Source organism: Sander lucioperca, chromosome 12 (assembly GCF_008315115.2).
Source record: "Sander lucioperca isolate FBNREF2018 chromosome 12, SLUC_FBN_1.2, whole genome shotgun sequence".
Taxonomy (NCBI): Eukaryota; Metazoa; Chordata; class Actinopteri; order Perciformes; family Percidae; genus Sander; species Sander lucioperca.
This window is the reverse complement of record NC_050184.1, coordinates 35744812-35816900: the sequence shown is the minus strand read 5'-3', so window position 1 is coordinate 35816900 and position 72089 is coordinate 35744812. Positions and strand designations below refer to the sequence as shown.

Sequence of the window (72089 nt, the reverse complement as noted above, 5' to 3'; positions counted from 1 at the left end):
ACTGTACAGTAATTTGAAATAAACACACCCGGTACATTTACAGGGTTCAAACTGATACAATGGTGGTGTTTGATTAATTCTGACCCAAATTGCGTTGTCGCCCTTCTGGCTGTTGTTGTATATGGTGATATTTTTGCAAATGTTTCTTAAAAAATGAATGATCTCTGTCCACTGGAACGCTATGGTTTTTCATTTAAAACATGGAATTAGAAATAAAGGCCTGCCTCTAATAAAAGCCTGCTTCAAATACAAGCCTGGTACCATCTGCAGTTCAGGTAAATAAAGGCCCCGGCTTTTATTTGAGGAATTACGGTAGGTTTACATGGTTTAATTTTCAAAAAACACCATATTTATATATTTAACATATTTTTGTTGTACTGCACATTGCTGCAGCTCCTCTTTTCACCCTGTGTTCAGGTCTCTGTTTTAGCTACAGAGTGAGACATCTCAACTTCTGTAAGATCTTTGTTGTCAGTCGCACACGCGCAGTAGCTAGCTAAGGATTACATGAGCTAGCTACCTAGCTGTTTCTCCAACTTCGGCCTGTACAAGGCAGGATTAGCCGGGAGACTTCTTCTAAACGAGGGCACACTTCCAACTTTGCGTGGAATACCTGCAGAACAGGGACGTGTAAGTACTTCTATACAATTTATTTTATAGATTAGGGTGAATTTGTGTGTGTTGTAGCAGTGTTTTGCCATAGAGAACGAGCTAGCATGCTAACGGTTAGCCCCCTAGGCCCCTCATCTCGGCTTGTTACGAAGAAAGCCGTGCAGATTTTGAACAGCTCACCCGGAGACTGAAGGCAGGACACATTCAGAAACCGTATCTCACTCTAAACAGCATGGATGGTTTTTGTCAAAGTTTGTATGCGTGTGGAAGCACCAGAGACACAAAATAACACCCCAAATCCCAGAAAAAGTGATTTTTTCATAATATAGGCACTTTAAAACCAATAGGTAGTAGTGTGGATGTAGCCTAAGTATCATGATAGTAGCATGTTAAATAGTGTTAGGTAACCCCCCCCAGGCTTACAAAAATGGTTTGTTATCAAGTTACCAAATGGCTCAGAGGCTCCATAAAGTGATGCGACAGCCATCTAGCGCCTGTCTCGTAAATACACAAGTTTCTGAGCCGTTTCCGCTCTACATCCTAAACTCCTCCCGTCGATGCAATCCACTTCCGTTCTGGCGGGCTGGGTTTGTTTTGCTAGCTAGCTCCGTTGTGCCGGCAAAGCACTGATATCGCAGTGACAAAGAGGATATAACAATTAATTAACTATTCCTGCTAAATGGCCGCTGTGTGTGAGTGATAGCGCGGTCAGCGAGCTTGTTACGGCCGCAATCTCTTACTGCAGTTTCCAGTTAATCTTATAATGGATATGTGTGTTGAGTTATTTAAACAAACGATCGGGGAAATAAACGCAGTCTCATTGATAGAGCTGCGGCTGGATGGAGCTCTATCAATGAGAGCTAGCTAGCCTCGTCTTAGACCTCTGAAACGAAACCCCTAATGTTCACAAAAATTCATTAAATTGAAATCGGACACCATAGTTAGCTTTATAAGACCTTGGGGTATATGTTCTATACGTGGCATGACGAAATTCAAACTGTAAATATACGAAAATTATGCCGAAAGTGTAGCAACGATCTTTCCCATAGGATTAAATGGGACACATAGCTAGCCTAGCTAGCAGCTCCTCCTAAGGAGACCCCTAATGTTCACAAAAATGCATTAAATTGAAATCGGACACCATAGTTAGCTTTATAAGAAATTGGGGTAGATGTTCTATACGTGGCATGACAAAATTGTAAATATACGAAAGTTATGCCGGCAGCTGGCAGCCAGCCAACTCCGGAGCTCCGCGGAGCCCCGGTCGTCCAATAACCGAGAAACGGTGACTTTCACTGGGTATGGAGTTTGCCTCTTTCTCGTCAGACTGTGTTAATTCGGGTGGGGGAGAGTAACGCCATCTCCAGTCAAAGTAGTAGAACCGTGTTCCCAAGCTAGCATCGAAATCGCTGTATTTACACCAGCAGACGCTACGCAAACCACTTCCGGTGTAAATTAAGTGCATTTGTGTAGAGTTATGGCGTCACCCGTGATTTGGCGCGTAAACTTGTGTATAAGAGGCTTTTATTTCGCCGTTGACGGATCGTTTGTTTAACTATCACAGCACATGTCCATCATAAGATTAACGGGAACCTGAGGCGGGGGGGAGAGAGATACCCGTTTCTCTTCCGGAGACTTGTTTAAATTATGACATAGGTTATATACATTAGATGTTGTATAAAGCGGTAACATGCTGACATGTTATGTAGACTAAAAGAGAGACACCAACCTTTATCATTGTAATTGGTAATTTCCATCTGTAAAGAAAATCTCATTAGACTTTATTTTTAGGTAATACATTCTCACTCTAATTGCTAATTTGTATTATTCCTTTTTTCTATTGCCATTTTGTAAGGTTATATTTGGGTCTGCAACTTAGTGTCAAAATACCAAACCTTCAACTTTGAGGGCTGTAGGATATATTTTGTGGAAAATGTGTGTAGAGATCATGAATGGCTTCGTTCTCTGATCTTCCTGACTAGAGAGAGAGCCATCTGACCTGATAAGTTTGAAAGGGAGTTGCTCTCCCTGAGTATCTGTGAGAGGACTATCTGACCTACATTAAAGGGAGCACCGGACCGGGAAGGTAATTGAGCCGATTAAAAAGACTCTCAGATCGGGAGGAGCGGAGAACAAAGTCAACTGTGTAAGATGTATTTTGCAATAACTGAAAGGTAAGATTCAGGTCATAGGGTGAACTTGGCTCTCATGACCTGGACTACTGTAACAACACCTCCAAGGACGGGCAAGGAGGATGGGCTAAATGTATAAAAGTGTGAGAGTTTGAGATAGCGGGCATCAGATGTCTGATGGGACTCTTGTCTGTTTGCTAGCAGAGAGGAATAGACTTGTCTTGAAGATATCTGATCCGTGTACACGCTTGTAATTGCAATATCATTTCACTAAAGCTTGTTACTTTTGAATCCAGCGAATCCTGAGTTTTAATTCTGATCTACCAGTCAACGGACACTAAAGATTTAAAGGTATATATATATATATATATATATATATATATATATATATATATATATATCACTCACCTAAAGGATTATTAGGAACACCATATTAATACCATGTTTGACCCTATCCTATCAATATGGGCCAACATTTCTAAAGAATGATTCCAGCACCTTGTTGAATCAATGACACAAAGAATGAAGGCAGTTCTGAAGGTGAAAGGGACACCCCCCCCACACACCATTACACCACCACCACCACCAGCCTGCCCAGTGGTAACAAGGCAGGACGGATCCATGTTCTCATTCTGTTTACACCAAATTCTGACTCTACCATCTGAAGGTCTCAACAGAAATCGAGACTCATCAGACCAGGCAACATTTTTACAGTCTTCAACTGTCCAATTTTGGTGAGCTCGTGCAAACTGTAGCCTCATTTTCCTATTTTTAGTGGAGATGAGTGGTACCTGGTGGGGTCTTCTGCTGGTGTAGCCCATCCCCCTCAAGGTTGTGCGTGTTGTGGCTTCACAAATGCTTTGCTGCATACCTTCGTTTGTAACGAGTGGTTATTTGAGTCAAAGTTGATCTTCTATCAGCTGGAATCAGTCGGCCCATTCTCCTCTGACCTCTAGCATCAACAAGGCATTTTCGCCCCCCAGGACTGCAACATACTGGATGTTTTTCCTTTTTCAGACCATTCTTTGTAAACCCTAGAAATGGTTGTGTGTGAAAATCCCAGTAACTGAGCAGATTGTGAAATACTCCAACCAGCCCGTCTGACACCAACAACCATGCCACGCTCAGAGTTGCTTAGATCACCTTTCTTTCCCATTCTGACATTCAGTTTGGACCTCAGGAGATGGTCTAGACCTGGACCACACCCCTAAATGCATTGAAGCAGCTGCCATGTGATTGGTTGATTAGATCATGTCATTAATGTGAAATTTAACAGGTGTTCCTAATAATCCTTTAGGTGAGTGTATATAGCACTTTTCAAAGTCATCCGCTTTTATTTTGGTGAAAGTAACTCAAAATGAACGCAAAGTAGTGTAAAGCATTACAATTCAGAGACAGTAATATATAACTAATTACTCTTAAATGACAGTAACTAGTAATCAATAATGTATTACATTTTGGAAGTAACTTGCCCAACACTGTATATATACAGTAAATATGACTTTCAGGACCAAGAACACCAAGTATTAATATTATAGACTCATACTTACTCTGAGAACCCCTTCCATTTCAGCAGAAACTCTACTCTTCCCTTCACCACTCTACGGTCCAAAACCTTCTCCACCACATACTCCTCCTCTTCCTCCTCCTCCTCTGCTGCTGCTGCAGGAGGTGCTGCAGGCTGCTCCTCCTCCTCCTCCTCCTCGGCCTTCTTGCTCTTCTTTACTGCTCCAGTCGCCAGCTTGACGTCTGCTGAGGGCTCCTTTGGTAGACCCAAGGGGGAAACATGCAGAGATAATGATACAAGGGGTTAGAAGAACTAATGGGAGGTGGGAGTGAATTATAGTTCACCATGTTTTACTATATTAAAATGTTCTGTTTGAATGGAGAAAATGCGAGGGCTGATGAGGTGACCAATCCATAGGACTTCAGAGTGTGAAGTATCTCCTGCATTAAAACTGAAATAACTACTAAAATGTAAGCCACAAAAGTCATTAACTGGAGCTACAAGCTACAGCACAGTAGCCTCAATCAACAACAGTTCATTTACCAGAAAATCTCCAGATGTTCCTCTCCTTGCAAAACTCAGTTTGTTTCGGGAAACAACAACAAACTTTGAGCTAGCGAGCTACACACTGAAAATGGCAAGTTTTGAAAAATGTTTTGATCGTGCAACAAGGCAGGCCTGGTTGGTTCTTTCAGGGAATAATTGTAAAGATTTACAAAGAATATGTGTAAAGGTAGACATAGATGAGTAGTCGTGAGCAGGTGTAAACACTCAGGATGAGTCGGAGATGAAGTTGACAAGATGGGATTTTTATTGTTTACCCCCAATTAAAAGGAGAACTCCGGGGAATTTTTACGTTAATCTTGATCGCTATATGTATGTGAGTACTGTCGATAGCAAAAAAAAAACGAGCCGAATCGGTGCTAGCAAACTGGAGCTGCTGCAGCTAATGCCCAGAGTTCACTGAGCTAAAACGGCAGTTATGGGGGCATTAACAGACACAACATGCAATTAACCTGTTAAAATCCACCTCTTTTGCCTGATTTTCATCTATTTCTCGTTCCCAAAGGGAAAAGCTTCTAACAGAAGAACTGCAAGGCCAAAATGTATGTATGAGGCTTCATTTGAAACCTACATTCTTCTAGTTTCTGAAAATGGGCATGATTAAAACACAACATACACTACAGCAGTTCAAACATGGTTCAAAATAGTTATTTTGGTCCCGTCTAAAAAAATAAAAAAAAAATAACTAAAACATACTTTGTGCCACACTATGCAGAACACAACTAGAGGTCGACCGATAGTGGATTTTACCGATACCGATAGCTAGGTTGGGCCGTATTTGCCGATAACCGATTAATCGACCGATAGTATTTATAACTTATACAGTTGACAAAATACATACATTGTTTCAAAAAAAGTCCAGACGCTTTTGCCAATAATCAAAATAATAATGTCATATTTATTGATATTACACCCATAGCAATGCTACACAAGCATGTGTGTTGTCTAAAACAGTTCTCCATCTCTGATGGAGACGAGTCCGCCTACAGGTGGGAGGCTGACCACCTGGTGACCTGGTGCAAGCAAAACAACCTAGAGCTCAACGCTCTAAAGACAGTGGAGATGTTTGTGGACTTCAGAAAGAACCCAGCCCCACCTGCCCCCATCACCCTCTGTGACTCCACTATTAACATTGTGGAGTCTTTCCGCTTCCTGGGAACTACCATCTCCCAGGACCTCAAGTGGGAGCTGAACATCAGCTCCCTCATCAAGAAAGCACAACAGAGGATGTACTTCCTGCGGCAGCTGAAGAAATTCAACCTGCCAAAGACAATGAAGGTGCACTTCTACACAGCCATCATCGAGTCCATCCTCACATCCTCCATCACCATCTGGTACGCTGCTGCCACTGCCAAGGACAAGGGCAGGCTGCAGCGTGTCATTCGGTCAGCTGAGAAGGTGATTGGCTGCAATCTGCCGCCGCTCCAGGACCTATACGCCACCAGGACTCTGAAGCGTGCTGGTAAGATTGTGGCTGACCCCTCCCACCCCGGACACAAGCTCTTTGAGCCACTCCCCTCTGGTAGGAGGATGAGGTCCATCAGGACCAAAACCTCACGCCACATAAACAGTTTTTTCCCCTCCGCCACTAGCCTTCTAAACAAGGCCCGGAATCCATCCTGACTCTCTCCACACCCCACCTCTGGCTCCTCATGCCACTGTACCTACTCTACTGTAGCGTTCCTTTTTACTACTGTTTAACTTATTTTACTATTTATTTAAATTTATTTTATCGTTATTAATACATACTGTGTGTATATGTTTATACTTATATTGTTTATATTCTTTTTATCCTTCTTATATTTGAATGTGTGACATGCTCCAACAACACCATGACAAATTCCTCGTATGTGCAACGTACTTGGCAATAAAGCCCTTTCTGATTCTGATGACAGTCTGGCTGTGAATTTCGGGAGAAAAAAGAACCACGTGACGCGTTCGTCCAATCAGCTGCCAGTTTTCATTTTCTGGGAAATAGTCAGACTGTTAATGGAAACAATACAGAGCAGCGCCGCCTGCTGCTATGGAGACGTATTACGTTTCGCGCACGTGCAGAGCGTACGCTCAAGTCAGCGTCGCCTCAGTGTGTTATGAGGCATTTTTTGGACCTCGGGGACCCAACTGATCAGTCCGACTGACTTTACTGCTGACGGTCGGCCCGTCTGGTTGGTGTGTCAGGGCCCTAAGACTCCATAAGTCAGTGCTACAAGCTAACTGGAGATTTTAAAATATGACTACGTCTAAGTACCGGTTAAGATGACTTGAATTGTCATTATGTTTTTGTATCTTGTATTTGTTCTTGTTATAGACACACACACACAGGCACAAGCACGCACACACAGAGACACACACACATACATACATACATTCACATTCATACATTTACTGACAAACTGTTTTGTCAGTAAAGGGAAATGAATATTGGAATAGCCTGCCCCCCACAATAAGGGACCGTCTCACATACATCAATTTTAAAACTCATTTAAAATTCTGACTTTTAGCAAACCAAAGCTGCACTCACTTTTAACTGCCTCATACATTTCACTATGTGTAACGATCACATGTTCTGTTGTATTTGGTTTTGACTGTTGTTGTTAGTGTTTGTCTTGCCTCTCAAACTATGAGGGTGTTGCATGCTTGTTACTGTTTTTATGTTTTTCTTTTTATGTATCTGTCTAGGATAATAGATAGATAGATAGACAATAGATGATTAGTTATGGTGCTAACTCTAGCATATTTAAATTGTGTACTTGTACTGATGTCCATTAATATGCACTGTCCCTATGTAAATAAACAATTAAATAAATAAAATAAATACAGAGACACACACACACACACACACACACACACACACACACACACAGAAGCGTACACACACACAGAGAGACAGACACACAGACACACAGACACACACACACACACACACACACACAAAACCTCAGTGGTTACAATACCGTGCTGTTCCCATACAGCCCTAAGGGAATAACAACCTTTGTTTATCTAGATAACATCCCCGAAATCACCATCACCAAACCCACCAGACTCCATGTAAATAATCAGTACTTTTAGCGTGTATAGAGCCAGCATATTTCCACATGTAAATGTGTGAATTAAGAGTTTATTTCAACCAAACCAGAGTGGTGATTGTTGGAACAGTGGAAAGATGAACCAAGACGGCTTTTGATAGTTTTATTGTGTTTCTGTCCACTTTGAATGCAGTGTGTTTTACGATGATAAAAGTACTGATTATTTACATGGAGTCTGGTGGGTTTGGCGACAGCCTTTGAAAGAGCTTAGATTCAAATACTAGAGCTCATGAACAAATGCGTATTTACATACGTCCTATCGTCATGTCGTTGCTGAGAGAAGAGATGACAGGAAGGAGAGAAAGATCAACTGAAGGTTTAATGACCAAACCTGCTCTGTGGAACCGAAGCTGAGGGTTGAAAACAGCGTCCAGTAGCTCCCGTTGTCGCTCCTTCTCCTCTTTTGAACGACAAAGTTCCTCCTCGTACTCTGCTATCGTTCTTTCAAACAGCCCAAATATCTCTTCAGCAGCCGCAGTTAGTCGCTGCTCCACCAACGCTCTCAGCATCTGGACTTTACACAGTTTACCTCTTTCTCAACACAACAAAGACACTCTGCTAACACACCTTTCTGCTAGACGCCATCTTGTTCAAAGAGTTAAGTTAGCCGCAGTAAAGACTACAGCTTCCGGGACAGATTAGTTGCTGAGCTTCAAAATAAAAGTCCGGAAGTGTTTTAGGCTAATTAGAAGAACAAAAAAAAAACCCAGGAAGATATGATTAAAATACACATTTGAAGAAAGACAAACATTTAAATGCATTTTTAGAGCTCTGAGAAAACAAAGAACCAAATTAAAGACGATGGTAGTTTGTTTCCCTTTTTCTTTTAAAGTGTCAAACAGAAGACAGAAGGTTTAATCCTGGAGTGTAAATGTAAGATGTCAACTGTTTATGTTGTTTGTCTAAAGGTGAAGTTAATGTTTATGTTTATATTAGACCGATTATTATCATATAAAATCAGACCACTTTTCTATCTATCTATCTATCTATCTATCTATCTATCTATCAATCAATCAATCAATCAAACATACAAAACACACATCTTCTCTCTCAAGTTATTCATTTATTCATCTGATTTGCGTCATGTGCACAAAAACACAAAGAAGCAGTCGTTGGCAGTTCAAAACTCAGGCTCGCTCCAACATTATTAAATGTGTAGAAAACAAATCATAGTAAAAATGAGAATCTCTGAAATAGTACATAAGTTGAAATACAACATACATAACATTAAATTAAATATATTAGTGGTAGTGACTTCCGTGAATACACAAACAAAACGGAGGTTTTCTTTCCTGGTTTGGTCCTTCTCACCCCGGGGCTGAGTCAGCTAATAGAACTAGCTAATGGCTAACCACAGCTGATATTAAATCAATAAAATCCAGAAAAATGGATCTTTTAATATTTGAATTTTCACCATGGACGTAGAAGTAAAATGTGCTTTAAAACAAACTTTTAGGGGCTCACTCAGTTCTTAATGTAAACATGGACCTGGTGCAATATAAAACATATCTGAGGGTTGCTTCTTGCTTGTATAATTTACAGCAGAAGTTCTCTGAAAATCTCTTCTCTATACAAGCTAAACTGGTATTGGAACTGAAATTTCCCTAACGTGATTGTAATCAAATCTGGACCTTGTGAAGTGAAATCAAATCGATTAGGAACATCATTGGCACCCCACACGTGCAATAACAGCTGTGAAAAAACAATAACTCAGAGTGCAATAACATAAACGTCTCCTGTTTCAACAGCCAATAGAGAAGTCAGCTGGTAAAGTCAGCTACAAACTATTAAAAAAAAAGATCCAGAATCCATTTTGTTTCTATGTTACAAACTGTCAGCTGGTGGAAATTACTGAGTTTGTATGAGGCACAATCAGGGACATTATTCCCAATTACCTTACACACGCACAAGTGAAATGCTCTCACACACACACTACTGAGCTGCTCACTTATCATAACCTGTGCAAAGAGAAAGGAAAAGCAAACTAGGTCGTTTATATAAATAAGAGGGCCTATGATTGAGCCCAGTGGGACCCCACAGAAAAATGTTTGCCTTGTGAAAAGAGAACTTTTGATTGTGTTTATGATTACTTAAGTACTCACGTAACCATTGAATAACTGAACCTTGAAAGCCACAGGAACTTAGTTAGGCTTAGTAAGCTCATGATTAACTTTATCAATGCTGATTTAATCCTATCAATAAGTTGTAAAATAGCCCCAAAAATAATGTTGTTGCCCGTATAAGATGTTGTTTTCTCTGTTCTGTTCAACTGCTGACTGAAACTCCTTCCAATCAGCACTGTCATCAGTCTCAGGATCAGAAGAGTCTCCAGTCTGGTCTTCAGTCTCTGGTTGTAAAAGTGGATGTGAGTTCCTGGCTGGTTCTGGTCCTCCACAGTCCTCTCCATCAGCTTCTGTTTCCATCTGACCAACACATTTATGTGTTTTGACATCAGAAAGCCGGGAAAATCTATTGTTACAAACACTGCAGCTGAATCTTCTATCTCCTGTGTGGACTGCCATGTGTGACCGTAAACTTCCTCTCTGTGTAAAAGATGTATTACAAACTGAGCAGCTGAAAGGTTTTTCTCCTGTGTGAGTTCTCTTGTGTTTCTGTAAATATCCACTCAGTGTAAAAGATTTCTTACAAACTGAGCAGCTGAAAGGTTTTTCTCCTGTGTGGATTCTCATGTGTTTCTGTAAACTTCCTCTCTGTGTAAAAGATTTCTTACAAACTAAACAGCTGAAAGGTTTTTCTCCTGTGTGAGTTCTCCTGTGTGACCGTAAATGTCCACTGTGTGTAAAAGATTTATTACAAACTAAACAGCTGAAAGGTTTTTCCCCTGTGTGAGTTCTCCTGTGTGACCGTAAATGTTCACTTTGTGTAAAATATTTCTTACAAACTGAGCAGCTAAAAGGCTTCTCTGCTGTGTGGATTATCATGTGTTTCTGTAAACTTCCACTCTGTGTAAAAGATTTCTTACAAACTGAGCAGCTGAAAGGTTTTTCTCCTGTGTGAGTTCTCATGTGTTTCTTCAGATCTGACTTGAAGCCAAATCTTTTCCCACACTCAGAGCAGCTGAATGTTTTCTTACATGTTGAATCATGTTTCAGAGAGTTTAAAGCTGACTGAGGTTCTCTGGTCTCCTTCCAATCAGCACTGTCATCAGTCTCAGGATCAGAAGAGTCTCCAGTCTGGTCTTCAGTCTCTGGTTGTAAAAGTGGATGTGAGTTCCTGGCTGGTTCTGGTCCTCCACAGTCCTCTCCATCAGCTTCTGTTTCCATGTGTTGAGTTTGTCTTTGATGAAACTGTGAGGACTGACCTTCTTCTTCATCATCTTCACTCTTCACAGGGACAGGAGTGAATGGGAACTTATGGGTGATAATAGCCTCCTCCAGCCCTTGAAGCTGCTCTCCCTCCTGACTGCTCCACAGTTCCTCCTGTTCCTCTTTAATGTGTGGGGGGGGCTCCTTCTGCTCAGGGGGAACCTCTTCTTTAACCACCAACAGCTGCTGAACATCTGCAGGAAACAGGAAACACACAGAGAGAGAGAGACAGTAACAGACACAGAGAGACAGCATCAACAGTACATAGTCTCCTTTCAAATCTCTTTACGTGGTAAAAAAAAACAGGTATTTCATGTTTCTGTATTCTAACTTTCAGCCCTAGTGCTGTAAAGAATGACAATTATACCTGAGGCTTATCTCACTCTTATTTAGTTTAGCTGGTTTGAATCCTACTAAAGAACAGGGACTACTTTGTGTCTATAGATAAACATCTGAGTGGACTAATATGAAATGCGGAGTTCCCCAAGGCTCCATTCTGGGGCCTCTTCTGTTTAACATCTACATGCTTCCACTGGCTCAGATAACAGAAGACAGTTGCACTGATTATTTGTCTATAAGCGGGATCACATAAACACACAGTCACATGACTTCTCAAACCTGACGGAGGTTCTCCTCTCTTCTTCACAACGTCACAATTACCTTCTGTTTCCATGTGTTGAGTTAGTCTCTGATGAAGCTGTGAGGACTGAGCTTCCTCTTCATCATCTTCACTCTTCACAGGGACAGGAGTGAATGGGAACTTGGTGATATCAGCCTCCTCCAGCCCTTGAAGCTGCTCTCCCTCCTGACTGCTCCACAGCCCCTCCTGTTCCTCTTTAATGTGTGGGGGGGGGCTCGGCTCCTGCTGGTCCACACTGGAGCTACACTCCTGCTGCTCCTCTTCACCAACAATCACTTCCAGAACGTCTGGAGTTAAAGCTGAAACACAGACAGACGTACATTAAATATCAGTCTCAACAATACTTTGCTAATTAGCTGAGATCACTCTGATGAGGACGCCGCCCCATAATGAAATCATCCGATTTATCCCAGGTCCCCAAAGATCATCATACAAAACTGAGCTTCCAAAACCCTTAAAAAAAACCTCATGCCTTCACTCGGCTCCAGCTGTAAAAGCTGTGTCGGTCTGTCTGAGAAAATCTCCGAACTGGAAGGTAAGATAACTTTGCTGCACCGGACCAGACAGCAGGGCTCCAGACTGTGGCCAAAGGCTCGCATTTTGCAACCAACAGCTGTCAATCAAGGTAAACTACAGAGGTCTGTGGGTTAGATCACCTTGAAAGTGAACAATCATAGGAGGGCCAGTGCCTCCTTGGTTTCCGCCGCCAAAGTGTCAAAAGTCAGTTTCATTCACACGTGCAGAAATCAACTTGGAGAGCAGAGTTTACCTGTGAGAACATGTATGTCTTCCAGCGCTCGCAAAGCGGACACTCTGTGACGCGTGGTGGCTGCTCTGTACGCGTGCTGCTTAACCTTTCTTTCCTTCTCCCTTTGTTTTGTTTTAAAAGGGATATTTCACCGTTGGAAAGATGAATATATCTTTAAATTGGGTCACTTATGTAGTAGAAATGTGAAATCTGTCTAGAAATTGCTGGCTTCTAGGCCGAGAAAAGCCAGAAAATGTGTTTTTGGCTCATGTGCATGAAAGACACCAAATCCCAGAATGCACTTGCTTCGCTGCTTTAGCGTCTACTCCCAAGCCACGCCTACCGTTTACAGACAGTGAGACAGTCAACTCAACTTAAGTGTGTTTTATTGTCATTTCAATTATATACACGAAACGTTTCCCCGTAGCTCAAGTGGTTACACAATTAAAATATATAAAAACAAAATTATATAAAAACGACATACGAAACATTGAGTGCACGCACATTATATGCTCCGTAAAGTTCAGCTAACACACAGCTACTAGCATTAGCGCTTGGTGGGCTGTTAACACTGAGTATAAACACAGCCGTACATTTGCGTGGAATGTAGAATGGTCGGCATTTAACAGTCACAAACTCCACCAGCAGTTAGCAGTTAGTTGGATACCAGGCAGTCCGTGTAAACGCAGCCCACCTCGACTAGAGAGTCTTACCCGGCGACAGAGCAGCCGGCCTGGTAGCTGGATAGTCCGATACAGCCATGTTTCCACAACAACAAAAACACAGCAGTCTCTGAACTCGCGTTGGGAGTTTCGTTGAAGTTGGATGTAGTCCAGTTTGTTGTCTAATGAGCGGACACTTGAAAGCAGGATTGATGGAACAGGTGGCCGGCTAACGTTAGCTTTCCACCGGCACACTCGTTCAACGTTCCCCGCTGATGATGTCCCTTTAACGGCCAGAGGCATCGAGCAACACCACTAGTCTCCATTCAGAGTATTCTGTCTGTAATAAAGTGTCCTGCATATTCTCCGATCTGTACCAATGTATCCCGGTGGTACACGTGTAGTTTGAATGCACATAATTGTTGTTCTAAAATTTCCTTCAGGATGAATAAATCTATCTATTTAAAAGTTTTCTGCTGAGAAGCCAGTAAGCGAGGATTCAAGATGGCTGATGCTTGTTTTGCCTCGGCAATCTTCTGAGAAAGACGACAGTCCAACCCCCTATGGGCTGGTTGAAAACATGCAGAAGTAGCTCCTACTACTGGCTGTAGTCCTTTGCCTCTGGGCAAAAATCCCTCCGATGACGGAAAATGACGATTTTTGCGTCATCAGAGGCCTTTTTCCAGACCCACAATACAGAGATCTCTAGTCTCAGGGGGACATGAGGGAGGGAAGCACGGTCATTCAAAAATACTACCGGGTTTCTACAGATACAAAGCTTAATGCTAAATCAGTGAGGTATCCCTTTAACGCATCTGCCTGTTCAACTCTCGATTGTTGAATCGGTGCGTGAAGGATAACATCTGCGCGTGTGAAATGATATGATTTGCTCGTGAGCATGTTTTATCACACTCGTGAGATATGACATAATCGTGACTTCATAGAAAACCTCCTTTTGTATGAAAACATGCAACTGATTGAGACACAGACATTAAAAGAGTAGCTTCTTATTGTATAAGTGGTGCAGAGGTGCATGGAGCAAAAGTCTGTATTGCTGCTGCGCATGCTCTCTACTTATTTTACAATCCTCTTGTCAGAATGTTTTTCTGCCACAAAAGCAAACGTTCCTTCGGGTAAACTCGCCATATAACGCCGCGGCTTGCTGGTCCGATATGCAGAATCAGGTGACTGCCAGGGCGGACTGATTATGCTCCGGATGTGGGCTGCGCACTGGATCACAGGTGTCCTCCTGTGTCGGGCGGTGGCACAATGGCCCAGCGATCAGGATTACAATAATAGGTTTATCCACTACAATTATCCAAGTTAATACGGACATCTGCGTTCAGACAGCCTGCGTCGGACGTCAGACGGTCCGGCAAAAACGGAGGTCTTTCCATTCATGTTGAATGGGAGTAGTGTGTTTAGGCTGTGGCGGGGGTTGCTGCAGGGGGCCAATCATGTTACAGAGATCAGACTTGTGGGTGTGTTTTGAGGTGGTGTGAGAGTCCCAGACAGGAAACAGGAAACATCACTGCCTCTATCTCTGCCACAAGAAAGTTTCTAAACACCAAACACTAGCTCTGAACTGCCCGGGAGTTTGTGGAACAGCTGACTGTTTCCTCCGTCCCTCCGTCTCTTTTCTTTCTCTCTTTCTCCGGGAAATGGAGCTGCCTTCAAGTGCGCTCGGAAACGTCCAGATCTATAAACCATCTGACGGGAAACAGGAACTGAGAAGTATAAAGTCTACCTGTGCTATGTTGGGGGGGTTAAAGAACACAACAGGAGGTCACACAGATGGCACAATTAATGACACTACCTCCGCCACACAACCCTGCATCACACAATCACTTTTTTCGTGTGAATGCACACATAAGCTGCTATGAGAGACGCAGTTACGCCGGTGTTTAGGGGTGTGTACCTACTCACCACAGGAGGTGGTGGTACTCATGGGGACAACAGAAGTGCCGGTACTCAGTACTGGTGAGTTCCGAACCATTTCCGGCACTGATTTTATGCTTTTCAGCTTTTCCCTCACACTGAGCTCACTGATTTAGTTATCTGGTGGAGTTTGGTATCCAGACTGGATATATTTGAGTTTGGCAAATACTGCTTCACATATCTCAGCTACCAGACCATCATCTGTCTCCTCGTCTTCCACCATTTTGTCAGGTCCGCTGGTCGCTGGTCCCGGCTGAGTTTTTTCAGATTCGGGTCACAGAACTGTGGACGCGTTGACAGTTGACGGTGTTGTTGTCATTACTTAGAATTCCTCATGGGGGAGACAGAAACTAAACACTATAGCTGGGATTCTCAAACTTTATATTCAAAAGGTCCAAATCTGATTTATATACAAGGTCGGGAACGATTGGTGATAAGTGATTTACTTTTATTAAACTTGGTTATAACTTACAAGCAATAAGTTTGTTAGGTTAATTCAAGTTTAAGGCAGTCAGATAAAAATTACATTCAAGCCTGGTGGAAAAAATGTTTGACTGCAATCTGTTGCCTAAATTAAAGCAACTCTAACTTTAAAAGGAACATACATTAAAGTGTTAGAAATTTTCAAAATACATTCCAACTAGGGCAAAAGAAATGGCACTGTCTGCCCCGAAATGGTTGCTTTTGAACCTAAGCAGCTCCAACATTTATGATAAAATGTACAGGTGTACAGTATAGTTTTAGAAGAAATATTAACAAAAAGAGAACAATCTACACTGATTGATTTTCATGCCTAAAAAAGTAAATGTTACAAACTAAATAAGCAACCTTTTTGTTTTCATGCCTGAAAAAAGTGATTAAACCAACTGACCTTAAAAACAACAAGGCCCAGTAATATAAAGACTACTCAGAGAGAGACTTCACTCTCTCGCTGTGTCACAGATCTCACAGAAAACGTGGTAGTTGATTCATAGGAAGATTCTAACTGACCAAGTCTTGTTGTTCTCACCTCTGTATTCTGAGGATACTGCTGTTGGAAATATCCGTGCTTAGTGTCATAGTGGTGTTTAACATTTCCACTCTTCCCAACTCCAACAGTCTCTGTGCTAATCAAACACAAGGGCTTCATGCTGGATTGGGGGGAAATGAACGCATATGTTTCAGTCCACTCGTCTTTGAAAACTCTGTATTCTTGTTTTCTTTTCTTTACATATTTGGAAAGTGACATTCTCACCACGACGTAGCCTTCACTGACAGAATACGCCCAAGTCTCACTTTCTCGTGCCCGCAGGACAGATGTGAACGCCAGTTAGCCGACCCTGAACTCACTATGAAAGTTTGGTTTAGCTAATATTGAACGTGAACGCCATCCGACCTATAACTCGGTAATATTAAACATGTAGCATAGCCTGTTATCAGACAGTTAACTCAGTAATATTAAACATGTAGCATAGCCTGTTATCAGACAGTTAACTCAGTAATATTAAACATGTAGCATAGCCTGTTATCAGACAGTTAACTCTGTAATATTAAACATGTAGCATAGCCTGTTATCAGACAGTTAACTCAGTAATATTAAACATGTAGCATAGCCTGTTATCAGACAGTTAACTCAGTAATATTAAACATGTAGCATAGCCTGTTATCAGACAGTTAACTCAGTAATATTAAACATGTAGCATAGCCTGTTATCAGACAGTTAACTCTGTAATATTAAACATGTAGCATAGCCTGTTATCAGACAGTTAACTCTGTAATATTAAACATGTAGCATAGCCTGTTATCAGACAGTTAACTCTGTAATATTAAACATGTAGCATAGCCTGTTATCAGACAGTTAACTCGGTAATATTAATCATGTAGCATAGCCTGTTATCAGACAGTTAACTCTGTAATATTAAACATGTAGCATAGCCTGTTATCAGACAGTTAACTCTGTAATATTAAACATGTAGCATAGCCTGTTATCAGACAGTTAACTCAGTAATATTAAACATGTAGCATAGCCTGTTATCAGACAGTTAACTCAGTAATATTAAACATGTAGCATAGCCTGTTATCAGACAGTTAACTCTGTAATATTAAACATGTAGCATAGCCTGTTATCAGACAGTTAACTCAGTAATATTAAACATGTAGCATAGCCTGTTATCAGACAGTTAACTCTGTAATATTAAACATGTAGCATAGCCTGTTATCAGACAGTTAACTCTGTAATATTAAACATGTAGCATAGCCTGTTATCAGACAGTTAACTCTGTAATATTAAACATGTAGCATAGCCTGTTATCAGACAGTTAACTCTGTAATATTAAACATGTAGCATAGCCTGTTATCAGACAGTTAACTCAGTAATATTAAACATGTAGCATAGCCTGTTATCAGACAGTTAACTCAGTAATATTAAACATGTAGCATAGCCTGTTATCAGACAGTTAACTCAGTAATATTAAACATGTAGCATAGCCTGTTATCAGACAGTTAACTCTGTAATATTAAACATGTAGCATAGCCTGTTATCAGACAGTTAACTCTGTAATATTAAACATGTAGCATAGCCTGTTATCAGACAGTTAACTCAGTAATATTAAACATGTAGCATAGCCTGTTATCAGACAGTTAACTCAGTAATATTAAACATGTAGCATAGCCTGTTATCAGACAGTTAACTCAGTAATATTAAACATGTAGCATAGCCTGTTATCTGACAGTTAACTCAGTAATATTAAACATGTAGCATAGCCTGTTATCAGACAGTTAACTCAGTAATATTAAACATGTAGCATAGCCTGTTATCAGACAGTTAACTCAGTAATATTAAACATGTAGCATAGCCTGTTATCAGACAGTTAACTCAGTAATATTAAACATGTAGCATAGCCTGTTATCAGACAGTTAACTCAGTAATATTAAACATGTAGCATAGCCTGTTATCAGACAGTTAACTCAGTAATATTAAACATGTAGCATAGCCTGTTATCAGACAGTTAACTCAGTAATATTAAACATGTAGCATAGCCTGTTATCAGACAGTTAACTCAGTAATATTAAACATGTAGCATAGCCTGTTATCAGACAGTTAACTCAGTAATATTAAACATGTAGCATAGCCTGTTATCAGACAGTTAACTCAGTAATATTAAACATGTAGCATAGCCTGTTATCTGACCTATAACTCGGTAATATTGACCGCATGACGCATGTTAAAATCCAGCGCTAATATGGCACCGGTGCCAAACCGACCGCTATCTACCAGACGGAACAGCAACACAGATTTCGGTGCAACTTAAATGCTCTCTGATGCTCCGAAAACAGACGTTAGAGGAAACAGAAGCATCGCTGCATGTGACGCTAGTTAACACTAATAACACGTTACACTTGGCAGCAGGTAACGTGTACGTTAGACTACCGTTAGCTAGCAGATGGATTAAACACGGTTTAAATGCTGACAGCTAAACAGTGTAAAAGTGTGACTGTATTTCACTGGAGAGGATTCTAACAGCAGGACGTCCAACAGTCTGCTGCTAAAGCTATGAGCTAAAAGACACAAACTAGCTCTATGGTCACTGCTGTTAGAAAAACAACACACACACACACACACACACACACACACACACACACACACACACACACAGACACACACACACACACACACACACAGACACACACACACACAGATATATTTTATGTTAGTATAACATGTGACACCCTCCCCCCCTTTGAAGTTGATTAATTTCTTCTTCCAGCTTTGACAGCATCACAGATTAAGCCTTCAACTTTTCATAAATCTATATTTCAGCTGGTAGCTTCTTCTGTAGCCTGGCATAGTCAGACTCAGTCTGGAAGCTCCCAGTCAACAACTTCCTTAGAAAACTGGCTGGTACTGGATGTACTGGCCCTTTAAAAAGGTATTTCAACAGGTAGAAAGTTCAGCGTGGGCTACAATCTGTCAGATAAAAGCCTCATGAAGAAAATCTAGTCATTTTGAGGCAGAAACAACCTTTTTAAACACAAGGCAGAAGCTGCAATCACTTTTTGGCCAGTGGAAAAAAGACTGGATGGTTATAATGTAGGCAGCGCTGGAATGTAACTAAGTACATTTACTCCAGTACTGTACTTCAGTCCAAATGTTGAGGTACTTGTACTTTACTTGAGTCTTTTCTTTTCATGCCACTGGTATTAGTACTTTAACTGCAGTAAAGGGTCTGAGTACTTCTTCCAGAACTGAATGTAGGACAGCGGATGTTGTTCTTGCAGCTGAAGGACTGTGAGGATAAAGTTAGCAGCTGATATAAAAACACGTTAGCTTCAGGAGCTAGCTGCATGCGGCTAACAGGCTAACGTTAGCTTAGCGTGATTATGAGAGCAGTTCGATTGTCAGACTAACCTTCTCCCCGCAGCTTGGTCTCCTCCGTGTGTTCCCGGTGTCGCTCCATCTCTGATCAACAAACTAAGAAACGCTGTTTGGGATTCCCTGATCTGGATTCAGCTAACGGCTTCTCTCCTCACTGCTCCCGCTGCTCAGCACGGGGAAACAACAACAAACACCACTTCCGGGGGGACCGCTGTCAAAATAAAAGCCTCGTTATTCTATTTTCACTTTTTGTGTTTTGATTTCTTTCATGAGGATATATTTTGTTACATTTAGAAACCCTGTTTTACTGTTGTAACTTTTTAAACAGTAAAGATTATTAGAAAGACTGATTGATTTGTATTTATTTAGATGTGTTTATAGCTTTTGTTTGATAACCTACATTTGATGTATTACTTGAGTTGAACACACACATACACGCCCACACAAACACACACACGCGCACACACACGCCCACACAAACACACACACGCGCACACACACGCCCACACAAACGCACGCACACACACACACGCACGTACACATGCACACACACACAAACACACATACCACACGCACGCACACACACACGCACACACAGAAACACACACACACATGCACACACACACATGCACACACAAACACACACGCATGCACGCTCACACACACGCACCACAATACACACACGCACGCACGCACACATGCACACACTAGAGCTGAAGATCTTTGCCCGAACCCGACGGGACCCGACGGTACCCGACGGTACCCGACGGGTTCGGTCTTAATTTCTATCATGTTACACGGGCTCGGGCTTGCGCTCCTGGTTCTAAAAGAGAACTCAGAGAACTTCTGGAGCTTCATTACAGATGTTTGAATTAAAGAGGTGCTATGTAGTTTTGGCCATTTCTTCACTGTTTTCTCGCTTTTTGCTGGCAGGTTTATAGAGCCCCCCCTACAGGTTTCTCTATAGAGCCCCCCTACAGGTTTCTCTATAGAGCCCCCCCTACAGGTTTCTCTATAGAGCTCCCCCTACAGGTTTCTCTATAGAGCCCCCCCCTACAGGTTTCTCTATAGAGCTCCCCCTACAGGTTTCTCTATAGAGCTCCCCTACAGGTTTCTATAGAGCTCCCCCTACAGGTTCTCTATAGAGCCCCCCCTACAGTTTCTCTATAGAGCTCCCCCTACAGTTTCTCTATAGAGCTACTAGGTTTCTCATATAGATGTCCCCCTACAGGTTTCGATAGGACATGTATGTTGTTCCAACGTGGAAGTTGAAGAGGAGAACCCAATGGCTGTTTTTCCTGTAAGTTCTTTTTTTCCTGTGACTTTTTGTGTTGCTTGACATTGACATACAATACTGCAAAATGACTTGTTTTAAATGCCAGGTTGACCTCATGTCAAAAGACTCAATAATCATCCCTGCCTGGAGTCCACAGCCAGGAAAAGCAGATCACTATTTGCTTTGTGTGAGTCAAGTTCAAACCCTATCAACAGTCTAAATAAAAATTGAACTGAAGTTTATTCTGTACATTTATCTCTTGTTTTAGGATGTATGTAAATGTAGTTCTTTTAAAAATGGTTCACAGGTCCTGCAGCCAGCAAAGAGAGAGCTATTTTTGCTGGACTCGCTCAAACCAGATGGCTTTGGCGACAGTCATAACATCTTTAGGTTTGGTAACATGACAACAATCAGCCCTGTTCTGTGGCTTGTTCAGTATGGGAATCCTACAGAATTCATAGTACTCCAGAAATGCAGGTACACAGCTCATTGTCCAGATTTGGCAAATAACAAAATTCACAACCAACAGGTCTGCAACAGGGTACTATGATTTGTATTTGGATTCCATAAGCATGAAAGTAAAGCCTCGTTCAAAGGCTGTTTTAAAGTTTAGCCTCGTTCAATGGCTATATAAGTTAGTTTGTTTTGTATTGTAACTCTTCTCTATCAATAGCATACAATGGTATTTTGAATATAAGGGAATCGAGTAATATGAATTCTCTTCTCTTTTCTGATACTATTACAAGTATGTGTGTAATTTGTATTTCTGAATGATTTTGACAGTGACTTAGCTCATCACATTGCTCTGGGCCAGTGGACAACTAAGTTTGGCAAAGACATTGAGGTACATCTCTCCAACAACTTATGTACTTGGATGCACATGTCTATATTTCCGATTTGACCCAAAAACTTTTATATTGCCTATTTAACACTTTGCCCAATTCTTGCAGGGTTTCCCTCAACAAACCACTGTAAATTATTGTGGCATCTTAATGTTGATGGTAAATTGCTTTTTAGTACCTGTTTAAAGGTTGTTGTTTTTTTATTATCTGAAAATGCCATAACCTCACAGATCTTTGCCTTTTACACTTTACAGTATGCACTCAGCCTGAGCACAGAGGCTCCATTTTGGTTCATTGAGGTCAGTATTGTTCTTCTCACATAGGAGCAAGTATAAAAGAGGAACTTAAATCCACCCTAACCATGACATTGACTTTGGTAAATTGTTTACAATTTCCATAAGTCTAAGTAAGCATGATCTAGAAAGTACTTTGCACTACAGTATTAACCGCACATCAAAGTATTGTTTGTGGGACTATTTAACTTGGCTTTATAACTTTGTTTTGTACTCTGCTGTAATTGACATGCTAATGTTTTGCAGACAAATGATGTAGTGATTTGTAACTGAAAATTAACATTACTCCTCAACTTAAATATTCTATAATTTCTTTTAGAGGGACATGGCACGCATCCGAAAATGGTGGTGCATTAGTCTAATGGAACGGTTCCAGATTGACGGGTAAGACAACTCTAAATGTTACTTCCTAAAATACATTGCTTCTACATTAGTTTACTTTTTTATTATTTTACTAATATCTTACTCAAAAGCCATGGACAGAGGTTTGCATACTGGACCAATGAGGCCAGAGCATTGCTCCAAGGTTCACTGCAGCCGATATCCAGGGTCCCAAAGGTCAGAAAGAGGGAACATGAGGTGAGCATGATGATGGCAGAGGACACCCAGTGGCCTTCTCCTGTTTTGATTGATTCATTAAAAAACGTAAGGTTGTTTTATACATATCTATAATATGGAAAAACAACAATATAATATGGAAAAAATAATTTTCCCTCAAAAGGTTCCATTTGAAAAGGATGACAGGTTCTTCATATTGGAGGTAATGTTTACTGCTTACACCGTTTACACTGTTTACTGGATATATTAGCCCATATGCACAACCCCTCCCTTTATCCTTGCACTATTGGACTTATTTGCACTACCACCCTGACACACACTCTCATAGAGCACCTTATGCACAATATAATTGCCCTGTCACTGCAAGCGTCTCATGCTTACACATCCCTTAGTACATTCATATCGATTTTTTATTTGTTTTTTTATTGTCCATATTATTCATGTGGATTTGTTATTTTATCATCCTGTTTATGATGTATGTGTATGTTGTGTGTGATGTCTATAAGCTACTGGGACCTTGAATTTCCCCTTGGGGATCAATAAAGTATCTGTCGCTCTACCAATTTAACATTTTTTTTATTTTTAAACTCCAACCTGTGGACACTGCTGAATTACTGCCTATTGAACATCAGGGGAATGCATTATGATGTTAGATGTTCTCACCATTAATTGTTAATGTTCATATTTCTGCTAACTTATGCCCAAAAATGATTGATACAAATTGAATGATTGTTGCCATTGTACTGGCAACAGTGTAGTCAGTGTGTTGTCTTTACTATGCTTGATTTTGCCTGACCTGTATTTTACAGTTGCCAACGTGTGCTTTCAGAAATCCTCCAGGAAGTGCTACTCCAGGAAGGAGATAAGGCATACTTAACATTGGCTCTTGTGCATACCTGTCAAGTTTTGGATTTGAAAATAAGGGAAATTTTCCAGCGCCCACCGCGAGCAGTCCCACCACCCCAACCAAGCTCCAGTATCCCTTACATTTTAAGACAGGTGTACAAGAAAGCTAAAATCACCACTTGATGCAGAATGCTGAAAACATACAATTTATAACATTGCTTGTCTTTACATTTACATTTTATTTTCATTCCACACATTCTTTTCTTTACTCTTTTAGTGAGTTATTGTACAAATTTGTTGCAGACTTTGCATTCTTTAAGACTGTTTTGGAAGGAGTGTATTTGTGGGCTGGGCCAGAGTGGTTAATTTTACATGAGAGTAGAGCGCAAACAGTTCTGTTGTCTAACGTCATCTTATTCTCTGTAACAATCTTTCGTACCACGCTAAACACCCTTTCTGAACTCATCATCTGACCTCACACACTAACCTCGCGACAACTGCCACCTACAGTACCTGTAGTAGGCTACTGCAGGTGGCAGTTATCGCGAGGCTAGTGACAGAGCTCAGATTGGGAATGTTTTTTTTTTTGTTTTTTTTAATTCCGCCCAGGCATTATTGTCTTTTAATAACGCAGGTTAAAATACGGGAGATTTACGGGAAAATACTAATACGGGAGGACGGCGGGAAAGAAGGGTAAAATACGGGACTTTCCCGGCCAAAACGGGATACTTGACAGGTATGCTCTTGTGTGTACCACCTTCAGGGACACTGTGTCCACTAACGCCTTCAGGAGACGGGCACATTTTCAGTGGCTTGACAGTAAGTGTTTTAATAAAGGGTGCTGTGGTATACAATACTTGAGTACCTCACACACGTTTTCACTAACCCTATAGAAATGTTCACTTTTGGTTGACAATTTGTTTCCCACAGGTGTCGCTACATGGAGAAGGTTTTCTGCATCATACAAAAAAGAATTCTACACCATGTACACCGTAGACACCTGCCGTGAATGTGGAATGTTTTACAAAAACTGCACACCTGGTAAACATCTTACACTGGATGGTCTTGATTCTATGTCATTACACACAGTATTGATGTCATAACTACGCATAGACCACATCCAGAGTCTAGTGGTCACTGGTCAGTATAATCATCATTCTGTTGTTTTTTTCTTTGTTTCTTTTACAGGATATGTTGGAACAGGGAAAAGGGGTACTGCGATCACTTTTGCAGCCAAATGCAATAGGTAAAAATAAGTTGGACAATTGGGTCCTAGACTAAAGTAGCTCACTGAAATATTTAAATGGTAAAAGGTGTGTGTGTGTGTGTGTGTGTGTGTGTGTTTCTCCTCCTCTTTTAGTGCTTTGACCCAGAGAGAGCTTCTAGTCAGATGTGCTATATTGTGACCAGCCCAGGAAATAGAACACAGACAGTATGACCAGGACAAGGTCCAGAAGGCGAAACACATTGAGGCTTCCTCCAACTGTGTCCCCAAATGGAAGGAAAAACAATAAGGGCAGACAGCTATGTCCTATGTGACCAAAGCCAGTTCCAGTGTCTCCCACATAATTAGATTGTTGAGTATTTGTCACAGTTTAGTCAGGAAAGACTAGGCTTGGACCCAAATGCAGTGAGAGGATTTATTAAAACAAAAAGAGTCTTACACAAAGTGTCCTCAGGAAGGTAGCCAGGCTGGAACAATCGAAAAACAGAATCCACAAAAACACAGAGAAACCTCCAACAGGAAACACGGCAAAAGAATACACGGCAAACAGAATGAACGGGAAACAGAATGAAATGATCCGACAAGAGACAAAGACAGAACAGGAACTAAATACACCAAGTAACGAGGACTAACACTGGACAGGTGACACAACAGGTGAAACAAATCAGGGTGGGGCAGAACAATCAAAAAAGGCGGGAAACGAACAAAGACAGGAAGAAAGCTAGACAAGACAAGGGAGACAAGACAGACTACAAAATAAAACAGGAAACAGAACATAACAGAAAAACAAGACTACCACAATAAGACAAAACACCAAAACCCTGACAGTATTTGTTACATTGTCATGTGTTTTTTGCTTACTTTTAAATAAATATTTGAAGTTTTGTTGTTATTTGCAGTTCAATGTATTATACATTAGCAAATACAAAAACTAATCCAATCAAACATCAACTGTTTGTTTTTTGAATGGCATTCTGTAGTTCCACCCCGAACTATAGAGAACGGGCATTTATTTAGAAAAATACAATTTAGAAAAACACAATTAGACAATTTCTTTTTTTTTGCAAAGAACTTTAGAAACCGGGCTTTTATTTTGAAGGCAAATAAAACAAGGGGCGTGGCGTGAGCGACCACCATGGGCCTGCAGAAAACGGGCTTTTATTTTGAAGGCAAATAAAACAAGGGGCGTAGCGTGAGCGGGGGTGGGGGCTTGAGCGGCCGCAAGCCGCAGCTGGACCATATTGAGCAGCCCCAGTGGACATCTGCTGGACTTCAGGACCAGAGAGGAATGGAGGAGGACAACCAGAACCAGGAGCAGAGGAGCAACGAGGTCCCCAGAAGACAAGCAGCAGACTGGGACTCTGATAGCAGCCATGTTCAGGTCAGTGTTCTCCTATCATATAACCTTACTGGCTGGACCAGGTTTCTGACACTGGCGCACCAAATGCTTGCTGGTGTGAAATGGTTGGCTCTTTGTAAAGTCTATAGTGTGGTGTAGACCTACTATATCACTCATTTAGATGACGTGATGTAAGAAAAGAAAGAGAATAAGGATGGACAGAACTATTGTCTAAAGCGAGTACACAGATACATAAACAGTGTTACAATTTATGACACAAATAAATGGGTGAGAAGGACTTTCTCGTAGAATTTAATGTGAAATGTAACATATTCACAACCCTCTGTGTATCATCTGTTCATTCTGTTGTTAGAGATCAAATGTGGGAATGGAAAGACGTGTTTCTAGAGAGAGAGAAACAAACAATGGACCGTTTCCCTCCAAAACTAACCAACAAACAAACACCACGCTGAAGTTAGCGTCCCATTCAGCAGGAAACACAACTTCCATTGCTGAGTGACTGATCCTCTGTTTTTTAACCTCTGACTGTATTGAAAGAGTGTTAGTCATTAAGGTGAATTATTAATTATGTCTAAAACACACTTTTAGATTTGTGAAAGCTTCATTGTCTTCATGAGAACGCAATAAAGGGAGATTTCACAGTTTTTTTTCATATGTAGACCACATTAGTCCAGGTCCAGATCTACTACACCTAGACTTGTCAAATCTGGACTAAATTATCCCAGAGAGGCTAAAGATTCTTTAAAACCCAGTTTCAGATTTGTGAAAGTGCAATAGAGGGATTTCACAGTTTTTTCATATGTAGACCACAAAGTAGTTACAGGACCGTAGTTATAGGAACAGTCCACTTCTAAACAGTTCTACTAACTACTCTCCCCCAAAACCGGTTTTACCATTTGCATTCACACTGGCCAAGTGGCCATAGGAACTGACCTTTTGTTATTATAACACAGCCATCTAACCCCGACTATGAGGAAAAGATATGAAGGTAAATATGGTGCAAAATGGGAGAGCTTGTAGAATACGATGTGAGAACTTGCAGAACAAAAAATCCGAACTTGTATGTTAAAATTTGCACTTGTAAAAATAAAATTTGCACTTGTAAAAAATATTCACACACATGTGATCTGAATTTGAAGTCATACAAAGAAAAAAAACATGAGAGCTTGTAAAAAAAATCTGAACTTGTAAGTTAAAATTTGCACTTGTAGAAAATGTTCACACACCTGTATTCTGAATGTGAAGTTACAGAAAAAATATTCAAGCATGTTCACAAAAACACTGTTAACAGTTTGAGACGAGGCGTTCTTCCTGTTATTGCTCAACACCCCCAGCACAGAGGCTACCTGCAGGGCTCCAAAATAACAGCTAGAAATAAAAACCACAACAATATAACCACTTTATATTTAAAAAATCTCCAGAGAAAACCTCACAATGTTACAGCTATTGCAATAATATTGAAAAATAAAACGTATTGAGCTTTAATTTGATTGTTTATGGTTTAGCTCAAACACCCCTTATTCAAAAGAGTCCTACTATTATTAGTGTATTAGTTTAAGTCAGTTTAAATTAAAAAAAGAAGTAGGCCTATGCACTGGGTAGGGCTGAACGATTAATTGCATTTGCGATAATATCGCGATATGTTAAAACGCGATTTCCTAATCGCAAAGGCTGCGATTTGGTCACATGGCTCGCGAGAGCAAATCAGTCTGCACTCCGTAGAGAAAGCATCAACTTAGCATGCTAACGCTACACTGTACCTTGAGCTGATTTCTGTCATTCAAACAACTCTGAGTTGTAGTTTAAAACTTTTACAGCCATTTTAATAAAATGAAGGGTTTTATTCGGGCTTGAGTCTATACATGCAGTTAATGGATACAGACATGCAGAACTGAAGGCTCGGTTGGCAACGATTAGCTCTGATTAGCAGTTAGCTCTGATTAGCGGTTAGCTCCGGTTAGCGGTTAGCTCCGTTATAAAGATATGAGTGGAGGAGCTGCCACTGAGAGGGGTAACAATCAGACTGATAAATAACGTTCGGGGAGCTTCCACAGCAGCGTGGCCGCGGTGTTTCAACAGTTTTATTAGTACAGTTAATCCCACGGCAAGAACACCAGCAACTAGCTAACGTAACGATAGCCTCTCTGAACAAGTGCACACGGCAGCACGCAACTTCACGAGGGGGAGGGGCTGGAGGCAGCTCCTCTCTGTGCACTGTAAAAAATTACACATGTGTTTGTGTGTGTGTGTGTGTGTGTGTGTGTGTGTGTGTGTGTGTGTGGATATATACTATATTTTTACTTATTTACCTGTCTAGTGTGTAATTGTGTGTTCATACTATACATTATTATATTATTCTTTGTTGAATAATACAGAAGACAAAGAGCTTAAAAAATAATCGAATATCGAATCGAAATCGCAATATTTGGGGAAAAAATCGCAATTAGATTATTTTCAAAAATCGTTCAGCCCTAGCACTGGGTGTCCTATGTGTCCCTATTAGTGTTATGTGGAATCATCATTTCTATATTATTATAGAGCACTGTATATGCCCAGGGACAACAGATGGAAATTAGCAATTACAATGATAAAGGTTGGTGTCTCCCTTTTAGTCTACATAACATGTCAGCATGTTACCACTTTATGTACAACTGTTCATTTATCATACAGGCTGAAACTCAACTTCTAATAAATCAGAACATGAATACACCAAAAAGAAGTATGAACTAAATACAACATCTAATGTATATAACCTATGTCATAATTTAAACAAGTCTCCCGAAGAGAAACAGGTATCTCTCTCCCCCCCCGCCTCTGCCTGCTGTGGCCGTGTGTGTGTACACCGGGCACGCTTTTGGAGTTTAATTCCGAAAAGACAGTTAACCACAGGTTCCCGTTAATCTTATGATGGACATGTGTTGTGATAGTTAAACAAACGATCCGTCAACGGCGAAATAAAAGCCTCTTATTTCCGAGAGCGGTCTGAGAGACCTCCAGCTTACAGCGGGGTCCCCGAGCGTGACTGGTCGAGCAACGAGCTAGCGGCCCCAGCAGGCGCTAGCTGGCTGTCGCATCACTTTATGGAGCCTCTCAACTCAACTTGAAGCAAATTGTCAATTGGCAACGATTTTCGCAACACCGCCTATATTTGAAATCTAAACAGATCCCTGGGCGCAGGGACACGATCCGCGGTCTCTGTGGCACGCAACAACGGGGAAATGAAACGCCACACGCCAGCCACAACAACGGGACGGTTGTGGTTAGGAAGAGAAGAACGGGGAAAGGAACTGCATCACACGGGGCGCGATCCCCGGTCTCCGGGGTGAAAGTCCCGTGTTGTTTGACCCATCCACCCCCCCGACCAACCTCCCTGCGCGTATATTCGCCTCATCGATAATACTCGCTACCGTAATCGTTCTGTGATCATGTTTCCCATTGAAAATACATTACTTTAAAATTCGTGCTCACCACACGAAATAACGACATTAACGTGTTCAGTACACAAATCGATAGATTCAATAACGTGACCATTTCACGAACTGCCATGAGACTGGGCTGCGTTAACAACACGTTGATTTCATGTAATTCTGAGCCATTTGGTAACTTGATAACAAACCATTTCTGTAACCCTGGGGGGGTTACCCAACACTATTTAACATGCTACTATCATGATACTTAGGCTACATCCACACTACTACCTATTGGTTTTAAAGTGCCCATATTATGAAAAAATCACTTGTTCTGGGATTTGGGGAGTTATTTTGTGTCTCTGGTGCTTCCACACGCATACAAACTTTGAAAAAAAAACCCATCCATGCTGTTTAGAGTGAGATACGGTTTCTGAATGTGTCCTCCCTTCAGTCTCTGGGTGAGCTGGTCAAAATCTGCACGGCTTTCTTCGTAACAAGCCGAGACGAGGGGCCTAGGGGGCTAACCGTTAGCATGCTAGCTCATTCTCTATGGCAAAACACTGCTACAACACACACAAATTCACCCTAATCTACAAAATAAATTGTATAGAACTACTTAGACGTCCCTGTTCTGCAGGTATTCCACGCAAAGTTGAAAGTGTGCCCTCATTTAGAAGAAGTCTCCCGGCTAATCCTGCCTTGTACAGGCCGAAGTTGGAGAAACAGCTAGCTACCTCATGTAATCCTTAGCTAGCTACTGAGCATGTGCGACTGACAACAAAGATCTTACAGAAGTTGAGATGTCTCACTCTGTAGCTAAAACAGAGACCTGAACACAGGGTGAAAAGAGGAGCTGCAGCAATGTGCAGTACAACAAAAATATGTTAAATATATAAATATGGTGTTTTTTGAAAATTAAACCATGTAAACCTATTCTGGTACAACCTCAAACTACAATTATGAACCTGAAAATGAGCATAATATGGCCACTTTAAAATGAATATCTTTTACTACGTTTACACCTCATGTCCACACTACAGAGCCCGATGGCTTCCATAGTAACATGTCTGCAACCAGAACAACTTTACCTTTACTTTGACATCACATTAATGTATGTATTTCAAAAGGTCTGAATGAGATTTAAAGAATGAAAAATGCCCAGAATGTATGAAAGGTTTGTGTTATTTTAAAGTTACCATGGAATTTCTAACTGAAAGTAAAACTGAAGCGAGTGCGCAAATGATTTTGTTTTGAACATTCATTCGAATGGGGAAACTTGCCTGAAAATTTTAGAATATTTCTGAACTTATAAAAGTTATGAAGACTACATTTGCTTCCATAATAACATATCTGCAACCGGCACACATTTTCCTTCATTTTGTCATAAATTATTGTGTGAAGAGTGAAAATTGTGCGAGTGAGAGCAAGTCCAGGGTTTAAAGGTTGTTCACTAACTCTCTCTGTTTGTCTGTTGCTATAGAAACGGAGAGGAGGAGAGGGACCCAAACGTCACCACTGTCAGCACTGTGACAAATCCTTCACAACATCTGGATATTTAAAGATTCATCAGAGAGTTCACACTGGAGAGAATCTACACAGCTGTGATCAATGTGGGGCAGCTTTCACACGACAGAGTACCCTAAAAACACATCAACGCATTCACACTGGAGAGAAGCCGTACAGCTGTGATCAATGTGGGGAAACATTTTCTGTGAGTAGTCACCTCAAAACACATCAACTCATTCACACTGGAGAGAAGCCGTACAGCTGTGATCAATGTGGGGCAGCTTTCACAGTACAGAGTACCCTAAAAACACATCAACGCATTCACACTGGAGAGAAGCCGTACTGGTGTGATCAATGTGGGGAAACATTTTCTGAGAGTGGTAACCTTAAAAGACATCAACGCATTCACACTGGAGATAAACCTTACAGCTGTGATTTATGTGCTAAAACCTTTTCTCAGAGTGGTCACCTAGAAAGCCACCGACGTGTTCACACTGGAGAGAAGCCGTACTGGTGTGAACAATGTGGGAAAATGTTTTCTCAGAGTAGTAGCCTTAAAAGACACCAGCTCATTCACACTGCCTCGTAGTGAAGATGTTTGAGAGCCAATCTGTTTCCTCCTGCCTCCTCCTCATGCCCTGATAGCTGTGTTGTTATATTCTGATCTTCTCTCCACATTGAAGGCTGACCAGCAGTAACTTTATCTTCTGAACAGCATGGATGTTATCCTGGATCAGCTGGACGGTTTTCTGCCTTTCCTCAGAACTCTCGACTTTACACTTTTTTCGATGCTCATTTGACGCTTTTTTGACATTTATTTATACGGGTTTTTTTACGTATTTTTGGCGATTTTCTATGCTAGTGTTGAAGCTGTTTTACCTCAATGTACCCACAGTGTGAGGGGGAAGGCCCAAAGGCGACCATTTAGTATTTCTCTGATGAAAGATGACATAGGCTGCTCTGCCTAAACGTTAAGAGGTTTAAAGATGTTTCGGTTGGAAAACGTAGGCATGTTTGAAATTTGGTAAAAACTTTGTTCTCATCTTTAGAAACATATTACATTTGTTTTTTTACTTTTGTTTTGCCTGACAGGAAGTCAGTCTAATTCTCATTTTAGGAATACATGTTTAAGGACTTTAGGATGCACAGAAACTCTCAAAATGTTGCAGCAATGTTCAAAATAGTAATTTCTCCGGGCTGCTTTCACATTTGGGCCTAGACGTGTCATGGCTGCTCTATAGGGCCCTCTTATTTGTTTTAGCCTTTGAACACATTTTTGACGCCCTTATATACTCCAAAACTCCCAAAAGTTGGCGCAAAAACCATAACGAGACTATACAGCGATTTGGTCCATGTGAGTTTAATAAGCACACCCTGATGCATGGAAGGCCTTAATTTGGACATAGTTGTTTCGATATTCACGAAAATTGGTCCAAACATTCCTCTCATCATTACCGACATACTGGAAGTTGGCCATTTTTAATTGTATGCTCTCCAGTTATTGTTGTTTTGTAGTTTAACATCATATTATCTTCCTTTGTGGACTTTTCATTTAATAATCTTTGACATTTCATATTGACTGTTTGTATTTTCTGTGACTGAATGTGGTTTTAAATCTGTTGAGGTCTGTTCAGACTGAAAGTAAAGACACAAAAGGTAACGTTTATGTCCACTAAAAGTTCTGTTTTTGCCACTGACAGACTCAGATTATTATTCTAAGTGTCTGACAACATTTCTGTTTTAATTAAGTCCGGTGGAAAAATAAATAAAAATGCTTTAAATGAATCTATATTTTGTAATTTCTCCTTATATGTCCACGTTATTTTAATTATAGAAATGCTGTACACAATATTTAATACTCAAGTAAAGTACAATCACCTTGAGTTAATTACAGTACTTGAGTAAATGTACTCAGTTACTCAGTTGACTAACATGAACTCTGGAAAGAAGGAACTGAATGTGTGGAACGTTTTGGACAAGGCTAATGATCTCAACATTTTTTACAAACGTTCTGACCTGGATTATGAAAGTAATGTGACCTGCTGCAGAGACCTGTCTATGTCATTACCATGTGACCCACTACAGGACAGAATAATAATTAACCCTAATGCTGTCACCACAGTTTTTAATGATGGTATTTCACCTTTTATTCTGAAAACATGTTTGGATGATCTGACTCAGGCTTGGAGCCCTCTATTCCAACTCTCTGTTGATACATGTACCATCTCTACTATTTGGAAGACATCTGTTGTCATTCCTGTTCCTAAAAAGCCTGCCCACAGCATAATGATTATAGAGCAGTAGTGCTGACATCAATAGTGATGAAATCATTAGAACGTATAATGGTTGGTCATTTAAGGAGCGAGGTACAGCATCTCTTGGACCCTTACCAATTTGCCTATAATAATGGCAGGGGGACTGACGATGCCTTAATCACAACTGTACACTCTATCTTAAAGCACCTTACTTACAAAATATTCAGACATTGCTATCTATAAACAGGAGATAGAGGAGGTAGTGAAGTGGTGCAACAGGCATAACCTGCTGCTTAATGTAAATACAACCAAAGAAATGATTTTTGACCCCAGGTCTATAGGAGATCACAGCACACTCCAAACTGAAGGTGTACTTGTTGAGCAGGTAACAACATATAAGTATTTAGGTATACAATTAGACTGTTGCAGTGGTCCCATCAAGTGGCGTATGTTTGCTCGGTAGACAACAACAAATATAATTGGCTGTACTGTTTTCCATGTTGGATGCTGAAGATTAAGAACAAGACTTTCAAAAGAGTTATAATTTAGTTTAGGTTTAGGATTAATTAACAGGTTTGAGTCAAATATGGCTGCAACTCCCCCTCCTCGGCCTGAGCCTCTGGGAATTTGAGTATTAATATGAGTGGGAGGAGTGGCTTCATTTAGACTGACATACTCTTCATGGCCCAGCCATGTTTCAGTTAGACAGAATAGATCAATTTGATTATCGGATATCAATTTGTTTACTAGTATTGCTTTAGAAGACAGAGATCTGATATTTAGTAGACCGCATCTAATTTTCCTATCCTGTTCTATCATTGCAGTGGTAGTTGTAATTCCAATGAGGTTGTTAAGTATTGCCCCTCTTTTGGTTACCTGTGATTTAACTGATCTGAGTCGAGGAACAGACACCGTCTCATTTTTTGGGGCAGGCTGTGGTTGACGTGAACTGGATGCTAAATTGACTATGTTTGCAGTCAACTTCTTATTACTTAGGGCATTCACCACTTTGTATGGTCTATTGTTGATTATAGCTGGAATAGTACTAGTACTACATGTTACCCTGCAGAAAACATTTTCAGATTCATTCACTTGTAAAGTGCCATTAGGATCAATACCTGGGGGGCATGAATCTGTGATATTTTCAACAGAATGTCAATACTTAACTTTCAGTGTGGTCGTTATGTTGTCAGATAGCAGCCTGGCTCCATGTCGGTTTGGGTGGAGACCATCATGTTTCAGCAGGCTGGGCCTCTCCCAGAACAAGTTGAAGTTGTCGACATAGGGAATGCCCAGGGATCATGTCCATGATTTAATGGAACATCAGTGTGGATTTCAGCAGTGGATTGTAACTAAGTACATTTACTCCAGGACTTGTACTTCAGTCCAAATGTTGAGGTACTTGTACTTTACTTGTCTTTTCTTTTCATGCCACTTTCTACTTCTACTCCACTACATTTCAGAGAGAAATATTGTACTTTTTACTCCACTACATTCATCTGTTACGGCTTTAGTTACTAGTTACTTTACACATTAAGATTTCTGCACACAAAACACATGTAGTTTATAAAATCTGATGTTTGATTCTAAAGTAAACTAGCCAACAATATAACGACTACAAGTCCAGCTGAGATGATGAGACCATTAAACACACAACTGGTTGGATCCTTTACACTTTTTTTTTAACCTAAATTTAATAAAACCTTTCTGTGAAGTGTGTCTGTACTTTAATAACATAATTAAATTAAATATTTGTCGCATTTAGAGCTCTACTAACTAAACATACAATAAACTACATTTTTCATCAATCTGGTGAACTTTGAGAGCAAAATTAATCTTATAGAATCTGTGCTCTTGTAAACAATGTTGTGTTCTTGTAAGCGATTTAATCGTAAACATATTTGTGTATAGTATACATTTGAGTCATCAAAAGGACAAGCTTTGCACACTAAATTTGGACATTTCATTTTATAAAAACGTATTTCATATAGAGCATCCAATCTGTAAATTTAATATTAATTTTGTGAAACAAGAACCTTAAGCACTCATTCTTTGAAAAGTACACAACAGGTGTCTAAAGATGAAAATCTCATTCTGAAGGAAAGCATTTCATTCTCAGCAAAGACAAGATGATCTGCAGCTTAAGTCAACAGCATCACTTAAACCTAACAAACATCCATTAGACATCATTTTTAATCTCAGTCTATTGATCCAAAGTGCAGCAGATCAAATAAATTAACAGCTATTGAATTAAAATAGTTCTACTGGATGATACCTTCATGGTGGACAATAACATATTATTTTCTAACTCTCCCTACCTCCCTTTTGACAAACTTTGCACCCTGATTTTGGACATTTAATGTTCCTGGGCTTTGAGAAGAACAGCTCTAAAGCCCTCTGGGCTCGACCCAGTGATGGAGACCCTGCAGCCTGTTAAGGCTCATGGTGCATTTGGAGCACACTGTCAGTACTCATATATTCGATAAGAAGATTAACTTTATGTAATTTGTCATGTAAATTAGTTAAGGGCAACGAGGGGAAGCCAAACACCGTTCATCCTACACTGCAAAGACACAAACACCGGTGGAAAATCGACACAGCTTGCCTTTAACGTAAGCTAACGTTGTCATGACAAGTTGGAGAGGAGACTATTAGCTAACATTGTTAGCTAACACATAACTTACGTTACCTTAGCTAAGATTAGCAAATGAACGCGTTATCAATGATAACTTCTTCAGTAACTCTATCTGTTTGCTGTCGTACATTCATAATGATACAAGTGTGTCTTGACTGGTTGATAACTGCAGTGGATACTGTGTCGTTAGTTTTAACGTTACTTACCAGAAACGATGTTGTCAGTGAGTCTCGGACATGGATGTATAATAAGGTCCCGGTCTCTACAGTACGTGTCTCCTAGCATGTCTGTGTGTGAGCGTGTGCGCGTACATCCTACAAATGAAACGTTTGGTTATGAAGAAAGACAAGAGTCTCTACATATGTACTCAAAAAGAATTTCAAAAGGGACCCTAGGGTGATAGATACCGCACTAAAAACATTAATACGAAGCAGAGGAGTCGGATAAATTAAACTCCCACGGATCGAAAAATGTCTCCAAAAGCAAACGGGAGTCTCACAGTAAAGTCATGCAACAGGAGGCAGATGATGACTCAGAAATCAAAGGCGATTCCAAAAGGAAAGACATTGAAAGCAAGCAGGGTGAGTCCTATTCCGTGACGATGAAGCCCAACCTGATATGAATGATGAGCCACAAAATCACTCTGAAAACAAACGCCAGCCGGATAGCTCTGATGTGAATGGTGATGGCTAGACAGCCTACCTGGGAGGTGTCTCAAGTCTATATTCGGGATTCAGAGCCCAAACTATGATATGTGTGTTTCAGTAGATGGTATGTGATATACCATCTATGAAACATACAACAAAGCTCTCTGATGTCACCAATAGAAGAGTAGCTACATTTCTGTGTGGAGATGTTTGGCCTTTGAGGCTACATTCACATTGCTACGTTTTTGGTTTAAAACACACTCTCATTCCTCCTGCTCTGGTGTTTCCCCCTGCTCTGGAATTTCCCCCTCTCATTCCCCCTGCTCTGGCGTTTCCCCCTGCACTAGCATCTCAAACTCTCATTCCCCCTGCTCTGGCGTTTCCCTCTCTCATTCCCCCTGCTCTGGCGTTTCCCCCTCTCATTCCCCCTGCTCTGGACTTTCCCCCTCTCATTCCCCCTGCTCTGGCGTTTCCCCCTCTCATTCCCCCCTCTCATGGGCGTGTTAGTGTAAACAGAGATTTGTTCTTCTACTGGAGATAAATACACTTTTGGCCCAAACAAATGTAGCCTAAATCTCGTCGTGTTTGTGTGGGTTTACCCCGGGTGCTCCAGTTTCCTCCCACCAAAAAGAAAATGAAAATGATTCAAATAAAGAATATCCATATGCCTCTGTCGTATATTTCCACAAAAGGGAAACCATGTTTAAAAAAGTATTGGTTAATTTATTTGGTAATAGCATACATGTAAAACAATTGTCAAATAAGTAGAGTTAGATTAAGTATTAAGTGGGTGTTTTTATTTAAATGAATTTAAAGGTGCTGTAGGTAGGATTGTGAAGATCCAGGACCTAGCCGAAAAATTTGAACATCAACAACTTCTCAGTCCCTCCCCCCTTTCTGCTGAAGCCCAAAACGGTCTCCTAAGCCCCTCCCCCCACAAGGGAGAATGAATCAAGGGGGTCAGCTTCTCCTCGAACCGCGAACCTCTTATGGCGCCATTTTAATGCTACCAAGCCATCACCCCCCGTTAGCATCCCATTGACTGCCATTCATTTTGGCGCCACTTTGACAGGGAATAACTTTACATCTGAAACGTTTAAAGTCTCTATTTGTCCATTGTTTATTTCTAAAGAAACACGACAATGTATAAAAGGCTCCATTACCTTGTACCTCACGTTATGGCTCCATAGCAGACGTTTTTATAAAAATAGGCTAACGATTGGGTCATGACCACGAGACTTACTGTCTCATAGTAGAGGAATTACCGTATAGTACAGGAGAAGCGTGCAGGCAGTTTCGTCACATTAGCTGTTTAAGTTTAATTACTAATGTTAACTAGCATATTAGTGATCAATAATTAGCCTGTGTCTATGTTATCTCCTTACATATACCTACGCTCTCCGTCTCTGCTAGATTGGGAATGATTGAGATTTCTCTTGGCACAGCTACCAGAAGACTTCCAACTTTCAGACACGTTGCTCACGGCATATTTACTTCGTCTCTCTCAGTTGGAGGCTGCGCAGTAACGCTCAGCCATCACCGGAAAAGTGCTTCTAACATCCTTCACTGGTCTCCGCCCAGAGCAACGGGATCTGTTGGTCCATTCTTATGTACACTCTATGGACTGAATGCATGTGCATGAGCAGTGATTGACACGCAGTTAGACACGCCCCCTGGCCCTGATTGGTGCATCTGAACAGGGAGCGGTGGATTTTTGCAAATCTCACTACAGGCTGTAGGAGGTAACAGAGGAGCCAGATTTTTTCTTAAATTACCTGCTTCATGTAGTTCTACTGGAACATAGGGTCAGTTTCAGCAAATATGACAGAAAGTTAGGGCTACTGCCGAGGCAGCAGGATTGAAGCACCACCATGGGCTTCAGGCTAATCCCCACTATCCTATTTCTCATTAGGCCATTGGGCAATGTGTACCCAGTTTTGGATCCAGGACCTCTCAATTCTCCTGCGCTGCGGGACAGACCAGGCTGGATTGGACTCAGGATGGTGGCCCTGAGTTGGTCCAGCCATGGTCTACAAAGTGTTGGACTAGAGGGATGTGCAGGTTCTTTTGTCTATTTATATTGTACCTGTGTTGGGTGAATCTAGTCAATAGGAGTTTCCTGACTCTCCCACATATTGTTGGTACATTGTAAGCATCTGGTTAAATAAATAATGTTTTCTGATGTACAGTTGTGTTCTTGGGTCAAAAAAACTCTTTTGATGTCTGATCTGTACCATCTATAATTCCTATAAAATCCCTTGTGCTGTGGACCTCTGGGTTTTTAGAGGTCTGAGTTTGGCTTTGACCAGATATCCCTCAAGTTCTTATTTTTCTAAAGGCTGCAATCAGCCTGTGATCCTTTAAGAAAATATCATTGCTCCAGAGGAAATAAAATTCTTTTTTAATTGTTTGACAAATTTCACATTTTTGTGGAATATGTAACAATAATTGGTCGAAGGGGATCCAGACTAATTGGTTTAGGCTGGGTGAATGTTCTCAGGCTTGGCGTAGCATGGTGTGAGAGTACACCTCTGTGGCAATGATGAAATAGAGTTTGTGTTTGCACTTTTAAAATCCTCTATTCTAGTACATATTCTCTGAATCTAATATGGGATTTAACTAGGCCCGCAAAAGTATGCCGTGGGTGATGGCTGGATCTAAATAACAGCGCATGCGTATCTGTTTTTTTGAAAAAACTCTCACATGCAGTCTGCGTGTAGCGGAGCAGTCTGCAGCTTGAAGGTCGTCGTGTCCAGATATCTATGGAGTCCTGATTAATGGTTGAGGTCAGTTTATGGAGTCCCTCTGCTCATTTAAGGTAACCATGAACTGGTCAAAATCCTCTATCGAGTGCTCCCATACGCCCCAGATATAGTCTAAAAAGCGGAAATAATGTAGCGGTTTTTTATGACATGCTGCTAAGCCTTTTCTTTCCCAGTCTGCCATAAAAAGGTTAGCATACGCAGGGGCAAATTTCTTACCCATCGCTGTGCCCTGGTCTGTAAAAAATACTGTCATCGAATTCAAAATCATTCTTTGTCAACTTAATTTCGAGTAATTGGAGAATTTCCTTGTCGGGTCTCTTACTGTTCGGATATTTTGTAAGGCATTTGACTGCCAGGAGGCCCTCGGGTGTCTGTATGTTAGTGTAAAGAGCCGTGACGTGACGAAGAGAAAAGCTGACGGTGGTACATCCAGATTTTAACTTTTCCACAAAATCAAAGGTATCTTTACGATAGCTCGGGTGCAAATCGATAGAGGATTTAAATAATAATCAATATACTCCGCTGTACGATAGGTCTCACTCTCACAATCGGAGAAAATTGGGCGCCCGGGGGAATACAGTAAGGGAGGCTCCAGATTCCCTTTTTTTGTGGATCTTAGGTAAGAGATAAAATCTGCGCATTCTGGGTTCTTTATTTCCCTGGAGGTATGACATTTGTTTATGGTTAATACATTTTTTATTATACAATGATAAAGGATTTATTACTAGTGGTATGGTATCTTTATAAATAGGTCTATCTAGTTTGGTATAATAATTCTGGTCATTGAGCTGTCTGTGACCTTCCACAGAGCTATCCTTCCTGTCCATAGACCACAGCGCTCCCCTTGTCTGCAGTTTGATCACAATGTTGTATTTTTCACTCAACTGACGGAGTGCCTCATTTCAAATTTACTGAGGTTGGATTTGGTCCCAGCCTATTTTGTAGTTGTTTTGAAAGTGCTCATTGTCCAATTTTGTTAGATTGTGACCTCAGGAGGGAGCTGTGCAGCAGAGGGGACCCAAGTGGACTTGGGAATGAAGGAAGATGTGTGGAATCAGGTTTGTTATCATAATAAACAGACAGTTTTAATTTCCTATGATAATTTTGTAGGTCAAGTTTAGTCTGATCTTTTAAACACTTGTGGCTAAACCTGTGGAGAGAGGGATAAAAGTTAACCCTTTGTAAGCAGCATGCTTTGTGCCTGCTGTCACTGGAAGGAATCACATAGGTTAATCACAGTATTTAACCCTGCTTCATTTTCTTACTTACAGGGAAGCTGAGTTTAAATGCTGGATCCAATGCTGTAGAATGTGTTCACCAGTCTGTTTAGACCAGTGATGTTGTCACTTTCCAATTTAAGTTATTTCTGGAAAGCTGAGGGATGGAAGTGTAGTTCTCATGAATGTACGTGTTTAAACGCCTCAAATTGTCCTGCTCAATGGGTTCAAGGTTCCTACTAAAGCTGAGTAGGACGACAAAATCTTCGACTTAGGAAAAGCCTTCTCAGACATTTCGACAGCTCTCCTCAGCTGTGGGATGGACACAGTGTCCACCTGTTTGGCCCTGCTGTTGATGCCAAAAGAGAGGACAGTTTTCTCCACAAAACATGGAGACTGGGGTTTTGGCTAAGATGGCTTCCGCATGGGCAAAGGTGGCCCCCTACCTACTGGTACCTGCTTCATGTAGTTCTACTGGAACATAGGGTCAGTTTCAGCAAATATGACAGAAAGGGTAGGGTTAGGGTTAGGTAAAACAGGGTTCATTAATGTAACCAAAATATATCCTCATGAAAGAAATCAAAACAAAAAAAGTGAAAATAGAATAACGAGGCTTTTATTTTGACAGCGGTCCCCCCGGAAGTGGTGTTTGTTGTTGTTTCCCCGTGCTGAGCAGCGGGAGCAGTGAGGAGAGAAGCCGTTAGCTGAATCCAGATCAGGGAATCCCAAACAGCGTTTCTTAGTTTGTTGATCAGAGATGGAGCGACACCGGGAACACACGGAGGAGACCAAGCTGCGGGGAGAAGGTTAGTCTGACAATCGAACTGCTCTCATAATCACGCTAAGCTAACGTTAGCCTGTTAGCCGCATGCAGCTAGCTCCTGAAGCTAACGTGTTTCCATCAGAAGACTGAGCGTATTGCTGCCCTCCACACGTCAAAGTTTAAACTAGAGTCTTCCATCCAGTCTGCAGATGTTTCTCACTGTGTCCAAACAAAGAGAAAACAGAACCAGCCTCAACTCCCAGCCCTGTCAGCCTAACAAACAGTTCTTTTCTTTTACACTAGACTCTTGTATACATGTTTTCCTACAACACACAAAGACTAATCCCCCCCAAGCTCCCCAACCTCACTCTACACAGTTAACCCTCCTGTTGATCTCGGGTCAGGTCCATTTTCTATATCAGAAATTCTATATATTTGGGTTTCTTTCAACCAAATTTTCAAAGAAAAGTAACGTGGATGGTTCTCTACAACGCTCTTCACAAGTCAAATAAATGATCAGTTCCCTACTTTTATTATATTTGGTTGTTTTATTTAATTTAATAGCCTTTAGAGAGAAATAAATTGATAAAAGTGGCAAAAATGTCGGAAAAAGCTTCAAAAATGTAAAAAGGCGCTGAGAAAAATCGACAAAGACATCGGAAAAAGTGACAGAAACTGGGTGCCTGGGTGGCCTGGTGGTAGAGCGAGCGCCCATATAAAGAGGCTCAGACCTTGACGCAGAAGTTGTGGGTTCGATTCCGACCTGCAGCACTTTCCTGCATGTCATTCCCCCCCCTCCTCTCTCTCCCCTTTCATTTCTAAGCTGTCCTGTCACTAAAGGCCTAAATGGGAAAAAAGAGACAAAAGCATCGGGGGCGGGGGAAGTGACAAAAGTGTCCAAAAAGAATACCAAAATGTTGAAAAATAGTTTTAATTTAAAATTTTGATCCAGAAAAACGAAAAAGTTGCTTGATGTTCGACGGGAAGACAACACAAGGGTTAACTGAGTCCTTACGGGACAGAGATGTACATGTCATAATAACTGCAGGTTGTATAGAAAAGTCCCATATAAGAATAATAAGAGTAATTAATAGACAATTGGAGATACGTTTGCACAGCAAGGTGTGTTTGAACCATACAGAGCGTTGTTATGGCTGAGTCAGTCGGTTATCAGACAGGCACAAAAAATAGTTTCCGATCCGACCCACATACTTCACCCAGAATGTCAGCTTTCAGGGTTCCTAAATGCAGGCTAAACCCATATAAACACTCATTTGTGCCTATGTCCATATCAACGCTAACATGTAGGCTGGCTGGGTTATGCAATATGTTAGTGGTGCAATACATGGGCTGTTGGGTTGTTCAATATGTCATTGTGTACTGCATAGGTTATGTGGAAATGTGTCATTTGTGCAATACGTAGGCTATTTGGGTTGTGCAATATGTTAGTTGTGCAATTCGTAGGCTTTTGGAGACAATAAAGTATATCTTATCTTATCTTAACTTTGCTTTGGGATCGTTGTTTCTTCAGTTTTTTGGAGCCAGCACAGAGCTGTGAAACATCAATCTACTGTCAGCTGTTACTGTGTTCCAACCGAAACATACTTTGGGTTCAGTACCCAAAGAACTAGAGCTGTAAGAGCCATTTTTTAGGTTTTGTGTGTAGGACACAACTTGTCCACTAGGTGTCACTAGTGTGCTTTTAAAGTCCCATGTCTATTCAGGTAGGAACTTTTAACAGGTAACGGGTGTGTTGTTAGTCGGAGGAGCACAAATAGTTTTTGACCGCGTTGCTAAACGCAGCGCACCGGAACGTAGCGCTCATGTATCAAATGTTGGTTTAAGGAGCTTGATGGACACAGGGCCAGATCTGTCGGTCCCCCTGAGTAACATACATGCTGTAGATGGTCCCCCTGAGTAACATACATGCTGTAGATGGTCCCCCTGAGTAACATACATGCTGTAGATGGTCCCCCTGAGTAACATACATGCTGTAGATGGTCCCCCTGCGGCCTGTTCCTTAACACTAGAACAGCCAGGACGGTCATTTTGACCGTTTTGAAATTTATATGTGTAATAACTTTGCTAAATAAAAAAATGTAATCCTGCTGCTGCCTGACTTTTCCTAAATGTGTTTAAGAGCAATTTACCAAACAATCGTTGAACATGAACTTGAATGTGAGCTGAGAAGGAGGCAGTCCGAGTGGCAAGGTGTGGCAGGAGCATCAGCCACACCTGAATCCACTCTGCTCCATAGAGAGCCAAAGTCACGCCCTTCTACTTCTGCTCCATGGGACCTATCTATCGAAAAAATATGAATGGTAGTGAATGGGGAAAGAAATTCTTTTTTGATCCCGTTTGAATTGAGCCATGAAGTAGAGCTGTAGTTCACTGAGCGGTGGTCATATGACAAACCTACGGCTAACTGAGACTTTCTTCGGTTGATTATTTATATCTTTTAAATTGACACACATCATATTTGTAATCCATGGCTCAATTCAAACGGGATCAAAAAATAATTTGCCTCTCCCGTTAACTACCGTGCATATTCTTTCTGAATTAAGGTCCCATGAGGTCCACCGGAAGGGGAGGGACTTTTTTAAGATGGCTGGAGCTGAGCAGGTGGAGTCTCTCCATCCTCACAGCCAGACAGGGTTTGTTCTTGGTTTAGGTTGTATTTTGACTTCTGTTTGCTTGGTTTTTCACACATTCATCTACACTCATGCACTCACTACACCACAGGTAATACAGATATACATTTTTAATAATAATAATAATATTTTAGAAACGATGTTACAAACTCCAACACAAAACTTTGTTGAAATGCTTTAAGCAATTATTTAATAAAACTTTCAACATAATACACAATAATCCTTCCATTAACATGTGAGAGGGACGAAAACCTGTTATTCAAGAAAACTAGGCTACCGTATTACTAAACTAGATGGATATTTACAAGTATATGTGTATAAGTATATGTCTTGCATTAAACATCTTTAGTAAATGTTATTTTTACTACAGTAAACTTCCATTTTAAAATAATATATAACTACTGATGCATTTAAAACCTAAATGTAGCAGCTAAAGGTGGAGCTCATTTTAATTGATTTAAGTCCTAGTTTGAGGTGCAGGCTATATCATCATAGGCTTTGTGGTTTTTCTCTCCTATTCATCTGTCTATAGGCCTAATGAACCAGCAAATGAATGAATGGATGTCTGCTAAGGCGTTCAGAACAGCAGTGAGACTGGAAGTTATTGTCGGCTAACGTTGCATATAACATGTAAAAAGATTGTCTCATACGGATGAGTCATGTTCCATTTGCAGGGTGGAAGCTTAAATAAGTCCCTGTTGCACTGGAACTAAAGTTATTTAATTTTGAAAAGTTTATAAAACAATGCCAACAATTATTAGGCTATTTTAATAGCTCAGTATCCTCTGCAAAAAAAGGTATGTATAAAGGCTTAAGGCCGCCCTAAACCTTATTGTGGGCCCAGTTTATTAAACAACTTAATTTTAGACAATATATGTAGTAGGGGGTCCCTGCTCCATCTCTCTTCCAGTTAAGGGCCCTTGGATTAAAAAATGTTGAAGACCACTGCTCTATATTAATAATGCTAACGGTGTAGTTACAGTAACACTGCAAGCTAACGCTATCACCACAAAAAGTTCATTCTGGCTTTTTAAGTGATATATCCTGGCAGGCTTGTCATTATAGAAACCGATCACAGAGTTGGGGGTGTTTTTACAACGTTAGTGTGAAAGATGAGAATGTTTTTAACTTTGGAAATTCCTGCAGCCTTACCTTTGAAGCGTAGCGCGACGAACTCCACGGAGAAGGAGACGCTTGTGCTCCAGGCTGCTGCATGTCAGCTGCTGTGAGGTTGATGAGTGTTGATTGGCTGTTACTCGTACAACATCTAGCCAATCAGACGGTGTTGTGGGCGGGACATTAAGTCAGACTCAGTGGTGAGTGAAGCCGAAGCAGAGGGACAGACACAGAGCCAAAGTAGAACACTTTTTAATTCATTTTTTTTTTTTATTTAACCTTTATTTAACCAGGAAAAAAGTCCCATTGAGATTAAAAACCTCTTTTTCAAGGGAGTCCTGGCCAAGAAGCAGCAAAAAAGTTATAAACATACAATACGATTACATATACATTATGAGAAACAATTACAAAGAATCGACTCAAATGCTCTCAATCTGGACTTAAAAGCGTTCAATGAAAGTAATTCAGTCAATTTCCAGTCTTTTTGCAACATGTTCCATGTGTGGGGGGCTGAGTGAACAAAAGCCCTTTTTCCCAATTCTGTACGGGCAAGTGGAACAGCGAGCAACAAAAGATCATTCGAACGCAAACAGTGAGAGCCAACACTCCTCCGTGAGATTAAATTACAGATGTAGGAAGGCAAAAGACCAAGCATGGCCTTATAAATGAAAGTATACCAGTGACCCAGCCTCCTGGAGGACAAAGAAGGCCATCCCACTCGGGAATACAGTTCACAGTGATGGGTCAAGACCTTGCAATTAGTAATGAACCGCAGAGAAGCGTGATATGCAATATCAATCTTGTGGAGACATTTAGCAGAAGCATTCATGTACAACAGGTCTCCATAGTCTAAAATGGATAAAAATGTTGCATTAACAAGGCGCTTTTTTGCCTCAAAAGAAAAACAAAATTTATTTCGAAAGAAAAAGGCCAATTTTAGTTTAAGCATTTTCACAAGATTGTCTATATGGGGCTTAAAAGTCAGGGAGTCATCAAACAAAATACCAAGGTACTTGTAGGTGTGAACCATCTCTATGACATTTCCCTCAAGAGTGGACACAAAGGGGATAGATTGAGGGACCTTCTTATTGTTTGAAAACAACATTAGTTTGGTCTTTTCAGCGTTAAGGACCAGTTTTAGCTGGATAAGTGTATGCTGGACCACGTCAAAAGCTTTCTGCAGAGATTCTACAGCTTTAACAGGGTTCTGTCCAAAACAGTAAATTATTGTGTCATCAGCATAAAAATGCATATTAGCGTCAGACACATCTTGTCCTAGATCATTAATATACATGATGAACAAGAGGGGTCCTAATATAGAACCCTGCGGCACCCCCTTGTGGACATCCAAAAAATCAGAACACAGACCATCACATTTAATGCACTGGGTCCTGTCACTCAAATAATTTGTGAACCATGAAACAACATGATTAGACAGTCCCAGACATAAAAGCCTATGTTTTAAAATAACATGATCCACAGTGTCAAAAGCTTTTGACAAATCAATAAAAAGGGAAGCACAATATTGTTTTTTATCAAGAGCAACAAGTATATCATTTATCACTTTTGTAGCAGCTGTGATGGTGCTATGTTTTTTCCTGAAGCCGGATTGTAGTTTAGAGAGTAGGTCACTAGAGTACAGGAACTCTTTAAGTTGATCACAAACAAGAGATTCAAGAAGTTTTGACAAAACACACAAGTTTGATATTGGTCTGTAGTTAGTCATAACAGCTGGATCACCTCCTTTTAATAAAGGGGTAACAAAAGCAGACTTCCAAACAAGTGGTATTTCTTTGTTTTGGATTGAAAGATTAAAGAGGACCGTAAGAGGTTGAGCTACATAATCAGCTGCTATTTTCAAGAAGTAGGGCTCTATCAAGTCCGGTCCGTTTGATTTCCTGTGATCTAATGCTTTGAGAGCTTTATGCACTTCCTGCACAGTAAAAGGAACAAAATTAAAATACTCTCCAGAAGACATTTGAGGTTCTGTGCAGGGAGTCACGGGGGCCACTCCTGTGGAGTCAAACAAAGAACCAGAAGCTATGAAATGATTGTTAAAGCTATTTAAGACCTCGGTCCTATCGTAGACAGGAACAGAGTTTTTTAAGACATATTTTGGAAGAGCCTGAGGTCTTCTATTTACAGATAGAGACTTTATCACTTTCCAAAATTTCTGTGGATTGTTGAGATTTTCTGTTGTGACAGATAAGTAATAATCTGATTTAGCCTTCTTAATAAGAGAAGTACATTTATTTCTTAAATGCCTAAAATTAGACCAATCAGAGGGAGAATCGCCTTTTCTGGCTTTGGCCCATACCACATTGCGCTGATGGATGGACTCTGACAATTCTGGAGAAAACCAAGGGTTCTCTCGACCCTTGACTCTAAATTTCCTAATAGGAGCATGTTTATTTACAATCTTCATAAAACTCTCCTTGAAATAGGCCCAAGCCAGTTCCACATCTGGCAACAAACTCAAATGCCCCCAATTAACCAAAGCTAGGTCATGATGATAGGCTTGCTCATTAAATATTTTTAAATTTCTCTTGCAAATAATACGGGGATTGCATTTGGGGATTTTAGTGTTCCTGCATATAGCAACAACACAATGATCACTCAAATCATTGCAGAACACACCCGCTGATGAGAACTTATGAGGGACATTTGTTAGGATTAAGTCAATCAAGGTAGACTTATTTGGACTCTTTACATGTGGCCTTGTAGGTAGGTTGACCAACTGGCTTAGATTAATAGAGTCACAGAAGGATTTAAATTCACCAGAAACTGCATTTAGCCAATCCCAATTAAAATCTCCAGCCAATAAGAGTTCCTTTAACGAGTTCCTTTTCATTAACTTTATCTGTTATCAGGCCGATAATCGGTCGATCACTTGTTTTCAGTAAGATTTATTATGGGTTAAATAAATTGGCTTTAATTTAATCCTTAATTCTGTGTGGTCTCCCATCTTTTGTCTTGAATTTGAGCTGGGTCATGACACATGCCTAAAGGCTAGTCCAGATGTCAGCGGTAGTTGACACATACTCTAAGCCAGGGCTGTCACACAGGAAATGAGAATCACATCAAGGGCCAGACATGTATAGTTTATTAACATGTTATCGCATGTCTCATATAGTAGGGATGTCCAGATCCGATCACGTGATCGGAAATCGGGCCCGATCACGTGGTTTCAGACTCGATCGGAATCGGACATTACCTCCCGATCAGGACTCGGATATATGTATATATATTCTCATTATTTTTTAACACATCTATAGTTATGCGATGGCACAGAGTTAGACCCTTTTGACTCCACACAGAAACAGCAACGCATGCGGCATGATAGGGCTGAACGATACATCGAATTTTCATCGTCATCGCGATATGAACTAGCGCGATGAACACATCGCAACAGACAGCCTGACACGATGAATAAGGGTCAAAAACAGTTTACACACTGAGACGACGCGAAGCGTAATACGTCTCCATAGCAGCAGGCGGCGCTGCTCTGTATTGTTTCCATTAACAGTCTGATTATTTCCCAGAAAATGAAAACCGGCAGATGATTGGACGAACGCGTCACGTGGTTCTTTTTTCTCCGGAAATTCACAGCCAGACTGTCATGGCGTCTCGTTCAGAATACGATCTCATATTGGACTAAAATAGTTCACCGAAACGTGTTTCTGAAAACATTTGAAGAGAGAAATAGGCCGTGCAGTTTCTGAATCTGTCTTCATTTCAGATCAACAAAGGTCAGTTTAAAAGAATTTCGTTGAACGTTAATTTCTTATAGTTATAATGCCTCATTTATGTGTAATTTGTTCAATAAAAGCATGTCAAAAATGATCTATTTGATTTCTTTATTCAGTGGGAATAGGCTATTCAATGTTTAGGTTCGCAAAGAACCTATTAAAGCACTAAGACATGGGAACAGTATAGCTAACATTCACATTTGAATATTTATCGCAAGTCATATCGTCATCGCAATATTAAACAATGTTATCGCACATCGCAGCTTTTCCTCATATCGTGCAGCCCTACGGCATGACATCACTTTGTTGCAGAGACGCTATTGGTTAAATGCCGGCAAAGTAGAACACGGAAGCAGCTTGAAGCGGAAAGCGCGAGTATGTCTGCGGTCTGGAGGGATTATAAAGTTGAATTATTATAGAAGTATCGGATCGGGACTCGGTATCGGTAGATACTCAAAATCAAATGACTCGGACTCGAGGGCAGAAAAAGCTGATTGGGACATCCCTATCATATAGTCTTCTCACCTACAGCTTGGTCGACTTAAAGCCCTAAAAAAAAGTCAGCAAAAAAGTTTCTTAGCCATCGTAGAATTTAGCTTAAGCTTAGTTTACTGTCTTTTTTGGTTTGGCGCACACTAGTTAGGCCAAAATTCATTGTGAACCTAAATTGGTATTCGGGCTGGATCAAAATTTGCGAGGGGCCGGATTTGGCCCGCGGGCCTTGAGTTTGGCTCTATGCTCTTAAATGTTTCCTTCAGCTCAGTTTTCATCTCGACCACCAGCCTGAGCAGAGTGGTGGAATGAGTTTATTTAAGGGTGGTAGTGTAACAGCTCAGTTTTCTATGATGAACTTTGGGGACCCGGGATAAATCAGATGATTTCATTATGAAGCTGCGTCCTTATCACAGTGAAATCAGCTAATTAGCAAAGTATTGTTGAGACTCTCATTAACGGCTGTCTGTCTGTGTTTCAGCTTTACCTCCAGATGTTCTGGAAGTGATTGTTGGTAAAGAGGAGCAGCAGGAGTGTAGCTCCAGTGTGGACCAGCAGGAGCCAGAGCCCCCCCCCACACATTAAAGAGGAACAGGAGGAACTGTGGAGCAGTCAGGAGGGAGAGCAGCTTCAAGGGCTGGAGGAGGCTGATATCACCAAGTTCCCATTCACTCCTGTCCCTGTGAAGAGTGAAGATGATGAAGAGGAAGCTCAGTCCAGGAACTCACATCCACATCCACGTTTACATCCAGAGACTGATGACAGTGTTGATAGTGATTTTTGGAAGGAGACAAGACAGCGATCATTCAGCTGCTCTAACTGTGGGAAAACATTTGCCTGCAAGGCAGATCTGAAGACACACGTGACATGTCACACAGGAGAAAAAGCTTACAGCTGCTCAGTTTGTAAGAAATCTTTTACGCAGAGTTGGAGTTTACAGAAACACATGAGAGTTCACACAGGAGAGAAACCATTCAGCTGCTCTGAGTGTGGTAGAGCTTTCACTGAACGTGGAACCCTGAAGACCCACATGATGACTCATTCTGGAGAAAAACCTTTCAGCTGCTCAGTCTGTAAGAAATCTTTGACACATAGTAGTGCTTTAAAGATGCACATGAGAATCCACACAGGAGAAAAACCTTTTAGCTGCTCAGTTTGTAAGAAATATTTTACACACAGTGGAGCTTTAAAGCTGCACATGAGAATCCACACAGGAGAAAAACCTTTCAGCTGCTCACTCTGTAAGAAATCTTTTACACAGAAAGGAAGTTTACAGAAACACATTACAGTCCACACAGAAGAAAAACCTTTCAGCTGCTAAGTTTGTAAGAAATCTTTTACACAGAGTGGAGATTTACAGAAACACATGGCAGTCCACACAGGAGAGAAAAGATTCAGCTGCAGTGTTTGTAACAAAAGATTTGCCTGGTGTTCTCATGTCAAAACACATAAATGTGTTGGTCAGATGGAAACAGAAGCTGATGGAGAGGACTGTGGAGGACCAGAACCAGCCAGGAACTCACATCCACTTTTACAACCAGAGACTGAAGACCAGACTGGAGACTCTTCTGATCCTGAGACTGATGACAGTGTTGACTGGAAGGAGTTTCAGTCAGCAGTTGAACAGAACAGAGAAAACAACATCTTATACGGGCAACAACATTATTTTTGGGGCTATTTTACAACTTATTGATAGGATTAAATCAGCATTGATAAAGTTAATCATGAGCTTACTAAGCCTAACTAAGTTCCTGTGGCTTTCAAGGTTCAGTTATTCAATGGTTACGTGAGTACTTAAGTAATCATAAACACAATCAAAAGTTCTCTTTTCACAAAGCAAACATTTTTCTGTGGGGTCCCACTGGGCTCAATCATAGGCCCTCTTATTTATATAAACGACCTAGTTTGCTTTTCTTTTCTCTTTGCACAGGTTATGATAAGTGAGCAGCTCAGTAGTGTGTGTGAGAGCATTTCACTTGTGCGTGTGTAAGGTAATTGGGAATAATGTCCCTGATGGTGCCTCATACAAACTCAGTAATTTCCACCAGCTGACAGTTTGTAACATAGAAACAAAATGGATTCTGGATCTTTTTTTTTAATAGTTTGTAGCTGACTTTACCAGCTGACTTCTCTATTGGCTGTTGAAACAGGAGACGTTTATGTTATTGCACTCTGAGTTATTGTTTTTTCACAGCTGTTATTGCACGTGTGGGGTGCCAATGATGTTCCTAATCGATTTGAGTTCACTTCACAAGGTCCAGATTTGATTACAATCACGTTAGGGAAATTTCAGTTCCAATACCAGTTTAGCTTGTATAGAGAAGAGATTTTCAGAGAACTTCTGCTGTAAATTATACAAGCAAGAAGCAACCCTCAGATATGTTTTATATTGCACCAGGTCCATGTTTACATTAAGAACTGAGTGAGCCCCTAAAAGTTTGTTTTAAAGCACTTTTTACTTCTACGTCCATGGTGAAAATTCAAATATTAAAAGATCCATTTTTCTGGATTTTATTGATTTAATATCAGCTGTGGTTAGCCATTAGCTAGTTCTATTAGCTGACTCAGCCCCGGGGTGAGAAGGACCAAACCTGGAAAGAAAACCTCCTCCGTTTTGTTTGTGTATTCAGTGAAGTCACTAATCACTACCACTAATATATTTAATTTAATGTTATGTATGTTGTATTTCAACTTATGTACTATTTCAGAGATTCTCATTTTTATTATGATTTGTTTTCTACACATTTAATAATGTTGGAGCGAGCCTGAGTTTTGAACTGCCAACGACTGCTTCTTTGTGTTTTTGTGCACATGACGCAAATCAGATGAATAAATGAATAACTTGAGAGAGAAGATGTGTGTTTTGTATGTTTGATTGATTGATTGATTGATTGATTGATTGATTGATAGATAGATAGAAAAGTGGTCTGATTTTATATGATAATAATCGGTCTAATATAAACATAAACATTAACTTCACCTTTAGACAAACAACATAAACAGTTGACATCTTACATTTACACTCCAGGATTAAACCTTCTGTCTTCTGTTTGACACTTTAAAAGAAAAAGGGAAACAAACTACCATCGTCTTTAATTTGGTTCTTTGTTTTCTCAGAGCTCTAAAAATGCATTTAAATGTTTGTCTTTCTTCAAATGTGTATTTTAATCATATCTTCCTGTTTTTTTTTTTGTTCTTCTAATTAGCCTAAAACACTTCCGGACTTTTATTTTGAAGCTCAGCAACTAATCTGTCCCGGAAGCTGTAGTCTTTACTGCGGCTAACTTCACTCTTTGAACAAGATGGCGTCTAGCAGAAAGGTGTGTTAGCAGAGTGTCTTTGTTGTGTTGAGAAAGAGGTAAAATGTGTAAAGTCCAGATGCTGAGAGCGTTGGTGGAGCAGCGACTAACTGCGGCTGCTGAAGAGATATTTGGGCTGTTTGAAAGAACGATAGCAGAGTACGAGGAGGAACTTTGTCGTTCAAAAGAGGAGAAGGAGCGACAACGGGAGCTACTGGACGCTGTTTTCAACCCTCAGCTTCGGTTCCACAGAGCAGGTTTGGTCATTAAACCTTCAGTTGATCTTTCTCTCCTTCCTGTCATCTGTTCTCTCAGCAACCATATGACGATAGGACGTATGTAAATACGCATTTGTTCATAAGCTCTATTTGAATCTAAGCTCTTTAACTGCGGTCAAGCCAGCCGACACTCGGATCTCCGTGGTCAACTCAGCCGACACTAAACTTGTAATGCGCTCGGCACGCGTGGTAAATGCATTCAAACGGCCGAGATCGAGTAGCGAAGTTGGCGAGATGATACACATTGGACTACTTCCGGTTTTCAAAATAAGATGTTAATACAAAGTACATATAAAAACTAGTAATGGATTATATTCACCAGAAGTAAAATACATGTAACCTGTGTCTGTCCATTATACAAAACAAATGAGTGAATTGTGAAAGGAATGTATAGTTTGAGTTTACAAGAATACAACAATAATTCCAGACTGATTTATTTCAGGGGACACCTCTGACTACACCCATATTTAAAATCAGGCAATTAAACGGTATCAATTTGGGGATTTTTGGAAGCAAAGTCCCATACTTCTGCTGTAAAATGACTCAAAATATGAAACTGGAGGTGCTATAAAAAGACTTTGGTCCATAGTTCCAGGCAATGACTGACATATTTGAGTACAGGGCATCACTTAATACTGTCATACTGAAAATCAAACAATTTTACTGTATAATTTTGGAGATTTCTGGAAGCAAAGTCCCATACTTCTGCTGTAAAATGACTCAAAATATGAATTTGGAGGTGCTATAAAAAGACTTTGGTCCATAGTTCCAGGCAATGGCTGACATATTTGAGTACAGGGAATGACTTAATATTGTCGTACTGAAAATCAAACAATTTTACTGTATAATTTTGGAGATTTCTGGAAGCAAAGTCCCATACTTCTGCTGTAAAATGACTAAAAATATGAATTTGGAGGTGCTATAAAAAGACTTTGGTCCATAGTTCCAGGCAATGGCTGACATATGTGTGTACAGGGCATCACTTAATACTGTCATACTGAAAATCAAACAATTTTACTGTATAATTTTGAAGATTTCTGGAAGCAAAGTCCCATACTTCTGCTGTAAAATGACTCAAAATATGAATTTGGAGGTGCTATAAAAAGGACTTTGGTCCATAGTTCCAGGTAATGACTGGGTTGGATGGCACATGCAGGCAGGCCAATCAGGAGGGAGTTGCAGTAGTCTAGACGTGAGATGACTAGAGCCTGAACCAGAACCTGAGCCGGCTTCTGCGTTAGAAGGGGACGTATCCTTCTGATGTTATGCAGCATGTATCTACACGATCGGGTGGTTGCAGCAATGTTAGCAGTGAAGGAGAGTTGGTCGTCAAGTGTTACTCCCAGGTTTCTAGCAGTCTTGGTGGGGACTACTATAGAGTTGTCAATTGTTATAGTCAGGTCTTGGGTAGGAGAGCCCTTCCCTGGAAGGAAAAGGAGCTCAGTCTTGTCGAGGTTGAGTTTCAGATGGTGTGTGGACATCCAAGAAGAGATGTCAGTCAGACAGGCCGAGATACGTGCTGCTACTTGAGTTTCAGACTCAGGAAAGGTGAGAATTAGTTGGGTGTCATCTGCGTAGCTGTGATAAGAAAAGCCGTGCGACTGAATGACAGACCCGAGAGAGTTGGTGTACAGAGAGAAGAGGAGGGGACCCATGACTGATCCCTGAGGAACCCCAGTTTTAAGTGGGCAAGGTTCTGAGCTAGACCCTCTTCAGGTCACCCGATAGGTTCAGTCTATTGATCCAAAGTGCAGCAGATCAAATAAATTAACAGCTATTGAATTAAAATAGTTTCTACTGGATGATACCTTCATGGTGGACAATAAGATATATTATTTCCCAACTCTCCCTACCTCCCTTTTTGACAAACTTTGCACCCTGATTTTGGACATTTAATGTTCCTGGGCTTTGAGAAGAACAGCTCTAAAGCCCTCTGGGCTCGACCCAGTGATGGAGCCCCTGCAGCCTGTTAAGGCGCATGGTGCATTTGGAGCACACTGTCAGTACTCATATATTCGATAAGAAGATTAACGTTATGTAGTTTGTCATGTAAATTAGTTTAGGGCAATGAGGGGAAGCCAAACACTGTTCATCCCCCACTGCAAGACACAAACACCGGTGGAAAATCGACATAGCTTCCCTTTAACATAAGCTAACGTTGTCATTACAAGTTGGAGAGGAGACTGTCAGCTAACATTGTTAGCTAACACATAACTTACGTTAACTTAGCTAACATTAGCAAATGATCACGTTAATTATCTGTTTGCTGTCGTACATTCATAATGATAAAAGTGTGTCTTGACTAGTGGATAACTGCAGTGGATACTGTGTCGTTAGTTTTAATGTTACTTACCAGAAACGATGTTGTCAGTGAGTCTCAGACATGGATGTATAATAAGGTCTCGGATCGAGCCGTGTACTCTACGGTACATGTCTCCTAGCATGTCTGAGCGTACAGCGGGGTCGGGGTTTCTTCGGGGTGGCGTAGGAAGCATTAGCACAGAACACAAGAGAGATGTAAAAATGTTTTGGATCATTATAAAACTGTGGCAGGACCCCCCCCCCCGGACTAACAGTCCTCTCATTTTCCTTTTCTTAAGTACACCTAGGTCGTTGTGACCCAGACAAAAACTACTAACAAATCAACAGTCAACAGATGGTTTACTTCAAATGACTTCACTTTATTTCATCCTGGAGTGGGGGGCAGGCTATTCCAATATTCATTTCCCTAGCTTTTTTAGAGTCTCATTTTCACACTGGCCACCGAGCTAAACAACTTTTCTGGGGGAAACCCTGCAATCTCTAAGCTTTAGCTGACATTAACTTCTGTCTGTTTCAGCTTTGCTTCCAGACAACAAAAAGCCAGATTGTTATTAAAGAGGAGCAGCAGGAGTGTAGCTCCAGTGTGGATCAGCAGGAGCAGGAGAACAGATATCATGTGATATGAAATATAATGAAAGCAATAATCATTGTGTAGTTCTCCTCATCGACTGTCTTCTATCCTACATTCAAGAGTTTATGGAGAGAGAAAAAAAAAACGTAAGTTGCTCGTCACTTCAGCTTTGCACACGAGGATGGACAGTCCATTGAGCTGAGGTGGATGTGGACACATTAACGCTGCAGTGTTTACCATTGCACATTAGCCTAGCAGTTAGCGGAGTTTCCTTCTGCGTACAGTTTAATCCTGACAAAACTGCACGGTTGAGTTTCAGCCTGCATGCAAGCTTTGTAGCCTAAACAGAGCAGCTTATATTGGTTATATTAGAGAGAGCAACAGGTTAGCAGACTGCTGAGTCGCCCTCTCTGCTCTCTGTCTAAGACCGCTGTGCTGAGAAGCGTCTGTCCTCGGCATTGTCGGCAAACTATTTTTTTTTTCTTTTTACTTTATTGACAATGGAACTTTCTGTGAAATAGATCAACGGAGAGGAGAGAAAGCAGAGTGGCCGTAAATGACAGCAAAACACCGTAAAGGCACATTGAACTGAGGGTTAAGCCGATGTTTTTCGGGGGTGACTCCATTCACTTTACCGGCGGTATTGACAACAGATAAAGCCACCGTGTCTTGAGAAGCTCAAGCTTGTTGTTTTATTGTTCACTTTTAACTCACTTTACATCATCTTTGCTATCTCTTTTTTCTCTTGCTTTTCCTCACAGCGACACTCATACACTACTCTCCGTTACGGCTCGCTCTCCTTGCGTGACCACACGGGCACTGACATCACTCACTTAAGTCAGTCTGACATATGGTGATTTCATGCCGGTCAACGTTCCAATTAACTGACAACATAAGTTATACCAGTTACAGTTCTCAAGGACGCACGCACACACGGACGCCACAGCACGGTCTCTTTTTCCTTTCTCTCAACTTTCCCGCCGTGTGTCGTGCGTACCTGCTCGCGGTGTGAAGCACGTGTCGGCACTATTATCCCACATGTAGGGAACCTGGTGAATTAACCTGCAACATGTCAGCTGTTTGGGAATTCTTCAGCGTTTGTGCAGAAGATAACAAGTTTGCAATATGCAACACCTGCAAGGAGAAAGTAGGGCGTGGAGGGACTACACCAAAAACCAAAATCACATTTTTTAGTTGGATATTGGATGTGAAAAGAAGGAAATGGTTCTAACATTGCACTTTAGATGTGTGTGAATTTCCCAGACCAGGAGTAATTTATAAAGTTCTATTTTATAGTGATCCATTATCTGTTAAAAATGTTTTCTATGTTCTGTGCAAAATGTTCTATTAAAGAAAATATAGAAAATAAATATTTGTGTGTGCTGTAAAGTGGTTAGAAAAAATGAAATCGGAATCGGCTAAAATCGGTATCTGCTGGCCTAACTCAAAGAAAATCGGAATCGGCCTAGAAAGTTGTAATCGGTGCATCTCTAATACAAGAAAATTAGGATGTTTTTAATGAAATATCGGTACCGGCACTGGTAAAAATGTGTACGGTACCCAACACTAGCCACATGTAATATAAAATGAAGTTAACTGGTGACACAATACAGTAAAGTGAGCTATTTAAATTAGCTGCATACATGGCTAAACGTCATTAGCTCTTACCAGTGTATCACCCTGTGTAACATTACTTCATCCGCAGCAATCCTGCCACAATCAGTCCCAAAACATCCCAGTTAGATATAAAATGGTGTAACATTAAACATATTCTTTGTACATCTTTACAATTACTCCCCAAAAGACAACACTCACACACTCTGAAGTCCTATGGATTGGTCACCTCATCAGCCCTTGCATTTTCTCCATTCAAACAGAACATTTTAATATAGTAAAACATGGTGAACTATAATTCACTCCCACCTCTCATTAGTTCTTCTAACCCTTGTATCATTATCTCTGCATGTTTCCCCCTTGGGTCTACCAAAGGAGCCCTCAGCAGACGTCAAGCTGGCGACCGTAGCAGGAAAGAAGGACAAGAAGGCCGAGGAGGAGGAGCAGCCTGCAGCAGCGGAAGAGGAGTATGAGGTGGAGAAGGTTTTGGACCGTAGAGTGGTGAAGGGAAGAGTAGAGTTTCTGCTGAAATGGAAGGGGTTCTCAAAGTAAGTATGAGTCTATAATATTAATACTTGGTGTTCTTGGTCCTGAAACATATATATATATATATATATATATATATATTAATGAACCAATGCTTAAGTTGACTAAAAAGAGGAATACAAAAATAATCTATTCGAAATTGATCTTAATGCCTTAATTAAAAAAAATAGGAAAAGTCCAACCTTTTAAGGACACCAATTTTCTTTGTGAATGAATAATTTATCATAAATAAATACATGTTCTTCGTTAAAATATAGGGGGCATAAGTATACACAATCCTATGTTAAATTCCCATAGAGGCAGGCAGATTTTTATTTTTAAAGGCCAGTTATTTCATGGATCCAGGATACTATGCATCCTGATAAAGTTCACGTGGACTTTGGAATTAAAATAGCCCCACATCATCACATCCCCTTCACCATACCCCCACATCATCACATCCCCTTCACCATACCCCCACATCATCACATCCCCTTCACCATACCCCCACATCATCACATCCCCTTCACCATACCCCCACATCATCACATCCCCTTCACCATACCCCCACATCATCACATACCCTTCACCATACCCCCACATCATCACATACCCTTCACCATACCCCCACATCATCACATCCCCTTCACCATACCCCCACATCATCACATCCCCTTCACCATACCCCCCACATCCATCCCCTACCCCCACATCACACCCTTCACCATACCCCCACATCATCACATACCCTTCACCATACCCCCACATCATCACATACCCTTCACCATACCCCCACATCATCACATCCCCTTCACCATACCCCCACATCATCACATACCCTTCACCATACCCCCACATCATCACATACCCTTCACCATACCCCCACATCATCACATACCTCTAGAATTACAAGAAATTCATATACATAATTTAAGGGAAGTGTTTTACAATGAAGCTTTACAATATATGTCAGATATGATTGCATTACATATTCTGTAAATGATATTAGTTTGAACTACTTGTACAGATTACATTAACAGGAAATGTTTTCCCTCAGCAATGAATGTTAAAAGCTCTAGTCACAGAACAAATAATTAAGTTTGATTTATTGTAATTTTGTGGAACATGATGGAACATGACTCCATTTCCCAGAATGCTTTACTTTAAACAAGTATTTAAATGGTTTCCAAATAATTTGATGTGGTAATTTGTTTGAAAGCTTCTTGATGGTCAACACTGGACGTTTTAAGTTTCAGAAGTCCCTTACAACTTCAGATTACAAACGTTTATAGATCTGACACCTGTAATAACAGCGACATGGAAAATAATAGCAGGCCTAAAAGGTCATCTGTACGAGTTCATTTTGAAGAACCAATTCCAACAGGAACACCTGGAAACCACAGAGCCATATGCAGGCACTGCAGTGCTCCAGTCTGTGGCTCCATCAAGGCTACTTTTCTTTTATGTTGAAAACCATCTCTTGATGGTATTATGCTACCGATATTTGATATCATCAGTGTTGGGGTCACTACTCAAGAACGTATAATACACATTCACTTTAAAACAAAAAAAACAACCATAATGCATTACCTTACTTGTTATTCTGTATGGATAGTAACTCATTACTCTACTCATTACATTACTGTAGCGCAACACAGCAAGAGCCTGGCATATAGCTCATAAAAGGGCTTAAACACACCTTCAACTCACATCACAACAGTAACATTAATGCGTTACATTACTCAGTTACAGCCAAATGTGATTATATTATGGCATTACTTCATAAGGAGTTACCCCCAACACTGACTAGTTACGTGTAATGAAATGTTATTAAATTAGAAAATTAATGTAATTGTATTTAGTTGTATTACTGAGGTAAAATGTGTAATTCAATCAGTTTCTAATCAAATTAAAAGGAAATTGCTTGCATTGATAAAGTAGTCCAAATAAAGTAATCCAAACCACATTTATAATGGGTAACTTATGACAGTAAGCAATTACATTTCCAAAGTAACCTTCCTAACACTGAATGTATGTGAGATTCAACACATTCTTTCTGTTGTGGAATTTCTTTGAATTGCCATGAATTTAATTCCACTTCCTGTCATTCAAATTCAACTTCCTGTGGGGCGGAGTCAACAAAAATTTCAGTTCATGAATTGAATGGAGGCCAATTCTGAATGTTGGCTCAGTGGTAGTGCAGGCGCACATATACTGAGAGGTTTATGTCTCGACGCAGAGGTCGAGGGTTCGAATCCAACCTGTGACAATTTCCTGCATGTCTTCCACCTCTCTCTCCCCTTCTCACCTAGCTGTCCTGTCAAAAATTAAAGGCGGAAAAGCCCCAAAAAAAAATAAAGTTGAAGGTTTGGTATTTTGACATTAAGTTGCAGACCTATAATAACCTTACAAAATGGCAATAGAACAAAGGAATATACAAATTAGTAATTAGAGTGAAAATGTATAGCCTAAAAAACAAAGTCTGAGGAGATTTTCTTCTGTCACACTCACCTTTCCAGTGAGGATAAGACATGGGAGCTTCAAGACAACCTGGACTGCCCCGACCTTATCGCAGAGTACATGCAGAAATACAAGGAGAAGGAGGAGAAAAAGAAGGAGGGCAAGAGGAAAGTTGTGAGTGAGGCCTCGGGAGACTCAGAGGAGCGAGGGAGCAAGAGGAAGAAGGAGCATAGGGACCATCTACAAACTACAACACCTTAGGGACCGTCTACAAACTACAAGACCATAGGGACCGTCTACAAACTACAAGACCTTAGGGACCGTCTACAAACTACAACACCGAAAAGAGATGCAACAACACTATTTATTCATTTAAACAACAAACAGAATGCACCATTCACATAATTTGCGCTACAAGAGTGGCATCAACTCTATGACCCAACCGATGCATTCAAGACAACACAACTTTGAGTTTCAGTTTAATCAGTGGGAACAATGAGGCTTTTGATGCACAGAGGTGTTGAGAGAATAAACACAAGTCGTCCTCCACCTGCAGCCTTGATCTGTATTTGTTTTTTTTATACCGTGTATTCTCCGTGAAAATTCATGGACTGAACTGAGACGCCTGTACCGTTTCGGTTCAATACGAATACATGTACCGTTCCACCCCTACTGAATATTATTTGAATATTTAAAAAAATAACTAATTAAATTTGAATGGTATTATAGAGGAAGCCTGACAGCTCTAATATACATGTTTTAATTTATTTACAGACTGCTCTCCCTCTCCTCTGCCTGCTCCCTGGCCAGTGTGTCTGAGTGATAGCCCGGTCAGCGAGCTTGTTCCGCCACAATCTCTTGTGGAGCATTATAACTTTGACAAACCACAGGTTCCAGTTAATCTTATAATGGATATGTGTTGAGTTATTTAAACAAACGATCGGGGAAATAAACGCCTCTTGTCCGTGAGTCTCCTGATAGAGGTCCAGCCAGCTCACAGCGGGTCTGTGAAGGTGGACAGGCCGACCGGCAAGACAGAGACCCCGGCAGGCACCGGCCGGCTGTCACGTCAGACTGTGGAGCTTCTGAACTCTGACACAGTCAGACCAAATTTGCAATTAGCCATCAATGTTCGTAAAACGGCCCATATTTGAGCTCTACATAGTTGATTTCTCGCATAAAAAAGTCTCAGAAGTGAATTTAGTGATGAAATAGCAGACGAACAATGTGTAAATTGTCTGAGATCTGCACGACCTACATTCACAACACCAGCTGGTCTCAGACCAGTTGTCTGTTTGTAAATTTTGGGGGCGTGACAAAGGTACTAAAGCTATGTTCCTTTTAGATTTCTACGCATGACGCGTCGACGCAAATTATTTGTGTCGACAAATAATCCCAGCCCTACTATGTATGCCTATTTTACCGTAATTAGTCGTAATTCAACTATGACTATGAGGTAAACTCAGTTTTGCATTCTATCACCCCTTTAACATGCTACCAACATGAGACTTGGGCTACATTTACATTTACTACTACGTTTTGTTTTTAAATTAAATAACCTTAGCTATGTTTACACCTCACGTCCACACTACTGAGGTTATTAGAGCCCGATGGCTTCCATAGTGACATGTCTGCAACCAACTTTACCTTTATTTTGACATCAAATAAATGTATGTATTTCAAAAGGTCTGAATGGGATTTAAATGTTGAAAAATGCCCAGAATGTATGAGAGGTTTGTGTTTAAAGTTACCATGGAATTTCTAACTGAAAGTAAAACTGAAGAGAGTGCAAATGTTTTAGTTTTTAAATTGTCCCCATTCTTTTATTCTCACATGTTGTACTGTATTTTCTTGCTTTTATTGCTATTTTATTTTTATTTGTGTTATTGTATGACTCGTGGACTTCAATTTGTACAGCACTTTGGTCAACTCTGGTTGTTTTAAAGCAGCCATATTATGCTCATTTTCAGGTTCATAATTGTATTTTAAGGTTGTACCAGAATAGGTTTACATGGTTTAATTTTCAAAAAACACCATATTTTTGTTGTACTGCACCGCTCTCTCTCACTGCTGCAGATCCTCTTTTCACCTGGTCTCTGTTTTAGCTACAGAGTGAGACCTCTTTTCTTCTTCTTCTTCTGTACTATCTTTGATTGCACTCGCACATGCCCAGTAGCTCAGATGTAGATCATGTCAGCTAGCTAGCTCCATAGACAGTAAAAGAAAGGCTGTTTCTACAACTTCGGTCAGTTACAAGGCAATTAGCCGGGAGACTTCTAAATGAGGGCGCACATGGAAGTAGTTCTTTTGTAGATTATGGTGAACTTGTGTGTTTTGTAGCAGTGCTTTGCTATTGAGAACGAGGTAGCATGCTAGCGTTAGCATGCTAACGCTAACGCTACGAGCTAATGGTTGCGGTGACGTCACAAGCCGTGCCGATTTTGAACAGCTCACCCAGAGACTGAAGGCAGGACACATTCAGAAACTGTATCTCACTCTAAACAGCATGGATGGATTTTTTTCAAAGTTTGTATGTGTGTGGAAGCACCAGAGACACAACATAACACCCCAAATCCCAGAAAAAGTGATTTTTTTCATAATATGGGCACTTTAAACGTATTATATAAATAAACTTGACTTCACTTGAATGGGGAAACTTGCCAAAACAATTTAGAATATTTCTGAACTTATGAAAGTTATGAAGAGTACATTTGCTTCCTAATAACATGTCTGCAACCGGCACACATTTTCATAAATGTATTATATTAAAATTAGTGAAAATTGTGTGTGAGAGCAAGTCTAAGGTTTAAAGAAGGTTTTTCACTAACTCTCTTTGTTTGTTTTTTGTTATAGAAACGGAGAGGAGGAGAGGGACCCAAACGTCACCACTGTCAGCACTGTGACAAATCCTTCACATCATCTGGATATTTAAAGATTCATCAGAGAGTTCACACTGGCCAGAATCTACACAGCTGTGATCAATGTGGGGCAGCTTTCACACTACAGAGTAACCTAAAAAACCATCAACTCATTCACACTGGAGAGAAGCCGTACAGCTGTGATCAATGTGGGGCAGCTTTCACACTACAGAGTAACCTAAAAAACCATCAACTCATTCACACTGGAGAGAAGCCGTACAGCTGTGATCAATGTGGGGCAGCATACACACGACAGAGTACCCTCAAAACACATCAACACATCCACACTGGAGAGAAGCCGTACAGCTGTGATCAATGTGGGGCAGCTTTCACACTACAGAGTAACCTAAAAAGACATCAACGCATTCACACTGGAGAGAAGCCGTACAGCTGTGATCAATGTGGGAAAACTTTTACTCAGAGTGGTAGCCTAGAAAGGCACCAGCGAGTTCACACTGGAGAGAAGCCGTACTGGTGTGAACAATGTGGGGAAACATTTTCTCAGAGTAGTGACCTTAAAAGACATCAACGCATTCACACTGGAGATAAACCTTACAGCTGTGATTTATGTGCTAAAACCTTTTCTCAGAGTGGTAACCTAGAAATCCACCGACGTGTTCACACTGGAGAGAAGCCGTACTGGTGTGAACAATGTGGGAAAATGTTTTCTCAGAGTAGTCACCTTAAAAAACACCAGCTCATTCACACTGCCTCGTAGTGAAGATGTTTGAGAGCCAAGCTGTTTCCTCCTGCCTCCTCCTCATGCCCTGATAGCTGTGTTGTTATATTCTGATCTTCTCTCCACATTGAAGGCTGACCAGTAGTAACTTTATCTTCTGAACAGCAAGAATGTTATCCTGGATCAGCTGGACGGTTTTCTGCCTTTCCTCAGAACTCTCGACTTTACACTTTTTTCGATGCTCATTTGACGCTTTTTTGACATTTATTTATACGGGGTTTTTTTACGTATTTTTGGCGATTTTTCTATGCTAGTGTTGAAGCTGTTTTACCACAATGTACCCACAGTGTGAGGGGGAAGGCCCAAAGGCGACCATTTAGTATTTCTCTGATGAAAGATGACATAGGCTGCTCTGCCTAAACGTTAAGAGGTTTAAAGATGTTTCAGTTGGAAAACGTAGGCATGTTTGAAATTTGGTAAAAACTTTGTTCTCATCTTTAGAAACATATTAAATTTTTTTTTTACTTTTCTTTTGCCTGACAGGAAGTCAATCTAATTCTCATTTTATGAATACATGTTTAAGGACTTTAGGATGCACAGAAACTCTCAAAATGTTGCAGCAATGTTCAAAATAGTAATTTTTCCGGGCTGCTTTCACATTTGGGCCTAGACGTGGCATGGCTGCTCTATAGGGCCCTCTTATTTGTTTTAGCCTTTGAACACATTTTTGACGCCCTTATATACTCTAAAACTCCCAAAAGTTGGCGCAACAACCATAACAAGACTATACAGCGATTTGGTCCATGTGAGTTTAATAAGTGCACCCTAATGCATGGAAGGCATTAATTTGGACATAGTTGTTTCGATATTCACGAAAATTGGTCCAAACATTCCTCTCATCATTACCGACATACTGGAAGTTGTTTTTCACCTCTTATACTGTTGTGAAAAACATAGAGCCCTGTTAGCCTGAACAACCACACTAAATACACATTTCACAGGGATGTTCCACTACTAGATACCTGTTCTGACCCCTTGTGACAACTCACCTGATCTAACCTACACTTGTCATTAAAGTCTTCATTCTGTGTATATACAATTCATATATTGTCAGTTATCTTATTTCCACTTGCTTTTGTTTAGTTATTAGTTTTACCTCTGAAGTTTCTCTTTTTCATGTGGGTATCAACAGGATTCATCCAAACAACATTCTAATGTACTTGTACAGTTACAATCTATCTATCTATCTATCTATCTATCTATCTATCTATCTATCTATCTATCTATCTATCTATCTATCTATCTATCTGTCTATCTATCTATCTATCTATCTATCTCGGCTTAGAAAGCATAAACCCTACAGAATAATGAACACTGATGGGAACGATAGTCATGCACACCATTGAAACAACTCAATTATTTATTGAACAAAATATGAACTTATTGAACAAAATGCAGAATTTGGCGGGGTGGGTGTAGCTGGGGGGGTGGGGGCAGAATATGGCGGAGTGGGTGTAGCTGGGGGGGTGGGGGCAGAATATGGCGGAGTGGGTGCAGGTGGGGGAGAGTGAAGCCATGGGATGGGTGCAGCTGGGGGGGGGGGTGGCAGGGCTAGCTTGGCGGGGCAGGTTGGAGGTGGTTGGCCTGCCCTCCAGGAACGGGGCCAGGAACCCCATCACAGCCATCTTCTTCCATGGCCGAGCTGATGAGGCCCAGCTGCTCCCTCAAGCTCTTCCACCTGGAGACACACATCTTCTAATAATAATAAAATATATATATATATGAGAAAATGACATGTAGGCTATGAATATGGCTGTGAAACTACTGCTAATTATAGGTTTTAAGCTATTATTTTCATCTTGCTTTGAGCTGCATATTGATATGCACATTTCAATGGTCAGATCTCTCATGAGTTCTTTATGTATTTATTTTATTTTTCTTAAAAAGTCCCTCAGAATCTGTCCACCTACCAACCTACCTGCTATCATGAGTACTACTAGCCTGTAACATGTGTCTGCAGATGCACATGTGCTGTCTGCTACCATTACAACTCATCTGTTGAATTAGCATTTTATTTTACACACAAACAGCCGTTTAATGAAGTTATAAACACATGAACTACTAACACGGAGTGACTCTGACCTTTAAACCAGCCCAGGTTTGAACGGTGGCGTCTGACGGAGATGACTGCAGGCGGGAGGTGTCGTCTCCCTGCCGTGTCACAACAGAGCGGTGTCCCGGTCCTCTCTGTCCTCTGGAGACAAAATGTCTCAGTCACTTAAAACTACTACTAACTGGCTTCTCTGTTAGCCTACAAGCTAGCACTCCACACTGACTTTAGCTTGGGCTCTGGAGAGCTATGTCTGGCAATGCTACACTAACTGCTAACGATGCTAACGATGTTAGCGGGCTAACGATGCTAACAGCCGTTGGTATCACAACTTCTACAAACTGTGTGGATGTAAAATGATATTAAAACATCAGCGGTCTGGTAACGTGTAGTTTTTAACCGGAGAAAACAGCTTCTCTTTATCATCATCACAGATAACTCTAACTAACTAACATTCTCCTCTTCACCGCCGAGGGCCCGCCCCTCTGCCCTCACAACGACAGCTGATTGGACGGGAAGTTAACAGCAACCAATAGAATTAAACTAGGTCAAGATATTTAAAAAACAACAACCAACAACTGTATTTTACTGTAACACTGAAGACACATTCAAAATAAATTATTTAACAGTTACAAAAAACGGAAAAAACAAACAAAATGATATAATATAGAGTATAAATAATTAAATCAACCTGTCATATGTGTAGTAATAACAATAATTGAACTTTTCTTTCTTAAATAGGATTTAAATATTTAAAATCCAGCATGTAGAAAGTGTGTATGTGTGTGTGTGTGTCTGTGTGTGTGTGTGTGTGTGTCTGTGTGTTTATGTGTGTGTGTGTGTGTGTGTGTGTGTGTATGTGTGTGTGTGTGTATCTGTTTGTGTGTGAGTGTGTATGTGTGTGTGAGTGTGTGTGTGTGTGTTTGTGTGTCTGTGTGTGTAAGTGTATGTGTCTCTGTGAGTGTGTGTGTCTGTGTGTGTAAGTGTATGTGTCTCTGTGAGTGTGTGTGTGTGTGTGTGTGTGTGTGTGTGAGTGTGTGTGTATGTGTGTGTGTGTCTGTGTGTGTGCGTGTGTCTGTGTGCGTGTGTGTGTGTGTGTGTGTGTGTGTGTGTGTGTGTGTGTGAGAGTATATTTCTTGTGTTATTATTGTATGAAATGATTGTTTAAGTTATGATAAATGTTCTCAAACTCCAATAACAGAAATATGAATATTTCAGGGGAAACTCCAGATGAAAACATGATAATAAACCAGATTGACTTTCTCTCTCTTCACCTGTTCAACATTTTGATTTCTTCTGTGTATTTTGATTTCATCAGTTCATTAGTTAGTTTGGAGTTCTGAATGTCCTGCAGTTTTCACTCAGTATTAAACAAGAACCAAGCTGGAATGTAAGCCCAAGTCAACATCTGTAGAAGGAACCAAGAAAAACCAGTTGTTGATGTGGAGCAACTCTCTGAATGGGATCAGGAATTCAAAGTAACCCTCAAACTTACAACTTTTTGATGAGACCCTGAATGTGACAGAAACCTTAAAGTCTCTTGGAGCAGTTTGGCTGCAAGACTTTAAAGTCACAAGTTCAAATCCAGCTGTGGTACCTTTGTTACATGCTCCTCTATTTATTTCATTATTCTTAAAAAAGAAAAAAATGTAAGTCCTTTTAGGATTACTCATCCCTTAAATTAAAAACCCTTAAAAAGTAGTGGGCTAAACACTGAATCAGCTGTTCCTCTAAAACATCAGCGTGGTGTCTGAATACTCTGATCAGCTGTTTGGTGCATGTGCACAAACAACTGAGCTGTCAGGACTTTGAAAGTGAAGTAATATTTTAATTCATCTATAAAGTCAGAGAGTTGCTCCATATCTGTGGACTTTAAGATCTTTTAAGTAGGGCTGTCAGCGTTAACGCGATGCGATTAAGGGCCGACGCGATGCGATTCATTTTTTTTGATCGCATTAATCGCATGCCGGCATTTATTAATTTATTTTACACTTCACTCGGCTTTGCGTTGTGCCTAAAAGACTGCTATTTTGACCCTTTGCAGCACCGTTACTTATCATCAAGCTGCCACTTCCTCGTATCACATCCTGCTGCTGCAGGCTGCAGCATGATGGAGAAAGACAGCAGCAATGAAATCCTGAATGGAGCTTTTTATTTTCCAAAACTCCCGGACGGCTTGTAGACAAGTCGAAAGCCACATGAACATTGTGTAAAGCCGAATTAAAATATCACCGAAGCACGTCAAGCTTGAGCTACCACCTACGGAGCTAAACGTTGTACAGTTAACGTTGATGCTACCCACTAGCATGCTACCCACTCAGGCAAAGCACTATTTTGGAGAGTGTTACTTGCTGACCTGTGGATGAAACCAAATCCCAAAAAATGACTACAGCTCTTGCGAAATGGGTGGCAACTAACTGCAGACCTGTCAGCATCGTAGAGGACTCTGGTCTTAAAGACGTACTACGGTTGGCATGTTCTGACCTGTCTCGTTGCCGTCGAGGGGGACAGTAGTTTTCACGGATACACAGCCTGTATGACACGGAGAAAGCAGCCAAACTGGAACTGCTGCAAGGTGCTGCAAACGCTGTCTCATTAACCGGTGATCACTGGACGTCAGTGAGTAATCAACATTATTTAGGAGTTACTAAACACTATATTGACTCTAGTAAGGATAGAGATTTTTTGTTTTTTAGTTAGGTACTTGGAGGAATTGTGCAATAATGACAGATTCACACATTTTTCTTTTGTTTACAGTAAATAAATAATTACAAATCTTAAAATCAAGTTCATAAAGTAACTTTCTTTGCATTCATTTGATTCCCAATCAAGATACACTGGTTAAAATTGCTTTCGATTGTTAATATGTACTTAAACACTGTTCTGAAATGCAAAATAATAGAATTTTAATCATGTGATAAAATATATATAATATAATATTAATCGCGATTAACTATAGAAATTCAGCGATTTATCGCGATTAAAAAAAATTAATTGTTTGACAGCCTATATATATATATTTACAAAGTGTTAGATCTATCATAAAGACAGCATGTTGTACAGAATCAACTGCATGACCAAGACCCCACAGCTGGTGACATCTTTCTGAAAGGTGTGGGTTATCTTGCCAGGCTTCCACTTGATGTTAACCCAGTCCTCCTTTCCAAGTCTGTTCCGGCGCATCTTGAAGTACTGTCTACAGGATGAAAGGAAAATCTATTTTGGTCAACCTTCGCGTCTACTCTATGGCTTTAGCAAATGTGTGTGTTACCTATCTATTTCCATAAATCTATTTGATATTACCCAAATCTGTGGCCAGCCTTTCTGGAGTCCTCAACTTCATTTGTCCCTTGCAGAGGATCAACCACAAACATGTGGCTTGAGAGGGCATGAAGATACTGTTTGAAAAAGTAACATATCACTAAACAGTGCAATCTTCAAGAAGCCTATGTCTGCAACAACAGGGAAAATAATAACATAATATATATACGTATATATCTGTTGGAGCAATTTCTGGTTTGATACTACACTTTACTAAAAAAATTCTACCACTACAGAACTGCTGAAAAGGTTGAAAGTTCATGATGTAATTTTGTATTGAATACTTTTTGTATTCTAAGAATTATATTTTTGGCATTTTAGCCCTTTATTTGACAGCTGAAAACATGAAAGGGGAGAGAGAGAGGGGGGGAATGACATCCAGCAAAGCGCTGCAGGTCGAAATTGAACCCGCCACTGTTGCTGCTGCAGCGAGGACTGAGTACACGGGGGCACAGGCTCAACCAGTTGAGCTACATAGACCGCCCTGTATCAAATACTTTTGACAGAACCAGCCCCCAACAATCTTATTCTCAATGTAGGAAAGCGATCCACTCTCTGAATGCTACATGTCTGGAGTTTGTGCTTGTAAAGTTTAATGAGGCTCTGATTATCCTCAAGGTCACAATAGCTCAATATATACACACTTTACACACTTATTATACACTAACGCCAAGTTTATGAAAACTGACTCACTACCATGAAATGGTTACTTTTGGGACAAGGATTATAATTTGGCTTATAAAATCATCTTCATCAGTCTTATCTTTCCAGTCATATCCAGTTCATGCAATTCCAACCTCAGTATACAGAAATATCAAAATACCCAATTCTTAGAACAGGTCAAAATAACGATGAACGGCGTGCAACCAGTAACCAGAAACAGCTCAAACACGGCGTTCCGTGGACGACTGGTCATGACTGTTTTCCAAGATGGCGCCCGCATGTATACGTGAGAGCTACTGTCTTTATAATCTATCTATTTAATAAGCTGTCTGTACACTTACAAAGTTCTCAATGCTTGGGTTTACATGTAGGGACCCTCATTATGCTACCGTTGAAGTGTGGTGCTATTTTGAGCCTTGTAAGTGGTGTAGAAATAGTTTTCTTTTTACTTTACCCTCTGCCCCGACAAGTAGCTTTATAAGCTAATCAGCGGTCTGCACTAGCTTGATTCAAGCTAGAGACACATTTGATTAGCATGAAAACAGATCCCAGAGAACGATCGACTCAGTACACATATGTTATTAACCCCTAGGTTCATTCTGTGCCGGAATTGTCCTTTAACTAAAAGCTCTATCTCTGTAGGTAATGTTGTCAGACTCTTAGAATAATAATCTGAGTCTGTCAGCAGCAACAACAGAACTTTTAGTGGACGTAAATGATACCTTTTAATTAGGAGTTGACACGTCAGAAATGATAAATTCACCAAATCAAGTCACTAATAATCAACATGTGGCCTTGTTTTATTTCATTTATTTGCATTTAATTGTTCCACATTCCAAAACATTTAAAACAATTCAATCATTGATGTTATTCTACAAATCAGTTAAATAAATAAAGCTGTTTGCTTTCTCTTTTCTGACTGTGTATTACATCATCAGTGTCTTTACTTTCAGTCTGAACAGACCTCAACAGATTTAAAACCACATTCAGTCACAGAAAATACCAACAGTCAATATGAAATGTCAGACATCCATCCATCCATCTTCTTCCGCTTATCCGGTAACGGGTCGCGGGGGTAGCAGCTCCAGCAGGGGACCCCAAACTTCCCTTTCCCGAGCCACATTAACCAGCTCCGACTGGGGGATCCCGAGGCGTTCCCAGGCCAGGTTGGAGATATAATCCCTCCACCTAGTCCTGGGTCTTCCCCGAGGCCTCCTCCCAGCTGGACGTGCCTGGAACACCTCCCTAGGGAGGCGCCCAGGGGGCATCCTTACCAGATGCCCGAACCACCTCAACTGGCTCCTTTCGACGCGAAGGAGCAGCGGCTCTACTCCGAGCTCCTCACGGATGACTGAGCTTCTCACCCTATCTCTAAGGGAGACGCCAGCCACCCTCCTGAGGAAACCCATTTCGGCCGCTTGTACCCTGGATCTCGTTCTTTCGGTCATGACCCAGCCTTCATGACCATAGGTGAGGGTAGGAACGAAAACTGACCGGTAGATTGAGAGCTTTGCCTTCTGGCTCAGCTCTCTTTTCGTCACAACGGTGCGATAGATTGAGTGTAATACCGCACCCGCTGCGCCGATTCTCCGACCAATCTCCCGCTCCATTGTCCCCTCACTCGCGAACAATACCCCAAGGTACTTGAACTCCTTCACTTGGGGTAAGGACTCATTCCCTACCTGGAGAAGGCACTCCATCGGTTTCCTGCTGAGAACCATGGCCTCCGATTTAGAGGTGCTGATCCTCATCCCAGCCGCTTCACACTCGGCTGCGAACCGATCCAGTGAGTGCTGAAGGTCACAGGCCGACGATGCCATCAGGACCACATCATCCGCAAAAAGCAGCGATGAGATCCCCAGCTCACCAAACTGCAACCCCTCTCCACCCCGACTACGCCTCGATATCCTGTCCATAAATACTACAAACAGGATTGGTGACAAAGCGCAGCCCTGGCGGAGGCCAACTCTCACCTGAAACGAGTCCGACTTACTGCCGAGAACCCGGACACAGCTCTCGCTTTGGTCGTACAGAGATTGGATGGCCCTGAGAAGGGACCCCCTCACCCCAAACTCCCGCAGCACCTCCCACAGTATCTCCCGGGGGACCCGGTGTCAGTGTTATAAACTTGTTATTATATCTTGGTCTATATCT

General features: G+C 40.8%; 1 protein-coding gene and 2 long non-coding RNA genes across 3 annotated transcripts in view; 2 read left to right on the top strand and 1 right to left on the bottom strand.

The window, feature by feature from the left end:
• LOC118496411 overlaps positions 1-7370 on the bottom strand; it is a 9194-nt gene extending 1824 nt beyond the window's left edge. The window contains exons 1-2 of the long non-coding RNA XR_004898979.1: positions 7361-7370; positions 6632-6634 (exon numbers count right to left, since the gene is read on the bottom strand). This is a non-coding gene — a long non-coding RNA (uncharacterized LOC118496411). The remainder of the gene's footprint in view (positions 1-6631; positions 6635-7360) is intronic.
• A 13455-nt stretch (positions 7371-20825) lies between these two features.
• Positions 20826-49683, top strand: LOC118496544. Its single transcript, XM_036008581.1, has 12 exons — positions 20826-21032; positions 21153-21322; positions 21629-21689; positions 21796-21846; positions 21942-21986; positions 22300-22364; positions 23348-23420; positions 24125-24203; positions 24315-24425; positions 24573-24630; positions 25801-25990; positions 49657-49683. Exons 1-12 carry the CDS (start codon positions 20931-20933, stop codon positions 49681-49683), a joined length of 1032 nt encoding a protein of 343 aa, XP_035864474.1. The 5' UTR covers positions 20826-20930.
• Positions 49684-52673: 2990 nt separating this feature from the next.
• On the top strand, positions 52674-55779 carry LOC116045438. The gene is made up of 2 exons (XR_004898983.1): positions 52674-52731; positions 55592-55779. It is a non-coding gene; the product is annotated as an uncharacterized LOC116045438 (long non-coding RNA).
• Positions 55780-72089: the final 16310 nt, after the last annotated feature.

Bases quoted from the DNA above. Each gene is read 5' to 3' on its own strand.
- LOC118496544 (XM_036008581.1), top strand. From the start codon at position 20,931: ATGACTTGTTTTAAATGCCAGGTTGACCTCATGTCAAAAGACTCAATA. The intron at 21,690-21,795 runs GTACATCTCTCC...CAATTCTTGCAG, and splicing joins AGTTTGGCAAAGACATTGAG to GGTTTCCCTCAACAAACCAC. The intron at 24,204-24,314 runs GTAAGTGTTTTA...TGTTTCCCACAG, and splicing joins ACATTTTCAGTGGCTTGACA to GTGTCGCTACATGGAGAAGG.